The sequence below is a fragment of the Chelonoidis abingdonii genome, chromosome 13 (assembly GCF_003597395.2).
Source record: "Chelonoidis abingdonii isolate Lonesome George chromosome 13, CheloAbing_2.0, whole genome shotgun sequence".
Lineage (NCBI taxonomy): Eukaryota > Metazoa > Chordata > Testudines > Testudinidae > Chelonoidis > Chelonoidis abingdonii.
In genome coordinates, this window is record NC_133781.1 from 29828622 (window position 1) to 29896333 (window position 67712).

Sequence of the window (67712 nt, forward strand, 5' to 3'; positions counted from 1 at the left end):
CAGCAGCGCTGGTCAGCAGGCCAAGTGCACCACTGGAGGGGGTCGCCCCGTACCCCAGTGCCAGACCCCCAAGGGCTCAGCAGCCCAAGGGCAGCTCCTCAGTCAGTGCTGGTGTAGCGGGCACAAGACATGCCAAAGAAGAGCTTAGAGCTCGCTGAGAGGGGCTGAAATAACCTCGAGCCACCAGTGCTGGGCCTGGAGCCCCCCCGTCCTAGGGAGCCTGGGGGAAAAGGATGTGGGCTGATCTGTCAACTGTTTCCCCGCATCCGGTTCTTAAATTCTGCCAGGGCACTGAGGTCTGGGGCTGTGGCATCTGGGGAGCTCGGACAAACAGTAGCGCAGCCGGTTTTGAGAATCTGAAGGGGGTGGTTACACTTTTGCTCCTCACACGGTGTCTAATACACACGCAGGGCAGGGGCGAAGGGTCCGGTATGCACAGAGCTGGCTAATAGGGATTAGCGTGGGTGACTGCGTGGATAAAGCCCTGGGCTGGGACTCAGGAGATCTGGGTTAAATTCATGGCTCTGCATAGGTTCCTTTGGGCAGGCAAGTGCACCTCCCTGGGCCTCAGTTTTCTATCTGTAAAATGGGCAGAATGCCCCTCACTTCACCCGCCTTCTGTCTGTTTGGACTGGGAGCAACTTGGGGCAGGAACTGTCTCTTACTCTGTTGCTGTGCAGCACCTGGCACAGTGGGGCCCTGCTCTCAGTTGGGGCCCACAGGGTGCTACCATTATCCAAACAGGAACATGAGGCTACCACATGCTGGGACCTGGGGCTGGATTCAATAAGATTCACGCATTAAGGTCGCCCCGTGGTATCCCCCGTCCTTCCAGCCTCCCCCATTCTGCAAAATCTCGGAAAACCAGGAACCACAGAGTGAAGAAATGGATCCAGCAACCTTCCCTCTGCCCTCTGCGAGCTAGCAAGAGCCACTGGGACTCAGCTGCATGCTCTCCGGCGGCAGGCACTCTGTGGGCAGCTACCTTGAATGGTAGAGCTCAGCAGAGCTGTGGCTGTGCTATAGGGCAAACTGGGGGGGCCCTGCATGGGGGTGCAGGGGTCTGAGCACCTGCCCTGAACCCTGTGCATGTGATGGAAGGAAACAGGTGCCCGGGTACTCTATGGGATGCCGTTTGGCTCATTTCAGCACAGCGTGGGTCACTAGTGCACCCCTGGGGCTGGCCAGCCAGACGTGCCACAGGTGTGTGGGTCTTGTGCTGGGTAAGTGTCACGGAGTCCCCGGGCGATGCTCTGGAACTGCTCCCCACAAAGCCAGTCAGGACTTTGGGGGCCTCCTCTCCCTCGGAGCAGACTTGTTCAGGGCAAGAAGCTCACACGACTTCACCTCCTGGGTCTCTCCTTGGAGCATTCAGCATCCTCTGCCCCTCCGTGCGCTTCCCACAGCGAGCCCACCCAGGCTGGGTCCTGGGAAGCCACAGGGTTCTGCACCCCACTTTGCAGTCAGACATGACTCTCAGCCAGCAAAACAGAGGTTTATTCGATGACAGGAACAGAGTCTAAAACAGAGCTTGTAGATACAGCGAACCAGACCCTCGGCGGGTCCATTCTGGGGGGCAGTGAGCCAGACCCCTAGGTCTGCACTTCACTCCTTATCCCCAGGTAGCTCCAGACTAACCAACCCCTCCAGCCCCTCCTCTCTGCTCAGCTCCTTTCCCGGGCCAGGAGGTCACCTGATCCCTTTGTCTCCAACACCTTCAGTTGGCACCTTTGCAGAGGAGGGGCCCAGGCCATCAGTTGCTAGGAGACAGAGTGCCAGGCATTAGGTGCACTGGCCCTTTGCTGTAGCTGCCAGATACTTATCCCACCAAGATACTGCCTAGGGGACACTGAGGCACCAACACAGTATTCAGAGCAAACATTAGGAACAGTCCCAGTTCGTCACATCTCTCCCCCCTTCGAGACCGAACTGAGCCAGGTCACTCCAGCCAGTGACCTGGGGAAGTTCGAACCCACCACAACGTTCCCATGGATGCCCCAGCATCTCTCCAATTCCTTGGTGTGAGTTACACCAGGCCCTCCAGTTTTTGTGCCCTCTCTTGGCTTGAGTGTGCTTGATGGCACTCGCAGGCCGCATGTGGGAAGGTTTATGCGGCCTGTACCCTTTTGCACCCCAATACTCCTGGGGTTTTAAACTGGGACAGGGTCTTCTCCCAGCACTCTGGGCTGCAATTCGGGCTCTCTTGGTTAAGAGCCCCCATCTTGGCCTTGGCCAGCTCTGGGCTTGGGCAGCCACTCCCCACCTTGTGGCCCAGATACAACCCTCTGCCATCCCCATCTTATACTTTCCAACTTTTACCATCAGTCCCACCTCCTTGAGGCAGCCCAGCCCCCTCTTCACCTGGGACACCTGTTCCTCCAGGGTCTGGCTAAAGATGCACAAGTATCAGCTTATCAGTGTCTGCCAGGGCCAAGTTCTCCATCCCCTCTGCTGGTCTAGAATCTCCCCAGGCCTAGGCATGGGGCCGGCATTGGACACTGTGATGGCTTTAAGCTTCTGATAGCCCCCATAAACGAGACCATCCTGTCTCCTTGGGGATCAGCCCCACGGATGAGGCCCATGGGCTGTAAAACGGCTGGATCCCATCTAAACGCCAGCATGTCCCTGACCTCTCTCTCCAGGATCTGGGTTGCTTTCCCAGTGACTCTGAAATGGGGAACACCTGATGGGGAGATTGGCTCCCACCTCAGGGAAGAGATCCACCAGGGGGTCTTTCCCCTTCTCCTCCCAATCCTCCCCTTTCCAGTCCAGGGGTCCCCTCACTCTCCTCCATCCAGCAGCTTGAGAGGGAAGAACCCTGTGGATTCCTGGGGCACCACCAGCTGCCTCCTGATTCCCTCAGTTCTACTTCCTCTTGGGGAGTCCATTCCCGGGACAGGAATCCCTTCCCCACAGGACTCTGTCCCTGCAGCCTTTCCCCAAGGGGGTTTGCGCGCTGTTACCAGCAAGTTCCCTCAGCTTCTCCAAGGAGGGATCTCTCTACAGCTCGGTCTGGGATTCAGCTGCTGGGGCAGGGAGTGGGACCTGCTCCCTCTCACTGGCTGGGCCTGGGGTCACAGCCTCCCTGAGCCTTGTCCCTGGTAGCTCCCTCCCTGCTGTATAATCATTTCCCAGCAGCACGTCTGGACCAGGCAAAACCTGGTTGGCAGCTGACCTGCCTGCCTGGGTGTCCCCCACTCAGCTGGGGTCTCAGCCCCCCCGTGCTCAGCGCTGCCCTGGCTGTCCCAGTGGGGGCAGGCAGCGAGCTCTCTGCTCTGGTTTCAGCATCAGAGCCAGCGTGAGCCCCCTCTCTGGTGTGCAGGGGGCGGGAGCATCTCTCCCTCCCCTCAGTCTGCCAGGGGGCTGGTTACAGGTAGGCAGGTATCCTGAGTCCAGCAGCCCCTCCCCGCTGCCAGCAAGGTCATTTGCATTTTCACTGACCATTTCCATCCCAGCCAATTGGTTCCCTGGATTTAAATTCAAACCCTCGGCAGTTACAGGAGCAGGGCCTGGATCCTGTCCCAAAGGGAGACAGTCACCCCCCAACAGGGCCTCCCAGCCGATATCCTGGAGAACCCCAATGACCAGCCAGTCCGACCCCTCCTGCGCGTCTGCACAGGGATCCGGGCCATAGGCAGGGCGAGGGGCTTCACCCCAGGGACCTTCACCAGGTCCCACAGTTCCCTCAGCATCTGCGGCTGCACGACCACAGTTCCCTCTGTCCCAGGGCCTCGCCCTGCAGGCGTGTTTCCCCACTGACCCCTGGGCAGCCCCCTATGTCTGCAGACTCCACTCCACTCCATCACCAGTCCGTGCTGCTGCTGCTTCTCCTGCAGCTTTTCCACAGCCTCTTGCTCTCTCTCATGGTCCTCTTCGCTCTCTCAGGCTCTGCTCCAATCCCATCCATCTCCGATCCCTGATGGGGAACCAATCGTGAAGATCCTTGTCTGGTTGGGGACCAGACTCTCAGGAGTGCCTGGCTGCTGCTCCAGCTGCTCCCAGATCCTCTTGTAGCCCCATCTGGGTCAGGAATCTGCTCCTCAGAGCGGTCCTCCTCCTCCAACTGCACGGTTAACTGTGCTTGATGAACTTCCCCATGCGTAACTCTCTCTTTGTGCACAGGATCACAATGTCCTTTCTTAAGGAGATGATGATAGGCCATCACTTCACCGTTCCCAACAGTGGCTCTGGACTCACAGGCCTGTGTGCTCGTGGCTCCCCCATGGTTTCCAGGAAGAACCCCGTTGTGTGCCAGCCCTTCTCGTGATCACCACCTCTTTGCCAGGGTCGAGCTGCAGACTCCTCTGCCCCCGGACACTGCTCCTGCAATCCCCAGGGAACCCTGCTAACTACTGCAAATCCTTCTCTCTCCCAGGGTCGAGCGGCAGAAGCTCCTCCGCCCCTGAGACTGCTCACTGCAGTCCTTAGGGGGACCCTGTTACTCCAACAGTCCTTCTCGCTGGTCACACACTTCCAGAGGTTAACTGCCACCCTGAAACCGTTCTCTCTCCGCTTCAGCACGCCTGGGTCCTCCATTATCCCTCCTTTGTTTTTACTGCTCCCCAGTCACTTACTGCAGGAAGCGCCATCCACGGCGGTGCAGTATCTCCTCCGCTGCCACCAGTTGTCACGGAGTCCCGGGCGATGCTCTGGAAACTGCTCCCCACATAAGCCAGTCAGGACTTTGGGGCCTCCTCTCCCTCGGAGCAGACTTGTTCAGGGCAAGAAGCTCACACGACTTCACCTCCTGGGTCTCTCCTTGAGCATTCAGCATCCTCTGCCCTCCGTGCGCTTCCCACAGCGAGCCCACCCAGGCTGGTCCTGGGGAAGCCACAGGGTTCTGCACCCCCACTTTTGCAGTCAGACATGACTCTCAGCCAGCAAACAGAGGTTTATTCGATGACAGAACAGAGTCTAAAAACAGAGCTTGTAGATACAGCGAACCAGACCCCTCGGCCGGGTCCATTCTGGGGGGCAGTGAGCCAGACCCCTAGGTCTGCACTTCACTCCTTATCCCCAGTAGCTCCAGACTAACCAACCCCTCCAGCCCCTCCTCTCTGCTCCGCTCCTTTCCCGGGCCAGGAGGTCACCTGATCCCTTTGTCTCCAACACCTGCAGTGGGCACCTTTGCAGAGGAGGGGCCCAGGCCATCAGTTGCTAGGATACAGAGTGCCAGGCATTAGGTGGCACTGGCCCTTTGCTCTGCCAGATACTTAAGAACTGCCTAGGGGACACTGAGGCACCAACACAGTATTCAGAGCAAACATTAGGAACAGTCCCAGTTCGTCACAGTAAGCCAAAGGCATTGTGAAGGGGTTGTGAAATCCCCAGGTGTGGGGTGATTTCTGGGGCGTGGCTGTGCAGAGATCCCACGGGCAGTGCAGCTCACCTGAACTTCGCAAAACACGTGAAGAGAAGGCGCTAGGCTCCATTTCAGACTGGCCATGCGCCCTGTTCCTGGCACTATCAGCAAAGGCTGAGCACGGGGTCATCCTGTGGGCGTTTTGGGGCATCGCTCGAAGAGGGCAGAGGGCGGATTATCTGGGCACAGGCCGTAGCGCTGTATGTCCTGGGGTGAGAGGGCTGAGTTTTGCTGAACTCAGCTTTCGGGAAGGACACCAGATTCTGCCGGTAGGGTGACCAGATGTTCTGATTTTATAGCGACAGTCCCAATTTTTGGGTCTTTTTCTTATATAGGTTCCTATTACCCTCCACCCCCGTCCTGATTTTTCACACTTGCTGTCTGGTCACCCTACCCGCCGGGCACCCTTAACTTTGTGCTACTAGACTTCCCTACAGTGAGAACAAAGGGAGGTGCATAGCGGGGGTGGGGGGGGGTGACCCAGCCAGCCAATCCGAAAGCACCTCACCTTGATTATAGTAATGACAGATACTTACCTGTCCCTTACCCCAGGGCTACCTTCTGATTGGCTTAGAAAATCCCCTGTTTCAGCCAATTGCAAAAGTGTCGTGGTTTTGTGAATAAACTGGGCCCACCAGGGCTCAGTCGAGGCCTTGCACCTGGGGAGCCAGCCATCAATCTGAGCTGCTACGAGGCAGGGCCCGATCTGCCTTCCCACGCCCTGCACCTTGCAAGCCCTGACCATTTGTAACTCAAGTGACTAACAGCAATGCTGGCACTGACCCATGGGCCGGGCCCTGGTGTCTTCCAGTCGGGGTCGCGATAAGCCACCTCGCTCTGTGCTGGCGCCGCCTCAAATCGCCCACTGCAAATACTCCTGGCCCGCGAAATGAGGCTGAAAATAACCACAGGCTGTTGTTGCATCTGCATGGCTGGAGCGTCCCTGGCGTCACAGAGCGGGAATGCACTGAGCACTGGGCGGGGACATTAAAGATGTGGTAGCTGCATCCCCAGCACACAAGGTTTGATCCAGTAACAGGGTTGAGCAGATAAACTGCTGCGCGAGCTCTCTGCTAACAGAGTGTTCGCCTGCCTGGGCGCTTCACCCCAGCCTTCCCAGAGAGGGGAAGTACGACAGGGAGGGGGAGAAGCCCAAGATCACCCAGGGTTGGACCTGGGCAATCAGCCCATTACTCCAGAAAGGAACCTTTGGGACTGGGGACCTGTAGGTTCTGCAAAGCTTCACTGGCAGTGGCTAGCATCACTGCAACACTTGACTGGCAGTGGCTAGCATCACTGCAATGCTTCACTGCAAAGCATCACTGGCAGTGGCTAGCATCACTGCAATGCTTCACTGCAAAGCTTCACTGGCAGTGGCTAGCATCACTGCAAAGCTTTACTGGCAGTGGCTAGCATCACTGCAATGCTTCACTGCAAAGCTTCACTGGCAGTGGCTAGCATCACTGCAAAGCATCACTGGCAGTGGCTAGCATCACTGCAATGCTTCACTGCAAAGCTTCACTGGCAGTGGCTAGCATCACTGCAAAGCATCACTGGCAGTGGCTAGCTTGGGAAATGTCCACTTTGTAATAAGCTGTGTGCAGCTAATGAATTGTGCATTTGGCGCCTACACATGGGTGCTCACACGTGCTCGTATAACTCCTCTACTCCAGTCCTGAGACATCAGGTGTGCTTGGCCGTGTGAGGTGCATGGCTGGGGCCTGGCCCATGCCCCACACTGGCATTGGCCTGGAGCAGGGTTTGAGCCCAGCGCGCTGGCACTTAGCAGAGGCAGTTGGGAAGCCTGCAGCCTGTTCTGATGCCCTTGACTTTCTCCCACCAGCTGCCGATGGTGAAGGATGATGCTCCTGCTGCCCAACAGCACAGACGGGGCCCGGGTGAGCGATGCCGAGCCGCTGGAGTGGGTGGAGTGGTCGCCCTGCGTGGAGGGGATCATCCCTGTAATTTACTACAGCGTCCTGCTGGGCCTGGGGCTGCCAGGTAAGGCTGGGACAGGGGAGGCAGGGTTCCCTTGCCCCACCGGGCCAGGTGCTGCTCCAGGGCCAGGGATTCAGGGCTGCCCAAGACACAGCCGCCACCTTACCCCCGGGGGAAGGACATGATTGGCTGTGGTGCGTTTCACCGGGAGGTTGTGTAACCCAGGAGATTCACAGAAAGGCCAGGCAGAGAGGGTACCTCCGCCCTGCTGATGGCACCAGTTACGCTGGGGGCCTTCCCTGGAGCTAGCTGGGCTGCATCCTGGGTGGCTTGGGCCCCCTGATCTCAGTGGGGGGTTGTGCCGCATCTAATGCTTCGTGCCGACCTTGTGCGTCTGGATCAGGCTGGGGCAGAGACGAGCGATGGGCCGGGGCAGTACAGGGGTCTGGGCAGCCCGAGCGAGGGATGCCCACAATCTGGAGCATGGAGGAGAGGAGGGTGCTGCGACTGAGGACGTGAGGCTGTCTGGGCTCCCCAGGGGCCCCTGCACCGAGGCTGATGGGTTGGCATTGAGAATTGTGCCTCATTTGGGGCATAGCCAGAGAGGATGCTGGGTGTGGGCATCACATCCTGCTCTCGCTCAGAGGGGCTGAACTTCTGTGAGAGGCACAAGGCCACAGGCCTGTACCCGAGGGCACAGGTGTACCTGGGACGGAGAGCAGACACAGGTGCCTTAGCTTGCCATTTTCATCCCTGCATTTGGCCTGTCCCAGCACCCTTCGGTGGCCAGCTGAGCCATGACTCCCCACTGCACCCGAAAGGCTAGTTCTGCCTGAGCGGGGTGGAAGCTCGGATGTTTTTGCAAACCAAGATGTCGGGTCAGGGCAATCGAAACCTGATCATTTGCAATATTTTGTTTCCTTTTCAACCTGTAGCATTTTTTAACCTTTTTTAAAGGACCAATTCTCTCCAATTTTCCAATACAAAAATGAAACTTGCTTTAGAAAATGTTGGAGAGGAGCCTTGGGACACCTCAGAGTCTTTATAAAAACATTCGCCTCCAGTGATGGTGGGACACACACACACACATACCCAGACAGCTCCGTTGTGATGAATAGACATTTTGCTAATGAAAAAAATGTTTCCTTGGAAAACTCTTGCCCAGCTCTCATGAGTGCGTCTAGGGCCTGGTGAGGGGAGTATTTCAGGGTAACATTGGGCCCCTTTCCCTGGCCCCATAGACCCACCCAGAGTGTGCAGAGCCAGGAGAGGCACAGGGCTGGTAGCTGAGGCTGCTCCTCATTTGTCTGTGCCTCCTCAGTGGTGAGCTGGGATCGCAAGGTCTGTGTGGTGATCACATCCTCAGGCCACCTCAGGGTCACTCGCAGCCTTGTAGGTTTCTGTTAGCACCTGCTGGGTGAATTCAGAGCTTGCTGGGTGGAGGAGCTGATGGGGCCAGGCAGAATGTTGGAAAGGCCCATGCTGCAAACTCCCCTCCGTCCTGCACCCGGAGCGCCAATGCCAGTCACTGATGGCATCCACAGCAGCTCCCTGGGCCTCCCCAGCACACCCGCACGTAAGCGTCGTCACAGGCACACGGGGGCTGCAGGCCTGGGCGCACGCCAGCCCCCGGGGAAGGAGGGAGCCCTGATGCTGTCAGGCAGGAGCCGGCTGTTCTGCTGACCCTTGCCTAGCACTCAGGAGAGCAGCGAGCACACACAGCGGGAGGCGGCTGGCATCTCCAGGGCAGCTTGGGAGGTTCTGGGTCAGAGTCAGTCTCTGGAACTGCCTATCACTGAGCCTCTGAGCAGAGATCAGCTTAACTGATCCCCAGAGGGGCAGGCGCAGGCAGCTCTCACCCCAGCTCCTAGGCAATACCTGGGGCTTGGGCTGACAGGAGGCCCCAAGAGCCCCCCAAAGAGCCACTCCAGGGCCTGTTAACACAGGGCCACCCCAGGCAGATCTCGGGAAGAGAGGGATCCAGGGCCCTAAATCTGCAGGGCTACATCCCAGCAAGCCAGTGGCTCCTCTCGACCTGCCGGGCTAGGGCCTGGAGTGTGAATTTAGATGGAATATTCAGGCCCAAAGAGTCGGTGTTAACATGACCCAGTCACTGTCCAGCATTAAACAGTGCCAGTCTGGGGGCTGGTACCCGGAACCCTGAGCCCATTTAGCACCATGGCAAACACACCATTCAACAGCCTTTTCGCCTGGTCGTAACGGTACAGAAAACCATTGAGAGCCTTTGGAATATAACGGGTTGAGTAAAGCCTTCAGGCTGACAGCAGCCCTTGTTCCCGTTCCCTTTCGCTGGAGAGAGGTTTTACAAAGCCCCCCTTGTCTGACTGGCTCTTAGACGGTGTTGAGACGGTGATAACGGTCTTTGGGGAAAGGGATAGCTTTAGTGGAGGGGGGCTGGAGCTGGCGCTGCTGTTAAAGTCCCATCTCATTTCCTAGAGGACAAAGCAAGACAAAGACCCACAAAAGGGGAGAGAGAAGAACAGCGATGAGAGAAAATGCAGCTTCAGTCTCTGCTGTTAACTCTCACTTGCATCCTCGCTGCTGGGAAACCCCAGGCCCAGCCCACGATCTGATCAGCCACCCTGAGACCTGACAAACTTGTACCAGCAACAGGCTGTTTAGGACCTTGCATTTCGCTGCCTTTCTGGTCACAGGCTCGCAGCACTGTTGCAAAATACACTGTCTGGCTGGCTAAGCCAGACATCTCAGGCAGAAGGAAAAAGGAGAGAGAGGGGAAGGGAAGAGATCAGATGGAAGGAACAGAACCAGGGGAGAGGGGGAGACGCGGGATAGCTCAAGGAGTGGGAGTTGTGGCCTGTGTGGACTAAGTCCGTCTGTCTGTCTCCCCTTTGCACCTTTGCACAGCAACGTTTGTTCTCCTAGGTTCTGGTGCCGTGAACCTTCACTCTCCGTGCACAGCTGAGCTTGCAATTACAGCAGGCTGCCAGGAGGGGGCACCGTGCGGGCGGCCCCCGAAGCTTGGCTAATTTCTGCCTGGCTTGCTTTGCCCAAAGGGCCGTCCAGCCTGGGTGAGCAGAGGCCCAGTTGCTGCGGCATCTGCATCTCTCAGGCTGACCCAGCAAATGCGCCCTGCTCCGTGGTATTTACAGCTGCCCAGCCCAGCCTCCATCCCCAGGTGCAGCTTGCCCCTGGCCCATTCCCAGCGCCTGGCACTTTGATTTCAACCCAAGACGCCCCCCATAGCAGTCCAGGGGCTGGCAGTCTCCCCGGCCCCAGCCTTGAATGTCGATATTGAGAGGAGAGGATGCTGGTTCCTCTCTCCAGCTCAGTGCTGGGTTGCCTTGCAAGCAGTAACTTCACAGGCAGCATCTCCCTGCAGATTCTGAGATGGGGTGGCAGATGCTCAGGTTACCCCATATGCTGCCTGGAGCCATGCTTTGCTATAGGAGCACACTCATCCCCAGATCCGGCCGAACTCAGACCTTCCCTCTGGGCTGGGCAAACGCCTTCAACTTCTCGCTGTGATTTGTCCCTGTTCCAGTTAACAGCCTGACGGCCATCGCCCTGTCCCGCCTGGCTGCCAGGACAAAGAAATCATCCTACTGGTACCTGCTAGCCCTGACCGCCTCCGACATCCTCACCCAGGTCATCATTGTCTTCATGGGCTTCATCCTGCAGATGGCCATCCTGGCCCGCGAGGTGCCCCATGCCTTCATCCACACCGTCAACGTGCTGCAGTTTGCAGCCAACCATGCCTCCATCTGGGTGACCGTGCTGCTGACGGCTGACCGCTATGTGGCGCTGTGCCACCCGCTGCGCTACCGCATGCTCTCCTACCCCGAGCGCACCCGGAAGATCATCGCCGCCGTCTTCGGCACGGCGCTGGCCACCGGGATCCCCTTCTACTGGTGGCTGGACATCTGGCACGACTCCCAACCACCCACCACCGTGGACAAGGTCCTCAAGTGGGTTCACTGCTTCACCATGTACTTCATCCCCTGCAGCATCTTCCTGGCCACGAACTCCGTCATCATCTGTAAGCTCAAGTGGGGGAAGCGGGTGGACGGGCATCGCCGGCGCGTGGGCAAGACCATTACCATGCTGATGGCCGTCACAGCCATCTTCACTGTGCTGTGGGCGCCCCGGACATTCGTTATCCTCTTCCACCTCTACGTGGGCTCCACCAACAAGGACCGGAGGTTGCACGTGGCGCTGAACCTGGCCAACATGATTGCCATGCTCAACACCACTGTCAACTTCTTCTTCTACTGCTTCGTCAGCAAGACCTTCCGCCGCACGGCTGGCGAGGTGATCCGCTCCTGCAGTCCCTTCTGCACACCCACGTACGGGGGCTTTCTGCACTCAGCTCTGAAACCGCTGGGGCTGCTGGAGAATGTGTCCCTTTAGGGCAACAGAGTCGGTGTGGTCCTGCTCTCGAAAGGTTCCCAGTCACGGGAATGTGCAGCTCAGCTACCCCATTCCCACGTGTCCCCGCGGATCCCGGCATCTGAGGGGCTTGGGCTGAGGGCGAGATGGAACGTGCAGCAGCCAGGGCAAGGTGGTGGGTTTCAGTGTACTGGCTGGATAGGAGGCAGCTGGCACTAGCTGGTATGGGCAAGATGCCAGCTGGTACAGTGGCCCCAACAGAGCAGGAATCCTCAGACCTGGTGGCCTGACTTGAGGCATCTGTGATTGCTGTGAACTCATGTTCTGACTGCGGAAGGGAACCAGGCCGGCCCGATCCTGAGCCCATGACACCGTACAGAGCAAATGCCAGGCCTAGTGCTCTAGGCTGCTCCACCCAGTGCCGCTCTCCCACGAGGACCATCTGGGCCCTCAGCAAGGGTCAGGTTGTGGGGAGGCCTGTTTTAATGCCTGGGCCCAGAGCAAGGAGACACAGTGGTGTCTGGGGATGCTGCAGAGGGTGCTAAGCCCTTAGCATCCCACCACGTATCCCAGGGACGTTTGATTGTCGGGTGGGGAAGCCGAGATGGTGTGGAACTAAAGGACATGCCCACAGTTACCTGGCAAGGCTGTGACCCAGACGGGAATGGAACCCAGGAACCTTGACCACTAGGTCAGACTGCTCGCCCGGCCATTTGAAGCTTCTGGCCCCCCGAGATGCCAGTTCAGTCAGGTCGGAGCATTTAATCTCTTGCTGCGTCAGTGTCCATCACTCCTGAAGCAAAGGGCTGTGCACGTGGTGCTCTGCCTGCGGGACGCTGGTGTTGCTGGATGTTCTGGGGTCCTGGGACCAGCTGAGCTACTGGGTTCCTGCGGCTGAAAATGTCTGTGATGCCACGTGAGCTCCACCCCGTATCAAAGCTTCCGCCGGGGAAGCTGGGTACTAGCACCAGCCACAGCAGCTGGGCACCAAGGGTGAGCCGGGAGCGCTGGGCACAGTTGGTGCTGGTGGGGCCGTGGCGAGGGCCCTGCCTCACACTGCCAGTGCAAGTCCAATAAACGTCCAGGTCATGATCAAAATTCTCGCTTTGGAGCTCATTTTTCCCAGAGCGAACCTGGCGCCATGTCCTGGGGGGCCTGGCCTCCCTCCCACTCCAGGCTGTATAGAACCAGCCCAAAGGGGTCTGCAATGCACAGGCTTGGCTCCATGACGCAGCCTCATCCGGCTGCCCCAGTGCCCACGAGGGACCCTATAATAAAGCACAGGCCCAAAGACCCTACAATAACATACCACCACATACAGCCCTGAGTGCCCCTACAGTAACCCACCAGGCACAGCCCTGGTGCTCACAAGTCACCCTGCGATAGGGGGACCAGACAGCAAGTGTGAAAAATCAGGACAGGGGGTGGGTGGTAATAGAAACCTATATAAGAAAAAGACCCAAAAATCGGACTGTCCCTATAAAATCGAGAAGTCTGGTCACCCTACCCTACGAGAACAAAATCCTCACTTCGAAGTTCCCCTTCAAGTGCTCTCCTATCCCATGGGGCCTGATACCAGTGATGGGGGGACAGTGAGGCATCGGCAGATCAGATGGGGGTAGAAGAGACTCATGGCTGGAACAGCCAGGGGGCTGCAGGTCAGGACTGAGGGGCGTCAGCAACGCAGTTTCAGGTTGGGGGGAACTAGGTTCCCCCAGAGTCTCCTTGGCCAGGGCCCAGCTTTCAGAGCTGCCTGCCCAGTACACTCTCCTGGCTCCTGGCAGAGCTGTTCCCCAGCCAGATCCCACAGACATTTCTGTTTCCTCCCTGCCCCCCAGAGCCCAGTGCCAGCAGGTGACCCCTCCTCTGCTCTGGGCTCCCCCTCTGCCATTTGCCTCAAGCCCCCTAGCCACCCTCCCAAAGCCTCTCCCAGCCCAACGCCCCCTCACTCCCCAGGACTTTTACACTAGCCCACTGCCAGCTGGGGAATCCAGGCCTGACTTTGCACACGTGGCTGCTCAGCCTGATCACACGGGCCTCGTCTAGGGGGCCGGGCGGGGGCTGAGGTCCCAGGCCAGAGGGGCTCCAGCTGGTCACCCCAGAGTCAGACACTAATGGAACGCGTGAAGGGCTGACCAAAGCTCGATTCATCTCCCGGCTGCCAGCAAAGGGCAGGGGACCCAGCAGCCCTGGCACAGCCAGATGAACCAGTTCTCCCAGCAAAGCGGGAGGTAGGGCAAGGCCTGACTGGCTCCTTGCAGGAATCCCCTCCTTCCCCCCACCCCTGCCTTGGAGCCGGGCCTGGATGAGTCATTTGTTCCTCCCTGTGTCACCCTCAGTGGCGCTCTGATCTCCCAGCCCAAACCCATCCCTTCCCCACCCCGCAGACCGGCCCTTTCATTGCCACCACTTGGGCATGGCAGATAAACAGCCACGCTCCACCCCAGAGGGTGCATGGCAGTGCTGGGCGCAGCACTCCCCTGGGCATAGTTTGGGATTGAACCATCAGGTGCCTTTATCATTCATTCCTCAGCGGGGCTTGGCAGCTGGGCCAATGGCCGGCAGGCTGGGGCAGGTTTCCTACGCTGAGTAACTGCCCCGTTGGCTTCCCTGGCACCTTCCAGAGGAGGCTCACCAAGCGCTTTCCACACGTGAATGAGTGGCGGGTACAAGCTGGCGACCCACTTGCCCCATGGTGAGTCTGGGGCAGAGGCAGGAGGGAGCCCAGGTGCCCTGGATCCACCTACAGGGCCTGATTTTCAGAAGAGCTCAGCATCCCGTGCACTGAGCTTGATGATCCAGCCCTGCCACCATAACTCCCCACCACTCACCTCCTGGAGGAGACGCCCTTGAGCCCAGCCCGGCCCTGCAGCCCTTACAAAGGGCCTTGTCTTTCCTGCCGGTTTGTCTCAGCAGGGAGGGCACTAGCAGCGGCTGGCTTGGCAGCCCCCACAGAAAGGCAGGAATCTGCTTTTTTATGGGAAAAGGGTGTTTTTCAAAGGCTCCTCACCCTGGGAAGAGGGAGGCCTGTAGCATTGCGGTGGGATGGAGGAGGAGCGGAGGGATGGGGTGTGTTACAGGGAGGGGGAAGGCAGGGGGGGAGCGGAGGGTGTATCTATATTTATCTGCACACCCAGCTGCAGCCCTCGCTGCCCCCCGCCCCCCAGCACTCTGCAACCAGCAGCTGCCGAGGTGAGGTGTGGACAGGAGGTGCCAGCACTCCTGCCGGCGTTTCATTAAGGCTTCAAGTGGCATGTGCCCCTCCAGCCCAGCCCTGGCACTGTGCCATCTCTGCGACTCCAGATGTCACCTTGGTGATGGGATGGCTGCGGGGAGTACTTGGCTGCCCGGCAAAGCTGAGCCAGCCTCTGCCAAGCTGCCAGCCATCGCCTCGTGAGCCCACGAGTACCACAGGGCCAGTGCTGCTTAGTCATTCCAGGCCCAAGCTGGGGCCCCCTGAATCCCAAATGGCCTGGGCTGGAGCTGCCCCTGCCTCTCTCCGCCTCCCAAAGCCAGGCTGGGCTCTGGCTTCGCTAGTGGCGATGGAGCCAGCCGAATTCCTGGGACAGGAGCGCACCACCGGCTGCTCCACCTGCACCGTGTGGAGCCTGATGTTGCCCTTTGAGACACCGTGGCCCAGTGGGTCAGGTGCTGGGCTGGGAGTTGAGAGACCTGGGGACTTGCTCGGCTCTCCTGGGTGACCGTGGGCAACTCCCATCCTCTCTCTGGGCCTCATTTCCTCTGTCCCTAAAGCCAAGCTGATGAGACGCCGGGTCCTAATGCGTTTGGAGACAGAAAGCTGCTCCCTAATCATCCTCCTTGTGTCCGTGGGAGGTGGGGCTGCAAAGACAGCGTGCTTCAGGTTTGGACCTAGACGGTCCCTGTCCCGAGAGCTGTAATCCCTCACTTGTTGCTCTGTGCCTCAGTTTCCCCTTCTGTGAAAGGGGGATAGATGCCTTCCCTGCAGCAAGGAGCTGGCTGTTGTGAAGGGCATTGATCCGCATGGACGGAATTCTGTACACGCCACGTGTGCTTATTGCTTTGATTTTTTCCCCCTGTATATTTAATCCAGAGGTGGATGCTAGCCCAGACCTGGTCTCTGCTGTGCCAGCATGAAGCCAGAGGAACACCGTGGATGCACCTATTGTAGGTATTTTTAGGCTCCCATCACAGCGGTATCTGGGCACCTGACCGTCTTTACTGTGTCTATCCTCACACATCGCTGGGTGCCAGGGCCCGTGCGGTTAGCCCTGTTTCACAGTGGCGGGGGACTGAGGCCGGAGCGGGGTCTATGCACTAGACCCTCCTCTCCTGCCATCGGAGGGTTACGCTGGAGTAAGTGTGGGAGCGGGGCACTGTTCCTTGGTGCCAGTGCAGGGTTCCTGTCTCAGAGCTGAGCCCGGGCTGGCCTTTGGCAGGGGGAGTGTAGCTGAAGGAGTCTTGCCCTGGCCCCTCTGGGCTGTGACTGGGTGGGAGGGAATCAGGAACGGCTGCGTTTTGGTCTGTACAGAGCAGCTCACCTGCCCCCCCCCCCTCCTCGTGGGCTCGCTCAGCCATGCAGCGCAGCAGGATTGTCTGCCCCACTTTCCTATCCTAAGTCGTCTTTAAGATCCTTAGCGTAATCCCGTCGAGTAATTCCCAAAGCCAGACCGTGCTTCCCACGCTAAGCCTGCATCAACCATGCGGCTCAGCACCCTGGGAATCCCGCTTGCACATAGGGCTGCCGCGAGCCGCCACACCCCATGGGGCCAGCCGTGGATGAAACCCAGATGCACAAGGCAATGCCTGCTTTCATCAGAAACCCTGGGCATATGCAGTATGGCGTGCCCGGGGCAGAGGGGACCTGCTGATCCACCTAACCCAGTCCTGGGCAGGCTCCACTCAGCCTCACAGCCATCAGTGTAACAGGTCCGTAGTCTCCTTCCAGGGCTTTGTGTGCCATCCGCTCGCCTCTCAGGCTGCCCTGGCCCACAGGAGGCTACCAGAGGCAGGGGTTGGCTGTGCACCCATCAGAGACAAGGGCTTCTCAGCCCACACACTGACTTCAGAGGGGCTGCTCCAGATTCAGGGCCGGCACAACCCATTAGGCGACCTAGGCGGTCGCCTAGGGCACTAACATTTGCGGGGCGGTGACTGCAGCGGCCAGATATTTGGCTGCCCCAGTCATCGGTGGTATTTTGGGGGCAGGACCTTCCACCGCCTAGGGCGCAAAAAAAGCTGGCAACACTCCTGTCCGGATTTGCACCGGTGACAGCAGCATCTGACCCAGCGACCTTCCCGCTCTGCCCTGCGGACCCAAGTCCTTCCTATCCCCCAGGGCAGGTGGAGCGCAGCCGGATATCAGGCAAAGCTGCCCCCAGCAATGTGCCTCGAACTCAGCCTTGCTCTGGGGTCAGGCAGGGAGTTCAGAGGGTAGGTGGGTGTGGGTATATGGCCGTACCATGGTGCTGAGGACACTTGTCTGCTAGGAACCCAGCCAAGAAGCAATCAGCCCACTGTAGCTAGGCCCATCGGCCGTCGGCCATGGCTCCGTCGTCCAGCAGGCACTCTCCGACTGGGTAGCACAGGGCCTTGGCATAAACGGCTGCCAGGATCCCCTCACCGGCTGCTCACGGCACATCAATCCAGTCTGGGTACAGGGGCTTTGGCTTTTGCCCTGCTGCTGGCACCCCTGGGTGAAACACTGAGCTGAAGCCAACGGTGCGATGCTGCTTTGCACTGTCCCTTGTTCACGCTCATATCACTGGCGGGTGGAATGCCCTGGACTGAACCAGTGATATTTGGCAGGTGATCAGCCCATTAATTTTGGCATTTGAGGGACATTTGTGAAGAGATTAGCTCGCTATTAAACGCTGGGAGGAGGTGCCTGCCCGCTGCCTGCTCAAAGTAACTGCATCTCATAAACATTTCCAGAGGATTTACTAGCGCTGTGTCCAGTTCTGTGCTGCACCAGGCCTGGGCAGGCCAGGGGGGTCATGTGTGCAGGTCGAGGTGCTGGTGAAGGGGTGGGCAGGTGCATCTTTATGAATACAGCTGCTGTAGTGATAAGCCAACAAGCTGCAACTGGCAATGGAGAGTCTGGGGCACCTGCTATGGGGTGCTGTAGTGTGGGGGGAATAAGCGGGGGGCACTTCCCCGAGGGAAAGCAGCAAGAGCAATGGCTCGGGCCCTGACCTGGTGCTCATGAGACCTGGGGTCTACTTCTGACTCTGCCACCCCCCTGCTGGGTGACCTTGGCCATGTCACTTTTTCCCTGTTTTTTCACCCTTTGGTGTGTTTAGACTGTAAGCTCTTTGGTGCAGGAGCTGGTTCTCCTTCCATGCCTGTGCAGCGAGGCCCGGCTCTCGGTTGGGTGCTCCTATAGCACACTAATAACTCTGAATTTTGCCCAGTTCACCCTGTGGTGAAACCCCCCACCCCCCGTCCCCGCACCAACAGCCCCTTTCTTTTAGCAACTGTGTTTTGTTTTTGCAAGAGGAAAATGAAAATCTGCAAAGCTTGTGAGTTTCTACCGAGGGGCTGATTTCTGGACAAGCCCAGCTGAGACAGGAATGTGCCCACGAATCCACAATGTAAGCAATGGGCCACTCATCCTCCAAAGTAAAGAGTTATAACCTTCTCCTGAAGGTGAGTCTTTCTGCTTGCTTAAAACAAACAAAGGAATTGTTCTAATAACAATGGAGTTGTGACACAAGCCGATAAGAGCCAGGAAGTCTGAATATGCAGCTGATTTTCTATGCTAGATACAAACCGAAACCAGCATGACTAGAGAGGAAAGTTTAGCCTGCAAAGAAATCCAGCAACCAGTTTTGATTTAGCCGGGTGAGTCCTTTCTCTCTCCTTCTTAGCAGAGTGAAAGGAAAATCTTCCCTTAGTAGGGCCTGATCCTGCAGCCAGTTGCTCTCCTCAACCAAAGCCCACGGTGCTAGGCAATCGTTCCAATTTCTTTGCATCTCTTTGTGTGTTATCATTGCTGGTGATACAGCAAGTGTGAAAAATCGGGACAGGGTGGAGGGTAATAGGAGCCTATATAAGAAAAAGACCCAAAAATTGGGACTGTCCCTATAAAATTGGGACGTCTGGTCACCTAGCACCAACCAGCAGATGGCTGGGCTCAGCAGGGGGAATCAGGTGACAGTTTCTGCAGGACCTGTACAAATGGTGGCCTGCATGTTAGGAAGGTTGTGAATGGCCAGAGATGGGGTGTGAAGCCTCCCCTGCAATAGCAGCAGGGGAAAGGCCTGGAGGAGCCTAAACACGGTCTCTGAGCAGCAGCACCATGGATGGCTGAACCTCTGGCCGGTGGGTAGGAGCTGTTAGACTTTGGCTGCAGGTCGATCCCTCGGTGCACAGCTTGGCTTATTGCTCAAGAGCCATCTGTTCGCCCTGGCTGGCGAGTGGAGCCAGAGTGCCACCATGCACAGCCCTGAACAGAATTTACATGCTGGGGGGGCATCGGTGCCCGCAGGCCAAGTGTCAGGTGCAGGGCTGAGTCAGCCTCTGGCAAAATAAACCCAGGCTCTGGGCTGCAGAAGGAAACAGCCTTCAGGAAGCCACGTGTGGCGCTAGCCGGGGCCGGGGTGATGGGTCAGCACTTACGGCTGACAGGAGAGGGAAGCCGGCCCAGATAGTGCTGTTTGTTGTTGTTAGCCAAGGACAAAACCCTTCTGGGGCAGCAGCAGCAGCCAGATGGGGCGAAAGTCTCACTCAGCGCCAAGGGCAGCATAGGGCCACGGGAACAGGGGGGCAGCATCCTGGTGCCTAGCCCGGGGGAAGGGAGTTCAATCTGGGGGAAGAGATGCAGATACCCAGCTGCCTGCCACCCCTGGGCTGGCTCCCTAGGCCAGAACTGGACATGTGGGACCCCAGCAAGGTTATTTGGCAGGACGGACGGACTCCCTCCCTCTCCCCACAAATCCTCTCAGTCTTCTCTTCCCCCCTAACCCCCCCAATCTGAACACAAACAGCCCCATGGGGACTGTCCCACCAGCCTCCCCACGTGACTCAGGGTCCCTGTTCAGAGGCAGGTTCTGCCATTCCCCAAATCCAGCCCCACCCTGTGCTGGGCAGTGACACATGCAGGCCCTGGGGGGTCCAGCTATGGTGGGTCCACACTCCTGGATTCTCTACTCCCGTGCCCGTTCACCTCTGCACTCACGTCTGGCTGGGCTTGCCCTGCACCAAGAGCAAAACCCCCGACACCATGAGTGGCCGAGCTGGGGACGGGCAGGGCTGTTGGCAATGCCCATCTCTGCTGATACTTACAGCCGCTGGCATAACGGCTTGATTTGCTTTATCTATTGATTGGCATCTCCATGCCCTGCTCCCATCCTCTAGTGTCTGAGCACCCTGCATTCATGAATGGACTGATCCTCCCAGTCCCCCTCCCCCAGTGAAGTAGGGGAGCATCCCCCCATTTACAGATGGGGAAACTGAGGCCGAGAGAGGCCTTCCCCAAAGTCCTATGGAGCATCTAGCACTGCTGGGAATCAAGCCCAGTTCTCCTTTTGCTCTCACCACTCGTCCTTGTGATGGAATAGGGACTGTCTGTGTGGGGAACAGGAAAGCAGGGGATGTCTGTAGGTGAGGGACAGGTGCTCAGCTGTAACCCGAGCCAGGCAGGGGGGAGGGGGGAGCTCCGGGGCGGAGGAGAAGGGAACAAAGGATTGGGCCGGCGGAAGCAAAGGCAGGACAGTTTGGGTTTGGGGCTGTGGGGCGGAATTCAGGGTATCCTAGCTGGGATCCAAGCACCCTGAACCCCCAGAAGGACTCAGTGGAGGGGTCCTGACTGTGCCTGCAAGCTCTGCTGTAACCTGTGTTCCTGTTGCCCAATAAACCTTCTGTTTTACTGGCTGGATAAAAGTCACTGTGGGGTCCAAGCAGAGGGGAGAAGAGCTGGAACCCCCAGACTCCGTGACAGTCCTACTCTGCTGTACCTGGGGACGCAGGTGAATTCCTAGATGGTCTTCATGGGGGCATAGCTGGATTCCAGTTTCTGCTTTTCACCTGCATTAGCCAGTCTGTGCCCGGAGTCCTGGCAGCTGGGGGAGGCAAAGGCATTTCAAGCCCTGTTTAAAAGCAAACCAAAGCAAAGCACACCACGGGGGAGGGATTCATATTTTGAAATCTGATACAGCACCGGAGATTAAGGGATTCCAAGAGGAACTGAGCACAACTTTCTGCTTGGCCAAACAGTCTCAACTTAAAGGGATTACAGGGGAGGGGAGGGGAGTGTGTGTGTGTTTGTGTGTGTCCGTCCGTCTGTCCACTTTCTAACCCCAGGGGGGAAGCAGAAACTGCCTTAGTAGGGTTGAAATTTCAGCTGAATCCTTCACCCTCGTGCCTCACTCTCCCGAAATAGCAGCAGTGATGGTTTACCACATCCTGTGCTGCAGTGGCCATCTGACCGTGCAGCCTCCCGCGGCTGAGCCTTGACTCCCTGCATTTCCCTGGCCCCGCCTGCCCCACCTGGCACCTATTCCTCAGGGGCTCATCCGCCTGGGACTGGGAGCGATCGGGTTGTTTGGGTTCTGCTGCCGTCGGGTCTGGCTCTGGCTTCCCTCTCCCTTCCCCCGGGGTTGAGCAGGCACCGCTGACCCAGCTAACCGCAGGGCAGAGCAGTACTGGCTTCGAAAACCTCTCTCTTTTCTTCAACAACGGGCTTTTCTTCCCACTCCAGGGGCTCTTCCTGGATTGGCCTCTTGCTGCAGAGAGCTGCCAGCTTTTCTAATTATACCTGTGCCCTGCCAAAGGCTCTGCACAGTCAGGTGACATTTTCCATACAAGCATTTCCCAGCTCCCAGGAGCCCCCAGCCTCCTGTAACAGTAGCAAAGGGCTCTACCCCGGGTCTCTTGGGCCCAGCAAGTGGAGGCTGCATGCATAGCTGGCTAGGATGCTCAATGCACACACTAGCCCCTCCCAAGTATCTGAGAGCCGGGGGTGTTCCCATTCACGTGGCAGCTTCGACACTCCCCATCTGGGATCATCAGCAGGGTGTGACCCTGGGATTTGCCAGCCCGGAAGCACAGAGTCTACTGCCGCCTGACCCATCGGGGTAACTCCATTAATGCGTAGCAGCAGTAGGCTGTTATCCTCCAAGTGAGTGAGGACATGGCCCGTACTTTACAAACATGGTACACGAAGATGTGAACTTTTTCAATTATCCTGCTTTTCAACTTGAATAATTTGGTGCGGGGGGAAGGCGCCTGATTCTCAGGCATGTGATGTCCCTGGGCAGCCACAAGCCACGCTTTCCCCACACGCTGCCCCCTGCCAGCGTTCTGCCTGTGTGGGTGAGAGAGGAGTGCAGCCTCCATTCACCCCTTAGCTCTGGCGCTCACCAATCAGTACCAACTAGGCTGTAGTTTAGCTGTGACATGGAACTGGGCCCAGACCCCAACAACTCATTGCACCCAACAGTCCCCAGTTGGGAACAACCGAGAGGCGAGTGCCCTTAGCTGGATGTGAAAGGCCTTTCAGCCTGTTCCCAATCCCTGAGCTCCTCACTATTTGCATTCAAACAAATGATGTGGTGAACGCCTCCTACTGCCACGGACCCACCAGACACGTGTCCGTACTCAGATCTGCACTGGTTATCCGGCCTCCTGTGCCCCCTCTACAGCAAGGGAACCTCGAAACCCTTAGCTGGGGGCTGGCAGCCCAGTGCGGGGAGACTTGCTCCTGTGCGTTGCCACGTGAGTATGTGGGTGACGTCTGAGCTAATGGGGGTTTTGACATTATTTCCTTTCTATTCCCCCCACTTCCCCATTAGCTCCTTTATTGTCGCGCTCATTATGCCTCGGTTCTGAGGGCTTTGTCTGCATGTTAGCCATGCACATATCCTGCTTAGTACCTAGTGCCCCCTCAGCCCACCCCATCCCAGGACACCCTGGCACATCCTCCCCCCACCTCCTGTAGGAATCCCACCCTCCCCCACATGGCAGACCAGCATGGTGGCTCCGTGGACGGGGTGTAGTGGGGGGAGGGGGCAGAGCAAAGGGCACTAAGATGGCAGAGTCACCGGGACCCAGGCTGGCAGGGATGTGGAAGCCGTGACCCTGGGGGTCAGTGCCTCCAGGGCAGGAGTGCAAACATGGGGGCTGAGTGGGTATTGATGCTGGGGAACCTACATCTCCCCAGGTGGCCTCCCCCACTCCCAGCTGTGGGCCGGTCCCTGTTCGCTTAGAGGTATTGAAGGGGGAAGCAGGAGACTCCTGCGGGACTGAGACCCTCCTGGAGCCCCACTGAGCTGCCCCCTTGTGCCCCAGGAGCTGAGGGGGAGGGGTGAATCACCTCTGCGGCCCCGGCTGCATCATCCCCACCCCACAGGGCAATGTGGGCACCGGCCAGGAGGGGTAAACGCTGAGGCCTCAGTTCTGCTCTTAGCTCCACTTGCTTCTCCCATGTAGGTGAGGGCAGGGCTGGGCCTCCCCCCTGCGATCTGGAGCCATGGGGCCCCCAGGATTTCTCAGACGCTGCCCCTGTGTCCTAATTGCTGTGGCGTACCCAGAGCCCTCCCCAGAGACAGCAGTTGGGGGTCAGAGCCAAGCCAGGCCTCAGGAACCTGCTGACTAGAGGAGCAGCCTGGTAGCTGCTTCCCCGATAACCCAGCAGCGATGCAGGGCCTGCTGCACCATGGAACCGCCCCACGCCGGCTGGAGTCTGTCAGGGCAGAAGGACAGAGGGGGAAGGGCATGTTCATCCACCAGGCGCCATCAAATTCGCCCCACTACACAGGAGCTCACAGTCACACCGCTGAGCTTGGCCGAGGTGTGAGACACACACACACCCTGTCGGTCCCACAGGCTCCGCTCAGCCTGGTGTCCATCAAGCGACTGCCATGCACTTCACCGGTGCTGGCAATTCGGTGTCATGGCAGAGAAGACAAGGGGTGTTTACTGGTGTTTTGCCCCAAATTTTCCTTCCTTGACCCTCGCCCAGTGATGTGCTGTCCACCAGTCATATAGCTGCTGCCCTCCACCCCAGAGTCAGCTGCATTCCATGAGTGCTATACGTACCTACGCTGTACAGCCCCTTTGCCAACCCAGATGAAAGTTTACACAGCAGCTCTCTGGGTCATTTGTGTATCCTCCTCACTGGGATGTCAGCGCAGGCTTGCAGATAGCCAGAGTAAACATCTGCAGTCTGCAGGGGAGCAAAGGAGGGTTTTTGTAGGCCCTATACAAATGATGGACAGTGAGGAGGTTCATGGCTTTCCTTTTGCAGTTTCCCATGGATGACAGTGGCCAATTGCAGAGTGAAGCGAGAGAACCACAGGAGCGGGGCTAGAACAATGCGGGAGGCTGACACTTTCTGGTTGTGGGTGCCCAGCATGGTATACCTGGGATCTGTCGGGGGGGAGGGACAGCTCAGCACCCACAGCTCCTGGGACCGTTGTACTGGGGGCTCCCTCCATTCCCCCACAGTGTACGTCTCTCCCCTACCCTTCTATTTCAGGGACTCCCTGCAACTCCCCCTATCTCCCCAGTGCCAGGGGTTGTGTGTGTGCCCCCATTCCCCCTGCTCCCATAGCAGGCCCCCCCACACACGCCAATGTCTCTGTGTGCCCCGCATTCCCCCATCCCTTGGGCCAGGGTCCCGTGTTGTCACCCCATGCCGGGGCGTATGCCCTGTTCTCCCCCCCATCACTGGCTGTCTGGAAGAGAAGTCATGCAGGGTGTCAACCCTGGGCGGACGAGCAGGGCCCAGGCGCAGACTCTAGCTGTGGCGGCGCTAGACACATGGGGTGCGGGGAGGGCTCCCCCTGTGTTCCCCATCTGCCCTCTTGCGGATTTCCAACCCCCCCACCCAAGATTCCGCTGCTGTGTGTCCAGAACCTGCCCCGAAACTTTGGACCTGATGGGACGCGGCGCTCGCAGGTTCTGCCCCCCGCCACCCCCGAGAGAAACCCCTTTGGGTGGGGGGCAAGGCCGGCCCAGGCCGGTGGCCAACCCCCTGGTGAAGCCTTTGAGGGGGGCGAGGGCCGGAGCGTGAGGCGCTGAGTGGGGGCGATCCCGAAGCACCCCCAGCAAGGGCGCAGGCAGCCCCCGGACCCGGTCTCCGGGCAGGAGAAGCCCCGTCCCCCGGGGCTTGCGCTGGCTGCAGCCGGGACCGCCAGGAAGTTTGGGCTCGGGGAGCGGAGCGGGCGAGCTGCGAGCAGCCCCCGGGCCGGAGAAGGGGAGCCCGGGCTGAGAGCGCCACGCGGGGCCGCTTCCCCCGAGGGGCCGGGTCGGGCCGGGCTGCCAATGCCGGCTCCGCGCACGCCTCGATCACCGCCCAGGTAGGAGCCCGGCCCCGCCCCCGCGGGGCGGCAGAAGTTGCAGGCTCGGGGCTGTGCAGCCAGCGCGCCCCAGCCGAGCCCGGGAGCCGGGGCCCACCAAGCGCCTCCCTCGCCGTGGGGTGCGGAGGGCTCGTTAAACCCCCGGGGGACCCCCCGATCCGGATCTTCGGCCGTGAGTTCTCCGGGGCGAGCGGGTCGCTCGGCTGCCAGGGCGCTGGCGGGGCGGCTGTGAACAAAGGGCAAGTCCCTCCCGACTGGGAGCGAGCAGCCCCCTCTCCCAGTGCCCGACGGACGCGGCGCGGCAGGGCCGCCTGGGCAAGCTTGGGCACGGCTCCTTGTGTGGGGCCTGGAAAAGCGGGGACATGGGACAACGGGGGGCGGCTCTGGTGGGGAGTGGGGAGTGGGAGCCAGGACTTCCTGGTTCTACTTCCGGGTGGAGAGTGGGGGCTGGGACCAGGACTCCTGGGGTCTACCTCCTCCCAGCTCTGGGTGGAGTGGGCGGGGCTGGGAAAGCCAGGACTCCTGGGTTCTATCTCCAGCTCTTGGAGAGTGGGGCGGGAGTGGGGCTCTCTGGTGGAGCTGGGAGCCAGGACTCCTGGGTTCTATCCCCGGCTCTGGGAGGAGAGTGGAGGCTGGAGCCAGGACTCCTGGGTTCTATCCCCGGCTCTGGGAGGAGAGTGGGGGCTGGAGCCAGGACTCCTGGGTTCTATCCCCGGCTCTGGGAGGAGAGTGGGGGCCAGTGGGTTAGAGCGGGGGGTTGGGGCTCTGGGCTCCTGAGCTCTATTCCTGGCTCTGGGAGGGGAGCGGGGGCTGGTGGGTGAGAGCAGTGGGGGCTGGGGCCAGGACTCCTGGGTTCTGTTCTCACAGACTTGTTGTGTGACTTGGGTGAGTGGCTTATCCTGTTTGGCCCTCAGTTTCCCCAGCTGTATCAGATGTGGAGTGACACAGGCTCACCCTGAAAAGGAAAGTGCTGGGCGGAGGGAAGCCTTAGCTCTGTCCCAGGAGGTGTTTTATGGGGAGAGGAGGGGACATGGTTCTCTTCTCCCCATCTTTCCTCTGTCATATACACACACACTCCACCCCAAGGCCAGACCCAGGCAATCCAGGATGGATGCGGTGGCCACAGCCAGCCTCCGCAGGGAGGGGAGACTGAGATGCTGCCTGGCTCCTTTGTGAGAGCGAGGTGCCTGGAACCAGAGAGGGGGGCTGCCCGCAGAGCCTGGGTCAGGCTTGTTTCACCTCACACGTTCTGTGGCTCGATTCTGCTGTGAAACCTCAAAGAGCCATTTGCCTGTGGCTGGCTTGGGCTAAGCACAAGGAAATGTGACCTGCTCTGACTTGGCGTCCTTTGTACAGAGCCTCACAGAGCAGGGGAGAGAGGTATGGGGATGGGTGGAAGGAGGAACCAGCTAGTGGATGAAGGGGCCTGAAATGTACTAGAGGGGTAAGAAAATCTCCCTGTGGGTTGGGTGCAGGGTGGAAGCAGGAAGATTTCTGCCCAGACCTGGGTCTGAAACAGGCCCATGTTGAGCCCACTAGTAACCACATGCCCCATTCTGTAGGCCGGATCCTTCTCCCACAAGGCTCTGTCCTTGCTCCCGCCTCCCCGGACACAAAATGCTGCTTGTAAAGGTCTCCAGAAAAATGGCATCAGCCTAGACTGAGCCAAACTAACTCCTGGAGTGTGTGGGCGTCCAAACCTTAGGAAATTCTAAGCCAGGCTGACGCACGTGGGGCAAACATTGGCCTAAGCAGGGGCAAGGCCCATGACTTACCCCGGGCCTGGGTTTGGCCTGCTAGGAGACAAGTGACAGTGAGGGGATCTTTCCGTCCTGTGGTGTAAAGGGTTAAGTGCGGCTCCTGTTCCTCCCTGATAGGAAAGGCTCCGTAGCTGCTGCCTGGGGAAGGGACGGATCTGTCCTACTCCCCAGTACTTCCCCATGTGTCCCGACGGCGAACCAGTCAGAGCACAAGCCTGGGGACCAGGTCCTCCCGAGCAATCTGGTCTCCCTTTGGGGCCTTGGATTCATCCGGCCCCTGCAGGCTTCACTTTCCTCCTCTGGGAGAGGATAAAGCAGCGTCCCCCGCAGACTCCAAACAATAACAGGGAAAGCTGTACGGACGAGAATGAATCCATCATTCACAGCCACCTCTGGGGAGGAGCCAGAGCAGCCATTTAAGAATACACTGCAGCCCCTTCGGCCTGTTTAGAACACAAAGCCACATTCGGTTGGATGGGGGGCGTGAGGGATTTAGGAAGGATGCAGTCCCCTAGCCTGGGATTTGACCAGGACATCCAGGCTGTGTGATATTCAGTGATCCCAAGCGATCTCACCCAAACAACTGTGCTTCCACACTCCTAGCACCAGGGTTCTCCACTGACTCTCTCCTAGCCAGGCACTGGCCTAGGCCAGCCCTACTTAGCTTTGGAGTAGGGACTCCAGACAGCAAGTGTGAAAAATCAGGACGGGGGTGGGAGGGAATAGGAGCCTATGTAAGAAAAATACCCCCAAAATCGGGACTGTCCCTATAAAATCAGGACATCTGATCACCTGGCTTAGGCGGGGGCCACAGTTGCCAAGTCACATGGAGGAGGAGCAAGGTGCAAACCCAGGAGCCTTAACTAGGTAGTGCAAACCGGCCACCATAGCAGCCCAGCTAGCTGGACCTTCCAGTGGGACGGGACGGGACGGGACGGGAGGGGCAGGGCGGCAAAGTAGCCAATTGTGTTAAAGTCACGGCTCTTGATTTTGAAGAGTACAGCGGTGACATTGCAGGGACGGGGTGGAGTGGAGCTGGGAATGTGAGGGGGGGTGGCAGGAGGCAGGGATCGAGGTGGGGGAGTGTGTGAATCCCGGGGATACAGAGTCTGCCAAAAACAGAGCAAGTGGCAGAGAAGAGCTAACGTTTTGGGCAGGAAGGGCCGAGGCAGTTTGAGGTGAAGGTGCAGTTGGGTGGTTCGGGGCCTGGGTCTGCAGGACACGCTAGAGAAAGCAGTTCTTGCAGGTGAGGGAGGCCGGGGCTCAGTGGCTGGAAGAGCCAGGTGCTGCTGGCAGGTAGAGGGAGATGACCCCCCGAGAGCCTGGGAAACTTGCAGCAGGCCATGGTGAAAGGCTGAGCAGCAGCCCGGGGCAGGAGTCAGCAGCTGGAGCAGCCAACTGTGAGCTGGTGAGAGTCCAGCCTGGCTCCCAGGCCCACACCCCTGGGGGTCCCGATCTCCAGGGCTGATGAATTGTTTTCTCAGGTTACCAACCTCGTTTCTCGATCTGTCCAATTTTTACAGGCTCCTTGGGAACCCGCCCGGTGCCTTCGTGACAGTCCAGGATGGCCACGCCCTGGTACCTGCTGATGTCCGTGTGGCTCCCGCTGAGCCTTCTCCCCGTGTGCCAAGCTCAGGAGCTCCCTCCATCTGGGTGCGGCACAGACCTGCCCTTGCTGTACTATAACCTCTGCGACCTGTCGGCAGCCTGGGGCATCGTGCTGGAGGCGGTGGCCAGCTTCGGGGCAGTGAGCAGCTTTGTGCTCACCATCATCCTTTTGGCCAGCCTGCCCTTCGTGCAGGATCCCAGGAAAAAGAGCCTGGTGGGGACTCAGGCATTCTTCCTTCTGGGCACGTTCGGCCTCTTCTGCCTGACTTTCGACTTCATTGTCAAGCGAGACTTCTCCACCTGCACCTCACGGCGCTTCCTCTTTGGGGTCCTCTTTGGGATCTGCTTCTCCTGCCTGGTGGCCCATGCCCTCACCCTTAACTTCCTGGCCAGGAGGAACCATGGGCTGCAAGGCTGGGTGACCTTTGGCGTGGCCCTGCTGCTGGCCCTGGTGGAGGTGATCATCAACACCGAGTGGCTGCTTATCACCCTGGTGAGGAGCGACAACCCCTCCCCGGACCCCTGCGCTGTGGCCAACGAGGACTTCGTCATGGCGCTCATCTTCGTCATGTTCCTCCTGTTGGCAGCCTTCGCTGCTGCCTGGCCCGCCCTGTGCGGCCGCTACAAGCACTGGAGGAAGCACATCATCTTCATCCTCCTCACCACCTCCCTGTCTATGACCATCTGGGTGGTCTGGATCATCATGTACCTCTACGGGAACCAACAGAGGGGGGGCCCAGCCTGGGACGACCCCACGCTGGCCATTGCTCTGGTGGCCAATGCCTGTGTCTTTGTCGTCTTCTACATCATCCCTGAGGTCTCCCACGTGACGCGTCCGTGCCCAGAGCAGACCTACGAGAACGACATATACCCGACCAGGGGCGTGGGCTACGAGACCATCTTAAAGGAGCAGAAGTCCCAGAGCATGTTTGTGGAGAACAAGGCCTTCTCCATGGATGAACCCTCCTCAGGTAGGCAGGAGAGCCCCTGGCCAAAGGGGCTGCAGGCGCTGGGGTGGGAGAGGCAGCTGTGTCTCTGAGTGATTGTACGTCCCTCTGCAGATGGGGCTTGTTCTGGGGGGTGGTGGTGGTGGTTCCCCTGTCACGGCAAATTCCAGCTGACTTGGGGTCCATCCTTCATGTGCACACATGCTTATACACACGGATGTGCGTTCCGGGAGCTGCCCAACAGCACCGTCCTATGGGAGTCGAACCGCGGGCCAGGGGACCAGCCTGTGAGCTGTTCCCTGAACCCAGCCCTGCATGGCCCTGAGCAGCCTCCGCCCGCCTGACTTCCACGGGAGCTAGCTGAATAGCACCTCTTGGGGGAGCTCAGCACCATGCAGGATTGAGCCCTTTGAGACACAGGGCGGCTTCCATCGAGGGACCCCCCCTCCCCCATCTCCATTCAGTCAAATATTTGGGACGGGACCAGGGAGCGGTGGTGTTCGGGCTGCTGATGATGACAGAGCTGGCCGATAACGTGGACAGAGTGGGCTGTGAACCGTGGCTTTGGCAGGGAACTGGAGGCCACCAGCCCCAGTGCACGGGGAGGGGTTTATATCTGGCATTATACCCACGTGTCTGATGTTACCCCCACTGAGGGTGGCAAGGCCAGTGCCTAGGGAGGTGGCTGAGATCAAACTTGTTTGTTTATGTTCTCTAATTGGATGACTCAGCAGCTCCAGGCTGCGCCCGTGGCAGCTGCCCGTCTTTCTCCCTGCTCCCCTCTAGCCATCTCACCCCCTCTTACGTCTTCCCCTCTGGTAGTGTCGTGGAGTGTTAGGTGCTGAGCTCTCTGGGGCAGGGCCCTGTATGGGGGCAGCACCCAGCACCGCAGAGCCCTGATGCTGACAGAGCCCCGGTTGCTACAGCGATACAAACACCCCTTTGTGGAGCACAGAGTGTGGCTCCTGGGAGGGAGTTGTCAGCCAGACAGCCTGCCCTGGTGGGAAGGTTTGTTGTGACATGGTCCATCCAGCAGGACCTGGACAGAGACCACCTACACGCTTGGATCTGGTGAGGGAACAGCCCGATATCTGCTCAGATATCTGGACTGGCTGAAATAATGACTTCAATTGTTGTCGTTCTGGAAACACACACAGGCTGCGTGCTAGCCTGGGACTTTACAGCTGGGGGAGCCCAACTGTTTTCTTCCTTGTGCTTGTTGCCAAGATCGCAGCGCTCTTCACGGGCTTTTCCTCCACTAAGAGAAAGTGTAGCTGCTAGTTCTCCTGCTCCTCCCACCTCCTGCTAGGACCTGCAGTAACGAACCTGTGCGGTGCCACGGCTCCATCGAGAAGCCAGACAAGAACAAAGCAGCACATGTAATCGAGGGCTCACAAGCCACCCTACAATAACATGCTTGTGTTTGCCAAGCAGGCGCAGCCCCCCCATAACCAGCCATCATGTGCAGGCCAGAGCTCCCAAGTGACCCTACGATAACAAACCATTGCTTGCGCGTAAATAACATGGACTGGTGCCGATTGGCTAAGACTGCATGTGACTGAATTGCTGCTGGGACTGGGGCCAAACAAGCCTTGCCTCCAGGCCCCAGCTGCTTGCCCCTGGGGGGAGGACCTCTTGTGAGTTAGCTCATTAAAACCTGCTTGTTCGTGCTGTGCCATAAACAGATCCTTGCTCCACAGCCACCTTCTGCTCTGGAGGGCTGGTCAGCGCCGTACGTTGGACCCCGCTAACGACACCGGTCTCGGGAGAGCGGCACAGTCCTCCCAGAGGGGCCATAGTCAGAGCGGGACACAGGTGCTGGTACCAGGACAGCTTATTCCTGTGCACGCTGGGGACTAAGATAGGAACATGGGAGCAGACAGGTCCCTGAGTCCAGTTCCTGCTGGCGCAGGCAGTCCCGTCGTATAACCCTAGAACATCCCAGCACAAGGCCCCTTGAGCGCTGCGTAAGGGTGGCCCCACCTGAGGTTGTACTGGAGTAACTATAGCTGACGTGGCTCTACCAGCGTGTGGAGCAGGCCTGAGCCAGCCAGTGCCCTGGGCTGGGGTGGTCTAGGTTTGCCTGCCGTGGGGGCTGGACTGGCTGATTTCCCAAGGGCCCTTCCAACCCCAGGTCTGTGTATTCTGTGACTCAGCGATCTGTACGTCGCCTCCCGAGTGCTGCCCCCTGCCCGCGCAGCGCCAGAAGGCTGCCGGGTTGTTAAGGCAGCGTTAAAAACAGCACATCACGGCTCCATCTTCATCAAGCCCCTTGTCGTGGGCTCGATCCAAAGACTGTTGATCTCAGGGACCAGCTCCCATTGATTTCAGTGAGCATGTGTCAGACCACAGCCATCTGTGCTGGTGTCTAGCCAGGAGGTCCCTGCCCTCCGGAGAGAAGTCTGTCTACTCCCTTTCAGTGTGGCCAGTGGCCAATTAACGCACGGGCCCTTGGGTCCTGTGCCCAGGAGGCCCAGCCACTTTGGGGACCACAGGAGTGCCAGAACCTAGTAGAAGTGCGGGGGCGGCACTGGTGCCCGAGCTGTGACCCCGTCCCCTGCTCCTTCTCTTCCTCAGCACCCCACCCCCTGGCCAGGCCAGAAGCTGGAGCTGGGCAGTGGTAAAAGCTGACATGGGGAGCCCTGGATGGGGGAGCCGGGGGGCCTGAGAACAGTCCCTGACCTGTGTCCCTGCCCCCCTAGGAAGAGGCTGGATCAGCTCCCCTGCTACCACTGCTCCACGCCTCCCCGAGGCGACTATGCCCGTGTTAAAGTGGGTGGGCATGGGCCCCCTGGCCCAGCACTTCTGCCCCCAGCATGCAGGAGGCCCAAATGTTCTTTGTGCCCAGAGCCCCAATAAATCTGAATCCACCTCTGAGCGCAGCCCGGTGTTTTTTCTCTTTTCAGCCAAGAAACCGGTGTCACCTTATAGCGGGTATAACGGGCAGCTGGTGACAAGTGTATTCCAGCCCACGGAGATGGCTCTGATGCACAAAGGGCCCGTAAGTCAGACCGGGAGTGTGTGTGTTCTCCCGACGTCAGCCGGCCGGCGGTCTCTTGCTGGGGGCAGGGCGGGATAATGTCCCAGCACAGGCCCCACTCTCCGGCCGTGACACAAGGCTGTGGCTGAGTGAGGCACGGCGCTGGGGGGTATATGTTCCATCCCCGGCTCTGCTGCTAGCCTGTTGAGCTGCCTTGGGCAAGTCGCTCCTCCCTCTGGGCCTTGGTTTCCCCTCCCGCCCTCTGCCTGTCTGGCCTGTTCGGCCTGTGACGCCGTCTGGGCAGGGATCATCTCCCACGTGGTGTCTGCAACGCCTGGCATGGTGGGGCCTGATCTCGGTTGTGTTATGGGAGTGAGCTGAGCAAGGGGCTGGTCCCCAGCACCCTGCTGTGAGCTGCTCCAGATTCCAGTCACCTTAGGGTGCAGCCAGGCACAGCCTGACATGGTTGGGCTGGGGGCAGGTTGCACGGGTGCTCTCTGCCTGGGCACCCCTGGGCCCATTGCACATGAGGGAGGTGTGTGGACAGGCCGTGCACTTTCTACCTAGACTGTGAGAGCTGATTTGAATGGCCTGTTGGTGCCTGGAGAGCCCCTCCTTGCAGGGACGCTGGGGTGGGGCTGGGTGGCAAGCCCAGGAGAGCTGAGGGGTAGGTAGGCCACTCCAAAGTGCCAGCCATGTCTCTTCTCAGCCCTGCCCTCACTTGTTCTGTATCCAGTCTGAAGGCAACTACGACGTCATTCTTCCCCGGGCCACCGTCAACAGCCAGGCAATCAGCAGTGCCAACTCTACCCTACGTGCAGAGGATGCCTATGCGGCACAGAGCTGGCATGCAGCAGCCCAGAAGGATGGCAGGGGCATCCAGGTCTGTGATAATGTGCAGCTGTGCCACTGAGGCAGCATGACGAGTGATTACAGCAGGGGGAGCTGGGAATCAGGGAGGGGGGAGCTTTGATTCTACTGCCACTGTCTCCCTATGGGACTGTCACGCTCTGTGCCTCAGTTTCCCTACCTATTAAATAGGGATTAAACAGACACCCTGCTTTGTGAAGGTGTTTGGAGACCTCCTGGTGGAAATGCCTCCTGCGTGTAAGTCCAAGGGATTGTATTGCTACTAGGACCCGTCGTCCTTGCATCCTCTTGTTAACTCCAGCCTTCCCAGCTGGCCTGGGGAGCTGCAGGGATCAGAAATCGATTGTGCTTCATTCGAAAGGTCTAGGACCTCAGTGGCAGGTCTGGGAATAAAAACCCTCCTTCCACAGCTGGGGATGAGATTTCCCGGGGGCCAGGACTGGTGTTTCTGATTCAGAAACTGAGGCAACAGGCCTTGCCCCCCTCCTCATTGCAAGTGGTAGCAGGGCTGGAATAGAACCCAGGAGTCCTGGCTCCCAGGCCCTGGCTCTAACCCTAGCCCGCCCCTGCTGGTGGAGGTGGGCTGTTCCCCACTCTCTGAATGCAGCGAGCAGAAGGTTCGTGTGTCCAGGCCTCTCCCCTCTCCAGGAAATCCACCCTTCAGACGAAACACCGTAAAGCCCTCGCGCAACTAGAATGCACTTTTCTCCAGCTGCCTCCTTGGCAAAGCGGGGTTCTTACCGCTGCCTTTCTGGTGGGGTCTGACCTGTCCCGGGCAGGAACTGGCTCATTTCTAGATTGTCAGAACAATCGGTTTGTTTATTTCAACCAAGGCCCAGGCCTGGGCGTGTGACAGCGTGAGAGTCCTATGGGCAAACCCCTGGTGACTCCAGCTTGGCAACGTCCAGGGGAATTCCGGGTCTAAGATACGGCTGTGCCTCCTAGCTGCAGAGTCCTGATCTCTGTCTCTCTGCTTTAGGCTCCCTCTCCATACAGCAAGAGCAGGTGGTAGAGATCCCCGCCCTGGCTCCTACCGCTCTAGAAACACCGGCAATCCCCTTCCTCCAAAGAGGGCACCTGTCTCCTTCCCCACCTGTGGACATTCAAGCCAAGGCCAATGACGTCCTAGAGCCTCCTGCAGGGCAGGTCAACGCCCAGAAGAGGAGCGAGAATCCAGCTTCTTCCCCACCCAGCCGTCCCCAGCGGGGACCCAGAAACTCTGCTAAACACTGGCTTGGCCCTCAGCCCCACTATGCTATTGGTCTTCCTACTGGGGATGCTGGACTGCACAGGCTGCCTATGGGCTGGGATACTCCAGGAGCTGCTGAGGTTGGGTCCTGATCATGGGAACGGCCTTTCCTGTAAACCCCGGGGCCCCTCTTGGCAGCTTTCACCCTCCTGGCAGCCGTGAGCATATGCTGCCCGGCACCTCGTCCCCATGGGAATCGCCTCTCGGCTGCATGAGCCACATTAGCTTTGCTGCAGCGCCCACTCTCCCTGCTGGCTCCATTGATTCGCTCCCTGTGCCCTCCTCAAGCCCCAGGACAATCTGCCACTTGGTGTCCAGATGCAGGAGAACCACCCACAAGTGGCCGCAGCCAGAGGGCGGCTGCAGGCGTCGAAGGCCGTAGCTTCATGTGGGAGACTGGCAAGCACCTGTCTGATGGAGCCTCCACTTGCAGGGAGCGAGCTGAGCAGGTCTCGGCTGGGACCTGCCTTGGACAGAGCCACACAGATCTCCCTGGCTGTTGCCCTTGATGTGGGGCCCTCCAGGGGCTGCGTGGCATTCCCTGCCCTCAAGCCACGCCCATTCAGTCCAGCATGGAAGAAGCTGGGTCCCAGGACTGGCGTCCTCCACAGGCCCTGCTCTGGGGTCCATTCCTTCCTGTTGCAAAGCCCATGTGGTATCTTCCCCACTGCGTCTTGGCCAGGAAAGCACAGGTTCTGGCTGGGTCACTGCCTGGCTCTGAGACGCGTTCTCAATCAGCCCCCCAGCTGACATGAGAGACCTCATGGTGCTTTCTCCTGGGCGTCTCCGTCCTGGGTTTGGAGAGCAGGGGGCATAGAGGTGTTTGCTCACGGATCTGCTGCACTGCTGTATGGGAACTGTCAGCAAAGGCTGACCCTTCTGCAGCAACTGCTGTCTGTTCTCCTGCCCCAGCCCCCCGGTGCTCAGACTGGGGGTCTCCCCAGCTGGGTGCAGAGGGGGGCCAGCAGCAGGATCCATGGAACGGCAGCAAGTGCCCATGCACATGTGTGGTGGCTATTGGGGCAGCTGCTGCAGCCGGGTGCGTGCTGTGTGGGGAGCTGGCAATGGTCTTGCTTGGGGGCAGGGACAGCAAAACCTGGCAGCCCAATCGTGTGGATGTGCAGGTGGAGCAGAACTGGATTTGGGGTCCTGTCCCCCTCCCACCCTGTGACCATCCTGCGCTGCCAGCCAGCTGCTCTTGAGACCTGCTGTGGTCTCCCAAGGCTTCCTCTTGGCTTCAACTGTCCCGGGATCCCTCCCCTGCTCCACCATAGGGGGCTGGGGTCAGAATGCAAGCCAGCAGCACCACAGCTCTCACCCCTGCCCTGACTCCTCCTGTGCCTCAGTTTCCCCCATCTGCCAAGTGGGAATGATGGCACTGATCCCCTTCCCATGCCACTGGCTGTGGAGAGGGCAAGTGATCTCCTGGCACAGAGTGAGATCAGAGGCAAGAAACAGGCCGTGGTGTGGAGAAGGGGAGGAGACTGAGTGGGGAAAGACAGAGATCCAGGGCTGTCCCGGGTTCTTGACAGCCTGGTTCCCCTCCCCACTGTGAACAACCCTTGGCCTCTTCTCCAGCCTCTGAGAGCGGTGCACTCAGGGCCGTCCCACAGGGGCTGTAAGAGCATTTGGTTTTTACTGATCCCGCAAGCAAATATATTTTATGGGGTGGGCGTGGCCTGGCCTATACCACATGGGTGTAGCCAGGCCCTCTACCGTCTTTGGTCTCCGACACACGAAGGTCCAGATTCTGCTTTCGTTCGCCCCGGCGTCCAGTGGTAGCGAGTCCATGTTGTTGTCAGCAGTGGGTTCCTGGATCACCCCACTGCCGCCGAGAACAGGGACCAGCCTCCCCCAGTGACTTTTGGCTTTTTTCGGTCAGTATGTGCAGAATAAAGCTGGTTTTTCCTACGTGGCGCAGTTGTTGCTCCCTGTCCGGCTCGGCGAGGGGAGCTGTGGTTGGATAGACGGGGAATGGAGGGGAGGGGGCGCATGGGGGGGAAGTGGGAGAGGGAATGGGGACGTCTTGCAGGCCAGTTGGGTGGAGGAGGGGAATTGGTTCGTGCCTGGGGAATTCGCTTATGTCTCCCCCGCAGTATAATAGGAGGGAAGAGCAGTCGGGGGGGCAGCTGCACGTGGGCGGGGGCTGGAGCTCAGAGGGCCAGACTGAGTCCGTCCTGCTGACACAAGTGCCTGGAGCAAGGGGCTGAGGGGAAATCACCCTTCCAGGGGCCAAGCTGCAGCCTCCGCCAGCCCCTGCTTTGCCCTAATGGAATTCATTTCCCGGAGCCGGTTGGAAACCCCACCAAGCTTCCTGCCTTCCCTGTCTTGTTCCCTCGCAGGAAGCGCTGGCCCCACGGCCCGATTTGTTCCTTCTGTGGGCCAAGTCACGGTGCCGCTGAGCACGTCCCTTCCCACGAAGGCGGCGCCTGCCCTGCTCCCGGGCTGGCCCCACGGGAGGCTGGCCTGCAGCAGGAGGAGTGTGGATAAGTCAGGTGGCAGGGGTGGGATCCTGCCATGGGCTGTAAGGAAACGGGGTGTCCCAGCCCTTCCCAGGGAGCCTGGACAATGCAGGTTGGCTTCCTCTTTTTTTGTTTTTTTGGAGGCAGGGTCCTCTCCAGCCTCCCCCAATTTTCCTCTTTATTCCCAACCACCACTCTGCACCCCTCAGCCCTGGCCTCCCCTGCACGCATCAACCCCCCACTCTGCCACTCCTTAATCCTGCCCCGCAGCCCCCTGGTATCCTTGCCCTGGGCTCCCCATCCCCACAGCTCTGCTGATGCCCCTCACTCCTGATCTGCAGCTCCCCCGCTGTGCGCCTCTGCAGAGTGGAGACTGTTAGCCAGGCTGAGATGAGCACAGGTGTGGGTCACAAGCATGAACAGTGAAGTGGGGCTGAGACCTACCACACTCATTCCCCTGGCAGTTCTCATGCACGTCTGAACTGGAGCCCCAGAGGTGCCAGGCGGGTGCAGCTGCTTGGCTGCATGTTGTGTCCCTGGGGCAGGCGATTGGGCCTGCCAGCTGGGGGAGGGAGGGTGGTAAAGGACGTAGCAAGGTCAGGTGAGGTTTCTCCTGCCCAGATTGTCTTTCTCCCTCTGCAGTGATTTTCCGGCCAGGCAGGAAGCGGAACCTGAGCAAACAGTGGCTCCATGAATTATTTAGCACGTAGAGCTCCTCAGTCAGGCCTCACGGGAGCCTGCAACCTCTTCCTCCTTGAGATGGGGGCACCCTGTGGGGGGGGGGGGGCAGGTTAGCTGGCCGAGAGCTGGGGAGCTGCTTGTCAGCCCCCTGGACAGCCAGAGTCGAACCCCCATTTCAGAAAGAGGGACTGTGGTCAGGTATTTACCCCATTGGCACTGGGGCTCCGGACACCTGGGTTCTCTCCCCAGGGCTTTGTGCTGGAGTCGGCGCTTGGGCTTGGGCACATCAGTTAGGTGAAGTGGCTCCACTGCCACCGGCTCCATGTTTGAGATGTGCCCGTGGGCCCTTCCCTGTAATGCCAGAGCCAGGAACCATCAGCTGAGCCCAGAAGAAGGAGCCCCATGCTGGGCCTGGGGCCACACAAGGAAAGACCTAAGAGGCTTTTCTGTCTCCCAGCCCACTGCCCGGAGGGTGGCAAAGGGGCTTGAGGGCGGCCGTTCCACAGGTGGCATTAATCAGGGCACTGTGGCCAATAGCACGCAGCCCTCACAGGGCAGGGAGCAGCAGCGAGAGCCCTGGGCAGCCATTCTACCCCCAACTATCCCGGGCACAATGCCAATGTGTCCCCTGCTGGCAATGGAGCGCCCACCCCTTCTCGGCAGGCAACTGGGCGTTGGGTCAGGAGCAGCTTCCAGGCAGAGCTTGTCGGACTCCTTCTCCTCTGGCTCCGGGGCAGACCTGCCAGGCCTAGCAGAGGAAGGGCACCGGGCGTGGGTGTGAGAGGTGATGTCAGCCTGGCTCATGCAGGGTCCGACCGCACTGCCAGTAGCTTCTGCACCAAGATAAGAGGAGCCCAGGCAGGAAATGGGCTATTTGAGCCAAAGCGGGGCTCTGCTGGGCCTGGGGGTCTGGGGCTACCTGGGGTTTGGCTCACGGCCCAGCTGTGGGCCGAGGCTGCTCAGTTAATCTCCCAGCCTCTGCCTGGAGGGGCATGGACCAGGATGGGGCCCTGGGCACAGCACCTGATAGACAGCTTCAGGGCAAGGGTTGCAGTCTGCACTTTGGATATCCCCACACAGATATACGCCCTGGCGCTGCAGGGCCATACTGCACCCCTGCACATTGGTGCACAGCCTGCCACTTGCTCACACACACACACACACCGCCTGCGCTCTGTCCTGCCCCCTCCCCTTGCACGTGCTCTCACACACACACACACACACTTGTGCACACACTGCCCAGCACACTCACCATCGCTCTCTCACACAGCCTGCCAAGTGTGCACACACTTATCTGCACGTGCCCCATTACAAAGGCACTTGTCACCCACCCAAGGGCTCTCCTACGGTCCTGTCATTCTCCCAGCCCCATGGTGGAAGGAGGCTCCTGCTCACTGCCCACTCCTGGCTGCTGGCTTGATTGTGCTGTTATCTGCTCAAAGATCGTGTCCAGGTTACTGAGTAATCCTGGGGGCAGAGGCTGAGAGAAGAGCTGAAGGCACCCTCAGAAGTGGGGCTGGGCAGGTCTTCCCCCCTCCCCACCGGCAGTGAGATCTGCCCGGAGGGGTCGGGCGCAGCAGCATCTGGTCTGTAAAGGAAAGGCACAGAGCCGGGCAGGGGGCTGCTTTCTGCTTGGCCATGATTTGAGCCTCTAGCTTTCCTTTCCCTGCCTCCTGGGTTTACACTGGGGCAGCCCCCTTGCCCCACAGCTGTTCCTATAGCCCCAGCAGCTCTGGCAGGAGCGCAGGCCCTTCCAGTGTCTCCCCAGGGCTCTGCCTGGCCCCCCAGGTCCCCCTTTGCAGGGTGGATGGTTGTGCTCGGGGGCTGGGGTAGGTTGGAACTAACCCCACGATCTGCACCACAAGCCCTGCAGATGGAGTTGGTGAGTTTCTCATGGTTCTGAGCCATGGGGGCGCAGGGGCTGGTATTCACTCAGCATGTGCAACCCCTCACCCAGCCGGGCCCGCTGGGTCAGACTCTGTGAAGGTTTGAGAGGGGCACGGGTGATGGGGTCACAGATTGAATGATCGGGCCCCTCCTCCGGAGGGGATGTGGTGCGACACTGCGCAGTGTCACTCAGCAGCCCCTGCTGCCCACCCCTGTTCTCTCTCTGCTTAGCGCTCACCCCTGCTCTCTTCTCTGGGCTGCTTTGTTTTCTGTGCACTTGGAAATCTTGAACCAGCCATGGCCCCGGCCAGGCAAACCAGACTCAACCCAGGCCCCACATGCCCACAGGGGCCCCGCTCTAACCACCATGCAGGGACTGGGAGCCACGGCCCCACAGATTTCTGGATCCTCCTTTCTGAAAGCCCAGCTCCAACTCAGTAACCAGCCGACTGCACCCAGCTAAACCCTCCAGGCCAGCAAGCAAACTAGGCTAGCAGACACATGCTCCTGCATTGCCGGTGTTAGTGACCCACACATCCCATGTCACCCTCAGCCCCATGGGGGAAGGGCAGAAAATGGGAAGTGGGGAGGATTTGGTTGTTATCAATGGCTCTGGTAACATATTAACAGCCCCAAGCTGGGAAAGGCCAGAGGTCGGTTGCCTGGTGCAGGCTGCTTTGGACCCGCCTGGTCTAGTTTGCAAGGACACAGAGATTCCCCAGGCTCACAGATCCCCCAGCTGGGGAACCAAGCCGAACCGAACCGGGCCCTGCCAGCCAGCTGCCGCTGCACCATGGCTCCCTTCCACACCACTACCCAGCCTGCAGTTCCAGCTCTGGAAGGTGCATGTCAGGCAAGGCCCCAGGGCCCAGCCCGCAGGATCACAAGGGGGCTGCCACCCCAGCCAGCTGGTGTTTACCAGGCACCTCGCCAGCAGCAAGGGGTATCCAAGCAACGCGTGTGTGTTTAAGCTCCTGGTGGCCATGAGCTGGCCTCCTAAACAAACCCCACTGCCCTTTCCAGCAGCCCATCCAGGGAGCACAAAGGGCGGAGGGGATGGGAAACCCAGCTGCCACCAGCCCTCACAAGTGCTTGCCTTTGATGCCATGGCGGCGTTCGTGGTACTGTTTATGGCCCTCCACCCTGAGCCACGTAAACCAGGTCCCAACCGAGATGCCCAGCTGGGGCTGAGCATGGGACTGGGCCCAGGCCCAGCTGTGGGCCGAGCCCTCCTGGGCGAGGCACTGGGCAGGGGAGCCCTGGCTAACGTCTAGGACGGGCGTCGGGGGGTAGAGAGCCCTGCTCGGTGCAAGGAGCCCACGGTGGTTACTTTAGTGACTCTGGCTTCCAACCGCTGCTCCTATTAGCCAGTCCCTTCTCAGCCAGGCCCTGTTCTGGGGGCTGCTCAGGACAGGGCGAGCGGGAGAAGGCGGAAGTGACGGACCAGAGCGTTTGGGGTAAATACAGCGAGGGTGGGGGTAACATGCGCTCTCCAAACAGGTCTGACTAGCCCAGCTGTGTTCAACCTGCAGCGGCTGCTCAGAAAGGCCGTAATCTGCCTGGGGAGGGCTCAGGCTGTCGTGGGTTGTGTCTACACTTGAAACACTCGTGCGTAGGGCTAAGTCAGCAGCTATGGCTCTCGGGGGGTGGATTTTTCAGGGTAGATCAGCGCTTGGAGGCTCCCACACTGGCTACTGCCCAGCCTGTTGGATCGGCACTTTGTCCTGCCTGGCCTTGGGCTCCCTGGGTTGCCAGCAGGTGAAGGTGTGAAGAGTACAGCTCCTCTCGCGCCTGGTGGGCAGGGCTCGGGCTCGCTGTGTTCAGCCCGCCGGCGTGGAAGGAGCAGCCGAGGGGGCTGTGCCCAGCTGATGCAGACCCTGGCCCTGCCCTCTTGCCTGGCACAGACTGCTCCGGCCACACGCCTAGGGCACAGAAGGGAAGGGAGTGAACAATGAGCCAGCTGGCTGAGGGGCTCGTAATGTGCCATCCAATTCGGCCGCCCGTCCTGTGCTGAGAGCCATGGTCTCCAGGCGTCTCAGACAGCACAGCTCAGGGGCTAGCTGCATAGCGCTGGGCAGGTCAGCTGCAGCCAGTGACCGCCTAGGGTCACGGCCAGTGGGGCTTTGCTCAGGCACCATTGCTTCATACCCAATCCCCTGGATACGATGGGCAGAGGGGGACAGGGGAGTTGTGACGAACTGGGTATGTTAATGTTTGCTCTGAATACTGTGTTGGTGCCTCAGTGTCCCCTAGGCAGTTCTTAAGTATCTAGGTGGTGGGATAAGGGTGTGTGATTGCTGCAGAGCAAAGGGCCAGTGCACCTAAATGCCTGGCACTCTGTCTCCTAGCAACTGATGGCCTGGGCCCCTCCTCTGCAAAGGTGCCAGCTGAAGGTGTTGGAGACAAAGGGATCAGGTGACCTCCTGGCCCGGGAAAGGAGCTGAGCAGAGAGGAGGGGCTGGAGGGGTTGGTTAGTCTGGAGCTACCTGGGGATAAGGAGTGAAGTGCAGACCTAGGGGTCTGGCTCACTGCCCCCCAGAATGGACCCGGCCGAGGGGTCTGGTTCGCTGTATCTACAAGCTCTGTTTTAGACCCTGTTCCTGTCATCGAATAAACCTCTGTTTTGCTGGCTGAGAGTCATGTCTGACTGCAAAGTGGGGGTGCAGAACCCTGTGGCTTCCCCAGGACCCCGCCTGGGTGGGCTCGCTGTGGGAAGCCCACGGAGGGGCAGAGGATGCTGAATGCTCCAAGGAGAGACCCAGGAGGTGAAGACGTGTGAGCTTCTTGCCCTGAACAAGTCTGCTCCAAGGGAGAGGAGGCTCCCCAAAGTCCTGACTGGCTTAGTGGGGAGCAGTTCCAGAGCATCGCCCGGTGACTCCGTGACAGGAGTGACCCCAGTAATGACAGGCAAGGCCCCCTCCAAGGCAGCAGGGAACTGCTGGCTCCTGCATGCTCTCTGCCAGTGCGAAAACGCCAACCAGAGATAGGGATTTTTCCTCTGGCTTCTCAGCGTGTGGCCAAGGCTGAAGATTAGCCCACAGACCTGGCCGCTTTTACCGCTTGCTGCTCTTCTGGAAAATAACTAAGGTCCTGAAACCGCTGGTGGTTCTCAGTCCAGCTCCAAGGGCCCGTCCTAGGGAAACCTGGGCACAGCTGGCACCCTGTTGGCACAGCAAAGATGTCAGGGTCCAGTATGGCCATTGCAGAGCACGGCTGCGGAGACCAAAGGTCACCCCCATGGTGGAAGGCTGTGGCTCCAAGCAGACTCGGCTTTTGGTGTTATGCAGTGCTTGGGTAAAAATCACAGCTCTTAAATGTGAGCTCTTGTTGCTTGAATGCAAAGGACAATGCAGCTATGGGGATCCATGCAACACCGGGCCCAACCTGGTTTATCCAGCCTATATCTGCTTGGGCAACAGAGGACGCCCGTCGACAGGCCTGTCTGCCCAGCACCTTCCACCAGCACTGAATTTCTGTTTGAAAGAAAACCCAAGAATGGAGCGACAGAGCCGGCCAGACCCAGGCAAGCAGGGGCTGCGGAGCAGATCAACACCAACAGGAAATCTTTTGTGCAAACCCCACGAGCAAAGCCAAAGTGACACCTGATGGTCACTGAACAGCCCTGCCTTTGTCCAGGTGCAGCAGGTGAAGTAAATCGGCTTCCAACGACTCCCCCTACCAAGAGGGACCCTGCTGGGGAATCCAGCACAGCAGGGGTGGGGGCTCAGTGCACCCACTGCCTGGCTCTGGGGCAGTGCCCACGCTTTGGATTATTTCCCTATGTCCTCGCTTGCTGTTGGAGGAGAAAGTGGGTCAGCGGGCGAGTGAATGGGCCGGTCCCAAGGTGGCTAGCAGAGCGTACCCCATGGGCACCTGCTACTGGGGTCTGCAGCTTTTCATTCACATTGGGCGACCCCAAGTGACCCCTACTGGATGATCTCGGGGTACCTCCCTGGACCACAACTGCACTGTGCCATGCAATCCCTCCCACCCCAGCGTCACGCAGGGTGAGCTGCCAGGGCATCAGCAGGAAACCTGGCATGAGCTGAGGGCCCCACGAGCGAGGCAGCCGCACGCCAGCCTGCCAAGGGGGTGCAGGCTTCTCATGGGGGGCCCTTTCCCAGCAGTCTCCCCGCCAGGGCTGGCTCTGCTTCCGCACTGACTGCCTTTGGAGGAGCAGCAAGAACTGCAGCTAGTTCCCTCTCCCCGGGGCTCTCTGTAATTGTTCCCAGTGAACTTCAGCTGCTGCTCTCAGCCCTGCCCCAGCATCCTCTTTCTTTGCACCTGGTACAAACACCTGCAGAGGCTGGGGCTGAGGGAGGGGCCCTTCCACTTCACCCAGGGTTTGCAGAGGAAAGTGGGACAGACACCTGCTCAGCACAGAGCGAGCCCTGCTATTCATGGAGCTGCTGCCCGAGCCAGGCAGGCCCTTCCTCACCCACCAGCACGGCGGAGCCAGCGTGCTGCAGCCCCAGGGACTATATTTGCTCAAGGGGCCTTGCTTGTGTGCAGCTGTAAGACTTGCAGATGCATCAATGTCCCTGCATAAAACCACGCATGGAGCTAGGTCAATGCACAGAGGTAAAAGCTCAGGGGAATGAGGGGCTTCCATGGAGTGGTGCATGCAGGGAGCACAGGTGCCAGAGGGGGGTTGCACTATACTTCCAAGAGCACAAGCACCGGGCACTGATTGAACTGGTCCAGTCAAGCCTCCAGCTGACACAAGCCCTGTGTCTGGCCAGGGTGTGTCACCGGGCAGACAAATTCTAGAGCTGCATTAGACACAGGAGAAAAACTCTCTTTCAATGAATCCTGGTGAAACCTCCCCAAAGGCCCAACAAGAACAGCGCTGGCTGGTCCCGATCAGTCACATTACCCTGGAAAAGTGGGGAAACCAGCTGTCACGTAGGGTGAGTGTTTCACCAGTGTGGGAAATGTCAGGTGTATCGCAGGCATCCTGTGGATCCAGATCGGGGTCAGGGCCCTCCATGGAGCTGGGCCCTGGAACCCACACAACCAAGATCAAATCCCTGCCCCAAAGAGCTTCCAACCCAGGTAGTAACATTCCGTGGGCTGGAGAGCTGGGGCCTAAGCCAACCTGATTACAGACCAAGCCCCACCTGAGGGGACTGGGCACTTCCCTACAAAGGGCAGAAGGTGGCTGCAGCAGAGAGGGAGAACCTGGCTTGAGGGGTGATGAAGTCCAGCTGTGAGGAGAACCAGGTAGGCTGCTCAGAGCAGGGAGGCCTGGGAGAGACCCAGCTTAAGCAGGGAGGAGGCTGAGAGATGGGTGAAGGTAAGAGGCTTACTAGGAAGTGGCCCAGGAGAAAGCAGAAGACCTAACTGTGGCATATGGGGCCTGGGGCTGAAGTCCAGAGGTTGGGAGGGGGGGGGGGGCATCTCTTCCAGGGGGGCTACAAACTGAGCCCTGAAAGCAGACTGAGGAATAGCCCAGAGAGGTGGGAGGGTTTGTTCAGCTTGGGATGCTCACTTTGGACAGTGGTGACCTTGGAAGGGGGGGACTGACGATGGTGACCCAGCTGAGTCACTGGAAATCTCCATGGGGCTGGGGTGGGAGGGCTGCAGAGCTGCTATGCCACAGCTGGCCACAAGGGGGGTGCCTAGCAGCCCCTGGCAATGGGGCAGGGCAGGGGGCAGTCACTGGCAGGGAGGGTCCCAGTCCTGAGCAAATAGACACAGAGGCTGGATCAGCTGGAGCTAGGCATGTGGTGCCTCTCCCTGGGTGTGCTGGGCCAGCACCTTTGCCAAGTCCCCATGATGACACAGGAGGCAGCTGCCAGATTTTCATCTTGCTGACTTTGGGACAGCGTGTCCCACTCCGCTGGGCTGCAGGGCAGGCAGGGCTGAGTGCTCAGCCTGGCGAGCAAGAGACAAACATGGACGGGGGGAATGATTCCCGCTCCTGCAGCCCCGCCAGCCTGCGCTATGGAAGCACCTGGACTGGCAGGCCCAGTCTCATTGGCTCAGGCCAGGGCCAAAGAACACTGCCCAGGAGGGCAGAGAGGGGAGTTTGGTGCAGGGATTTGGTGGGCCCAATACAGGGAGGTACCAAGCGCCCTCTGCTCGCTGACCCCACCCTGCCATAATCCTCTCCCCTCCCAGGTGGCTGCAGGGCTGGTTGGATTCCCCCAGCCGGTTCCATCACAAACAGCTGCTGTGCTAAGAGCCCTCTGTGCTGGGCCCGATGCGTCAATCTCCGTGACCATCGATCCACCTGGCAGCCAGGTTCTGCGCCTGCCGGCTGGCTAAGCCCTGGGCTGGAGCAGCCAGCAGTGTGCTGGGTGGGGGTGCAGCACGCTGCCTGGGCTCAGGGGAACCTGGGGCTGTTTCAAGCCCATGAACTGTGGTCTGGAGAGAGGCAGGGTGGGGCAGAGTGAAAGTTAGTGGAAGGGGGGCAGCTGCTGGGCTGCCTCACTTGGCAATGCCACCTCAGGAGCATGGGTTGGGGGCACAAGGCTGGTTACACAGGGCATGGAGCAGGCAGATCCAGCACTCCGACGCACACACCCAACACCCCATGAGGCAGGGATTCATATTCCTTCCTGCCCCCCGGCTCCGGGTTATGCTGGCAGAGGCTCCAACCACAACCCTTTGCAGGCTCTTCCAGGGTAGAACATGAGCCTCCTCCTGGGCCAGGAAAGGTCACTGCACTCAGGCTGGGGGCGTGGGGGAGGGGCCAAGCCCCTGGTGCTAATCTGTCTCTCCGGGGCGGTCCTGGCAGCGCTCAGGCCTGTGACTAGCATATCAGGGAAGAGCCTGACAGTCACCAGCCATAATTACCCCTTGGAGAGACGGGTGCAGCTGGTGGGGCGCGGCCCATCTCCCAGCACATGGCCCCAGCAGCTCAGCTGGGTACAAACAAGCTGGGGCTTCTGTCCTGGGTGAAGTGTGTCTGGGGGATAGGTGGGGGGGTCCTTTGCAGGAACCAGTCAAGGGCAACCTGATGTCTGGCCCAGCAAACCTCAGGATGCCCAACGGCTTAGCCCCTGCTCCCCAAATGAGCTGTCACCCACCTCCCCCGGGGGCAATGGAGCTCCTGGCTTTAAGACCGGGATCCACCCTGAGTCCAACGCATGGGGGGAGCCCCAGCCCTGTTGAATGCAGAGTCCTGTGCTCAGCCTCACCACCCTGCTCCTGGAAGTGGTGCCAGGGAGCTGGGATGGGGGAGGCACAATGGCTAGAAAGGGAAGATCCCAGGGGAACTAAACACTGTTAAAACTGGAGGGGAACCCCTCAGGGACCAGGGAGGGGAGGGCTGGGAACTGCATGTGTAGGACCTACTCAGAACACTGGCTTGCTGAGAAAATGCCCCAAAGCCATTCTCTTCCCCACCTGTCTGGGTGAGAGCAGAGAAGCTGGGTAAGGTGACCCCAGCACAGGGACAGAGGAGCAGCCTCACTAACAGGCAGAAACTGCAGGAGGAGCGTCCAGCATGCAGGCAGGCAGAGGGCTCAGGAACAGCTGAGGCAGGAACTCAGCCTGACTTGGGGCAAGGGGAGGGTATGGATGGGAGGCCCCCGTTGTGCCAAACAGACAGGCCTGCCAGGGGCAGACCAAAGACATGCTGACCTCTCTAGCAGCACCCCGGGACGGCTGGACCACACCCTTCCCAGGGGAATCCCACCTCAAACCCTGGTTTTCTCCATAGCACATGGGGAAACTGAGACACAGGCACACACAGAGCCCACAAGTTGCCCAGCAAGGCTGCAAAGAGAACCCGGGAGTCCTGAGTTTCAACCAGTGCCATTAGCACACAGCCAATCTGCCTCGGTCTATGGAACGAGCCAGGCACCTAGCAGGAGCTCCCTCTCCCAGCTGTAGCGATGGGTGCAGTAGCCACGTGACAGTCTCTCCTTGCCAGAGGCCAGCAGTCATGCCCACAGTGGGGAATGCAGGCCAAGGGGAGGGGGCCAGGGGCTTGGCTAGCCAGGTCATGTGCTGGGTGCAGACTGCCACCTGCAGGGGAGTCGTTGCTATTGCAGGGCAGGGAAGAAAGCAGACCCCTGCTCGGGGATTAGGGGCAGGAAAGGTGGTTAAAATGGATGAAGAAATGTAGAGGGAGATTTCCATTCGTTTTCCTGCTGTTTATTGAGTTTGGCTGAAGGAGCAAACATCCCCCAGCTCAGGCTAGGAGTGGCAGCTTGCTGGCTCTGCAGCCACCACTGGGGCCTGCCCTGCCTGTGCCTGGTGAGGGTGAGGTGGTCCGGGGCACAAACAGGCAGCTCCGTGTGAGACTGCCCCTTTGAGAGTGTTTCCTGTCAGCGGGTTCGGCACCTCCGGGCACCGGCCCAGTGAGCTCCCCCAGCCAAGAAGGCAGGCAGCACTCAGAGAGCAGCAGGGATGCATGGTCACAAATGGGCTTTTCCAGCACCTCCCTTTACCTTCCCTTCCGCACAGAGCCCAAGCCATGGCACCATGCCTGCCTCCTGCTGCTAACATGGTGTTGCCTCTGGGCTGCGCCTTTGAGTGACAAGGAGCAGATCCCAAAGACTCGGGTCCGGGGGCTGGACCCTCCCGTCACAGGTGGTTCTGCTCCAGCAGGAAGGGGGCAGAGCAGAGTTCTGGGGCCTGATGCAGCATGTTACACCAGGTGAGGGGCTGGCTGCTGTCACTGCTTGGCTAAGAGCCTTGTGCTCCACACACTGAGGGAGGGGCTGTGAGATTCTGCCCTCCTGGGCTTGTGTCCTGGTGACTCAGTCAGACTGACGGGGAGGGCTCCTCCCCCTACAGCAGATCCCTGGAGCACCTGAGGACACCTCTCACCATATCGGCATCCCCACATGTACTGAGAGGCCAAAGCCACATCTCCCCGCCAGGACACCACTGGCTGCCCAAGGGCTCAGACTGGCTTCTCCTGCTTGTCCCCTGCGAGGCAGCTCTAGGGCGCCTGCTGCTGTCTGCGTTTCTTTAGGTTCCTGTAGGCCTGGATGACCTTCTCCCGCTCCTCCTCCATGATGCGCTGGCGAGCGAGGGACATGGGGACAGCTTTGCGGGCAGGAATCGCGTGGCCAGGAGCCAGGAGAGCCGTCAGCAGGAGCTGCCTCGGACGAGCCTACAGAAATGGAGAGAGAGCCACTGTTAAGGGACAGAGGCTCAATGCCAGGAACGGAGCCCACTGCAGAGCGGGGCGCAGGGAGAAGGCACCCATCAAAGGGCAGCGACTGATGCCAGGGGCTTCCAAGTCTCTACTGTCAAGAAAATTCCTACTAAGCTCAAGAGGCCCCATGGTGCCAGCGGGTTGGTTCCACTCCACTTTCATCCTTCTAGAGAGCTGGCTTCAAATCCAGGACTCTGGCAAGAGAGTTTGGCAACCCCACAACTTGCAAATTCTGCTCCAGAGACCCAGGCAGATCGGGGGTGGGGGGAGGGGAGAGAAGGGAGGGCTGAGGGTCAGACTGAGCAGCATTGGCAGGGCTGGGTGACAAGCCCAGGGCTGAAATGAGATGGGAGCGACGGTTTACCTTCTCTTTGTTTACCCCATTTCTGGGCTTCACGGTAAGCGCTGGCGGCTGCATGGCGACCTCGCCAAACTGGACTGGATCTGAAAGGAAGGGGCGGGAAGGAGACAAACATTTCTTGAGATCTCGGTCGTGGTGCGAGTGTAGCCCATAGGATTATTTTGCTAGCTATTATATCCTCCTAATCCAGCCAGCAGTATTAATTAATGTTTCCTTTTCCAAAATTAATCCATTTCATTCTTCTTTTATCAGTATTAATTCCTTGGAATTTAGGGTGCATTGAGGCATGTGTTTCCTAATAATAAGTTTTGCTGAAATGCAAGAAGCCTACTGGCCTGTAAGATCTGCTATGTAGCAAAAAGTGGAATTAGTTATAAATATGTCAGCATAAAAGCTGGCAACCCTTGGCACTGATAAGAATGGTCCCTGAACTTTGGGGAGCCAAAGGGAGGAACTATCCACGTCACATCACAGGTTTATTCGGCTTCTACAACCAGTTGGTAACCACAGGGTACACCACAACTCGCGGCCATCCAGAGAGCCTAGGCTGGCAGTTTTGGAATGAGATAATCCTTATTAATATATTTAGAAAATAAGTGTCATAATCCACTAACCTATAGGAGAAGGGTCCCCATAAATTTCTTAGGATACAGAAACAAGATTTGAGTGTAGTAGGTTGGGCCTAAATTATATCAGTCAGGATCCTATAAAATACCTTGTAAGACAGCACTTAGTAAGTTAGGTTAGTTTTCACTCCTCTAAATTCTAAGGTTTTCTAACTCCTAAAGCTTCGGTTTCGTGGAGTGCTTGTCATCTATCTTCTATCACGCTGTCAGCTCAGCTCGTGCAGTGTAGTAGAATGACTCAACATTCCTAACCATTGGGGAAGCCAGCACCATCACGTAATCGGGCCTGTCAGGAGTGAGGCTGGTCCTTCACCTCCTATTACTAGGCTCCCAAGGAAGAGGGTGAGTATGTTATAATAAAAATGTTACCACCAGAAGTTTTGAAATTCGTTTACTGTTTTGCAGTTATAAGTTTCATTGCATTCCTTATTTTTATGTTAATGGCAATAAAGATTTTATCAATTTGGTATTGTCCTCAATGTATGTGTTCTGGCCAAGCACCCCAAAAGTCCTCTCCCAATACAGAACTCTGAGTTCTTAAACTCTATAGTCTAAATTGGACAAAAACCTGTAAATCTTCTGGTCAAATGCGATCAGTGGCGAGCCATAAAAACTAACCCATCAAATTCAGGTCAACAGGAGCTAGCAGACACACCCAACAGCTCCCACCATCCCAAAGCTCTTTAAAGACCCAGCATATACAGTGATTGCTGCTGAAATGCAGCCATCTCTGGGGAGAGCCGCTTTGAACAGCGCTGCAGAACAGCACAGTGCAGGGAGCGAAGCAGAATGCCAAGCTTAACAAGGATCTGCAGGCAGCATTTCACGAGGCAGGCTGGAGGAAGTACTGCCCCATCAGCAAGCTATTAGCTGGGCCCCACACTGTGTTCCCAAGAAGCTCCCTGGGCATATGCAGCCCATCAGAGCCAGGACAATGAGGAGCCAAGGAAGCAGGAGAACTTGGGACCAAATTTCAGGTAACGCACTCCTCTCCCGCCTGCAGACCCCTCCCCCTGGGTATGGCAGAGAGATAGGGCTCCATGCTCCAGTCCTGTGCCCAGAGCCAGCGCAGCACTGCCGATCCGTACCCACTCCTACCTTGGAACAAGGCCTTCTCCAGCATTGCTGCTTTCTTCTCCTCTCCCTTCTTTCGCATCTTCTCCAGTCGTTTATTCTGAAATCTAAGGATGCCGAGCCGGGTCATTTAGAAGGAAGGGAGAGCTTATTAATAAAAGGGTGCTGGGGCTGGGAGGAAGGGTGCTAACGCTCTGATTAGAACAGACCTGTCTACAGGATTTAAACCTGACGCAGACTGGAGCTTCCGGGGCAGGGGGTGTCTAATTACTTGTGGGTGCGCAAGGTCCCCTGATCTTTAACCTGACACTATCCCTTTAAGAGCTGACAACGCCACTCCCTCACCTCCAGGGGCACACCCCCCACCCCAGCCTTCTGGGTATCACCCAGGTGCAGCACCTCCTCAGAACGGGTCTGCACAGGCTGCCCTGCGTGAGCTCAGTACCAGCTGCTGGATGGCTGACAATGGACGATGCTGCCCCCTGGAGGGAAAGTTCCTGTACTGGCCCGAGGGAGAGGATAGGACCAGTCTCTGCCATGGCTGGTGTCAGTTAATTGCTCCCCCTGGGGACTGGCTTGGTGTCCTCCCCTCCTCCCCAGGGAACATCAGAGCATTCCCTTGGCCTCAGCATAAGCTTCTCCCCAGACCTACTTCTTCTTCTTCTGTGACTTCTCTGGGGCCGGCTCCTCAGTCTCAGGCTTGCGCTGCAGCTGGTTTTTGGTGAGAAACAGGACGTGCTGGGTCTCCTGCTCCATGCGCTGGATGTAAGCCGACACCGACTCTTGCTTCCGCCTCTTGAACTTGGGCACGGGAATATCACCCTGGGCTACAGGTTTCCTTTTGCTCGCTGCAGCCAAGATCACAACACATTTGACAGAGGAAGGGAGAAGAAACATCTGTGGACTCTGCCCACCCCAGGCAGAACAAATCCCAGGGATGTAGGATCTAGATAGGGCGTTTGCACCCGCTACTCCCGTTGGAAGCTGACACAGAACCTGACTCCGCTGATGTTTAGAATCCGCTCCGCAGCCTCATGCTGCCACTCAGCAACCCTTTGGGCCTGGCCAGAACAAGCAGGTTCCAAGATACTGGACAGTCGTGTACATCCAAATCGTCTCCCCTCCCCATTCTTCTAGCCTCACTAATCTCAGGCATCACTAGAGTGGCAGCACCAAATGCCCAAGACCCTGATAAAGAGCAAGAGACAGGGAAGTACTGTCCCCAATTTCCACGTGGGGAAGGGCAGCCCAGAGAAACAATGACCTGCCCAGCCTCTGTGGTAGATCTGGGAATTTGGAACCCAGATTTTTTTCGTTCCCAAGAAGAGCTATAAACCCTCCTGTGTCAGAGCACGAGATGACCAGCAACTGACATGGTAGGAGGAACAGAACCTGGCGGCAGATGATGCCAGAACTGCCTCCTCCAGGGTCTCTGCTACTTGCTGGTACTGGCCACCCCTGGAACCAAGATATTCAATGGGAGGGACCTCTTGTGGGGCCATGTCCCATTTTCAGTGAAGTCAACGTAACTAGTGTAAACTAGACCTAGTCTGAGTGTGGTGGGTTCTTTCAGGTGGGTTAACAAGGCCCCGGGGAGGTCGGCCTTTACCTGCTTTCCTTCTCCTCCTGTTCTTGGGATTTTTCATCTCTTCTCTGCTCTTGATGAGTTCCCGAAGCCGATAGGGGATTTCCTGCTCATCAACATGTTTGGGCTTTGAGTTGGTTTTCTTCTTCTCTTGGCTGAAAAGGAAGAGACGAACCGAGGTCAGAAGCCAGGGACAGGGAAAGGTGCAGGACTCACTGCTGCAGCACGCAGGGCCAGGTAAATAGGAGGCAGGGTCTGAGCTGAGAAACAGGCCCAGTGGACTGGGTTTGTCTATCCAGCTGACTGTCCCTCTTCTCACTGAGGCAAGGCAGGTGAGGTAATATGTTTTAGTGGACCAGCTTTTGTTTGTCGAAAGAGACAACTTAGTGAGCTGACAGAGCTCTGCAGCAGGTTTAAAACAAACAAGAGGAAGTATTTCTTCATACAACGCACAATCAGCCTGTGGAACCCTTTGCCAGAGGATGTTGCGAAGGCCAAGATCATAACAGGGTTCAAAAAAGAACTAGATAAATTCATGGAGGGCAGGTCCATCAATGGCTATTAGCCAGGATGGGCAGGAATGGTGTCCCTAGCCTCTGTTTGCCAGAAGCTGGCAATGGGTGACAGGGGATGGATCACTTGATGAGCCCCTGTTCTGTTCATTCCCTCTGGGGCACCTGGCACTGGCCACTGTCGGAAAACAGGATCCTGGGCTAGATGGACCTTTGGCCTCACACGCTAGGGCTGTTCTCCAGTGTAAGCTCGACAGCTCGTCTCTCTCACCAACAGAAGCTGGTCCAACAAAAGCTATTTCCCCGCACTGTCTCTCTCCTGTCCTGGGCCCAACAGCTACACAACACTGCACCCCCCTTCGAGTGGCTGGACTGGGGTGTTTCCTTGCTGGCCGGTAAAACAACAGTCCCACATTCACTGCACCGGGGGGGGGGGGTAGCAGCGGGTTCCCGGAGGCAGATTCCCAAGGACCAGAGCGGGAGATGGCATCCCAGGGCGATAAGGCGAAGCCAGTCGCACATTGCAGAGGCTGGATGCAGGCGCCACTGGAGGGGGGTGTCTACCGGCCTGTGCGAGGCCGCAGCTCGCACGAAACCAGCCCGATGGGAAGGGACCCGGCACCGCGGTGACAGGCGCGCCCGGCTCGCCCCGCAGAGTCCGTGGGACCCGGGGGGGACCCCCCCGCCCCACCGAGCCGGGCGCACCGGACCTGCCCCTGCGCGGGCTACCCGCCCGGACCCCGCGGCCCGAAGGACCCGGCGGCGGCGGGTCTTGACCCATAGCGGAGCGCTCGGGGAGGGCGCACTGCGGCGCCACGGTGCGCCTCCTATCGCTCCTCGTGCTGTCGCCCCACTTCCGCTGACCCGGAGCCCCGCCCTCCAATCCCCTACTCCCATTGGGTCCGCTGGCCCCGACACCGCCTCCTTCCGCAACTAGTTAGTCGCGCCAAGAGCGGAACCGATTGCGGCTATTGGCTGAGGAACGCTGCCCACTTCCGCGGCAGGCGAGACGGGGTTGTCAGGGCGCGGCGCGGACGCTAGTTTACTTCACGGGCGGCGGCCCCGGGGCGGTCCTGCGCATGGGGGGCGGAGCCCGCTGCACGGCCTGGGGACCTGCTTTCCAGGTGAGCTCCCAAGCGGCTGTTCGGGGGCGGGGAGAGGAGAGTTGTGAGGCCGGAGGGGTCCGTTACGGGGGGGGAGAGGAAGCATTGAGGGGAAGCATGCGGTTGGACCCTGGGTCGGGGCTGTAAAGGGGGGACGGCCCAAGGGGGCGTCGATGGGGACGGCAGCGGTGGAGCAGGGGGGTGTAAGGGTGAGGCGAGGGGGCTTTTGGGGAGAAGGGTTTGGAGCGGGTGGGTGAGGTGTGGGGAGGGTGGGGAGGAAGTTCACAGGGAGCAGGGTGAGAAGCGTAATCGGGGGAGGTGTGGAAAAAGATACCGGGCTGGGGGAGGCCAAGGGGGCTGTTGGGGGAGCAGAGGGGGTGATGGGGGTAGGGGGTGGCAGAGGGTCTAGTTTTCGCAGGATGAGGGTTGGACGGGGGGTGGGATATGGGCTGGGGGGGGAGGAGGCGTTTTGCAGGGAAGTCAGGGTTCGAGCAGTGGGGGTCTGTATGAAGGGGCAGGGGAGGAGGCTAGTTCAGAGAGGAGGGTTGGAGCAGGGGGGCTGTATGGAGAGAGGCCAAGGAGCCTGTGTTGGGGAGAGTGGGGCTTTGTATAGGGGAATGTGAGGCCAAGGAGGCTGTTTCCGGGGAGGAGCGGTTGGAGAGGGAGCTGTAAAGGGGGAGGCATAGGAGGCTGATTTTGGGTGGGAGCAGGGTTGGCAGGCAGAGGGCTGCGCCGATGACTATGGGGGAAGTGGAAGTGAGGCTGGATAGGGATGGAGAGGGAAACTCCTGCTCTGCTGTTGGGACCCATGTCCTCCATCCCCAGTACCGGGTTATCGAGTGCACTTGGTGGACCGAATCCTGCCTTCTCCTGCAACCGAGCTGCTCCTGCGAGCCTTGCACGCTGCTGGGCCACCCAGGGGCTGCGTGAATAGTCCACGGCACACGGTGGCCATCGAACGATGGACCAGCCTGGCTGTGCGGAGCCCTCGGCATGGGACAGTTCACGTCTCTTGTAAGTTTGTTTCATTGCCAGGTAAATCTACAACACTTCAGGTCACGCAAGCGCTGGAGACTGCAGAGATGTGGTTTCCTTTCTGGACGGGCTCCCTCGCAGAGACCACTAAAAAGCTGCTTTGCTAGCATTCGGAGGTTTTCTCATGGACCTGGACTAAGATTTAGGCACATCTAAGCCATTCGGACACCGAGGAGATCTCTCCAGACTGATCCCCAGCAGAGTGCTGGACAGAGCCCTGCGCTGCGGGGGACTCAGAGCTCTTGAAACACACAGAGCCCCCTTTTCCAAGCCCCAACGCTCCTTCCTCCCCACTAACTGCTGTATGAGTGGCTGCCACAACTGCGTGTTGTGATTGATATGTAAGGAGCTGCAGAACACTACCAGGATGGGGAGAACAGGCCTAGCAGCTGTGGAAAAGCACATAGAAGATGAGACATTAAAATGGATTTAAAGATGGAAATCCGATTCCGCAGTGGAAGAAGACTGATCGCTCACAGCCTACACTGTTGGCTCCTGCCATGGCTCCTCCTCTCCCATGGCACGACAAACTCCAGAGAGCGAGTGAGCCCATATTTATTTATTACCCTTCTCCAAAAAAGCTCCTCTTTTAACATAGTTTGTCCATCTCCTTTTAAGCTTGGTTCTTGGGCTCAAGAGCCCAGTTTGACTACCAGTTGGAAAAGGATTGCCATTATTTATTGGTATGAGTTACAGTTCTTGGTGGAAATTGGGTGAAAATAAATTCATGCCCATGTGCTTAAAAATGTGAACCTCTTCTAGGCATGTCTCTCTGTTCTGGGCTTGTGCAACGCCTGCCTGGCCCTACTTCATGCTTAACCCAGTGGAGTCACTCCTGGCGCACACTGCTTTAAGAGTGTTTGTTTAACATCTAGGCTGGGAATCCCAAAGAGGACAAAGAATTCAGCACCCAAATCCCACATTCTCTGGGAGTTTAAGTCCCTTAGCCCTCCTTAAAACCCCGCTGTGGATTGGATAAATAGTCCTCTCTCTCCCCTGATGCACGGTCAGCTGTGCTCCCCTCTGGATCCTCAGCACTGCTTCCTCACCCAGCTGCTGGGTGGCTGGAGTTGAAGAGCCTAGTGCATAACCGGGGATTCCCTGGGAGGGGCTGGGAGGCCTTTAGCACCACCCTGTTTGCTGTGTCTTTCTAAACTTATTAGAGGCTTCAGCATGTTGTAAGTGCTTGTTGTTGAGGCTTTCTGTCATGTCGGCCCCTCGGATGGGGTTGGCTGCCAGAGCCCAGCGTTTTTTCTCAGAGGAGGCCTCGCTGGGGTTTGTAACCTGTCCCCTCATCCTCCTGAGGAAATGGCTTTTCCCCTGGGCCAGTGGGATTGCTGGCCCACTGGGCTCAGAGCTGACTGTATTCAGTGTGGGTACCTGTCCCTGCACAAGGGGGTTTCAGCAGGTACCAAGCAGTGGCACCAGCCTTTTGCCATACTGCTTGTTCTGGTTAACCTGAGACGGCTGCAGCTGACTTTTGGCACCCCAGCCTAGTCAGGGCAAAGTACCCAGTCCGAGCAGTGAGCGTGTGGATTTTGTCTGCATCACGGTTGAATGAAGTGTGTACGTTAGATCATTGACTGCAGATGGGATAAACTGCAAGGAGAAAGCTGGATCTGCTTGTGTTAGCAACAGGGCAGAACTTTGCGAAGCCGCACTAAACCTGAGACCCTGTGTACCCCTTCTCAGCAAAGATTTAATACTGGAGCTCTAGCGAGGTGCCTGAGCCTGCACTGATTATATAGTCTGCACTGTGCCAGGCTTGCTACCACAAAGTAAAGAGAAGCTATCCTGGTCCACACACGGTTAAAACCCTGTTCAGTGCCCTCGCTTGGTTGGTTCTTTAATGAGTTCGCTCCCTCACCTGTTACTTTGCAGCTGTTTATGAGAAAGGGGGAGGTTCCCTTGCATGAAGAAACAGCAAATGGGGTTTCTCTTCTCTTCCTGGAGGGGAGAGGAAACTCCTTCTGCAGAGGTGGCTTTGTCCATCTCAGGCACACATCTGTCCCACCCTCTTTTGTTCAGACATTCTCACTGCAGTATAACCAGGGGGCAGAGCGTATAAATCAGCTGCTGGTTGTGGGTCCCCTTTCAGTTCTGTAAGGGGGCGATAGATCCCTAGTGACACTTTGGACCTGGAGATCTCCCCCCAAAACATAGATCAGGTGAGTCCAGTGCACTGAACAGCCTGGCTTAGCTCTGAATTGAGATGAGAGCATAGCATTTATTTCCCTGGGCCAGAGGTTTCCTTGCTTGCTAGAGAGATCAATCAACAGCAAAAAGCAACTTTGGGGATTTTACAATCAAAATTGCAGCTGAGTGCAGAACTGCAATGCTGGGCAGGGGTAATCAGCGTTGTGAAAACCCAAGTAGTGTAGGAGAGCTGTTCCCTCGGGGTCAGTGCTGGTCCGTTGCCCTCTAGCACCACACTGGGGCTCTGTGCTGTTGCAGGTGCAGGTTTCTGAGGCAGGATCTAAAACCAGCCTGTTGGCCACTCAGGTTGGTAAAGGTCTTAGGTCAGTGTGTGATTTTTAGCTGTGGAGTTCTGCTCCGATTCAAGTGTGAACAATTGCCTGCTGCCTCCTTAAATCCACCGTTGCTTCCACTGCACACAGTGGCCTTCGCTGTCTCCTCCGAGAATGGTTCACTGGCAAATGGCTGTGGTGTTGCGCCCCTAGATGTAGCTGCATTTAGGGATTTGTGCATCTGTGAAGGAAGGCACACTGTATGAATGGAGGAGGATGGCAGAGAGTCTGTTCCCTGCCTCCAGGAGATGCAGCACGGGAGGCATAGCCTGGCATGTGAGAGGCATGGGGGCTTTAAAGCTACATTTGTGCATTTGGGCTGCTGTGGTGGTGAAAATGGCGCAGGCATAAATAAGAGCAGCTGCAGGGCTGCTCTAATTTGCAGTGCCTTCCAAGGGCTGTCTAGTGGCTGCTGTGCTGTGTGGCACAGCACAGACGCTCTGTAGTGGCATGTGCTGTGGAGCCTCACCTCCTGTACCATGCCTAGCAAGGCAGCTGACCCAAAGATGCTTGGGGGGGGTGCAGTGCTTTGCACCGATGGAATTTCCTGCCGCACTTGGCACCGCAGATCTGCTCCCCCTCCCCAGGCACCCTGGAGTGGTGTATAGGGTCCGCGAAGGAATCTGTCCCGCATTCTTTGTGCCAAATGAGAGCATTTTTTTCCCATTTGCGAAGGGGTCCATGTCAGAAAGCACCAGCCCCCCTAAAACTCTGCCCGCCAGAGCCGTGCCCTTGCTGCATTTGGCTGTAGAGTCTGAGATTCTTTATGAAATCTTGTTGGAAACTAACTCCCCCAGCAGCAGAATCTGGGTAATGAAGTTAGGTGCCACTAAGACCTGCTAGCTATTTAGCAGTCTGCGCTCATAAAACTCAAGATGGAATCAATAATTAACAGGGGTCCTTGTCTTTATCAGAAAGTAACCAGTTCAGATGGTGTCCTTAAAACATTCCTGGATTTGCATAATCCTATTTGCTGAAGCCTAACTAATTGTAATTAGTGGAAGGGCCTGAAATTCAATTAAAGTGTACTGAGATTATGCCTTTTTTTAATTGCTTTAGTGCAAGGGGATTAGCTTTGGAATGATACTCATCCAGCAGACAAACTGGTGCTTCCACAGGAAACCTGGGCAAAGACCAAGGAGCTGCTTTTCCAAGAAATTGAGCAGTGATCAGAAGTCCTTTTATTAATGCATGATAGTCAGTTGGCCCATAGGACTCCCTGTCACAGATATTTATTGTCAACTGGGGCCAACACCTTAGCAGTGGTCAGAACAGGATTAGAAAGCCCTATGGAGAATGAGGAACATCCGCCATGACAGTAGATAGGATTAAAATGGGGAAGGGATATCAACTGTCATGCTTCACTACTAGGAGATAGGAAGAAACTTCCCCAGTGGACAGATAAGGAATAATGTGCCCATTATGTAGCCTCTTGTGCCTTCCTCTGAAGCAGCTAGCAGTGGCCAGGGTTGAGCACTGGGGACTGAAGTAGGTGGACCCTTTCTTCTGTCCACTCTAGCAATTCCTAGGTTCCTAAGAATACCAGACAGGAAATTACAGAGCAGTAACAACCGCCCCTTGCATTCGCTCCCAGGGCCAGCCTTTGGAAAGGCAGACACCTGAATCCAGGCTTGGTTGCTAGGTAAGTAGTCTGATTTTTTCCAAGTGGCTCAGGGCCCTGTGGCTTCCATTGACTTCATCGGCACAGGAAGGGTTAGAGCATTGCTAGCCTCGGCCAGGAGGATGCTATCATATGGGGTAGCATCCCAGAGGCCCAGGCCTTTGGTGATCTCGCTGCTTTTCAAGATCGGACAGCAGCTTGGGATCCATATGGGTTGAGTCTGGGGCCCATCCCTCGTATCATGGGGTTTCCTGTCCTGTATGAACCTCGGGGCAGGGGCTTTGTTTCCTGGTTTGTTTGATGTCACACGCTAATTGCACTATAGCTGCTATTAATTAATGTCTTTGCTCAGCTTGTGTGCTCCTTGGACTGTCCGCTGGATACATGTGCATGCAGCACCTAGCGCAATGGGCTGGGATCCATGAGTGGGCCCTCTAACCATATGGCAATACACACAATGAGTCGGAAGGGAAATGTCATGTGCCCCTAGGCCGACCTTGGTGAACACTGCAAAGATCTGGGCTCGCTTTCTGAGCCCCATTGCAGTCGCTTTGCCTGGTCTTCTAGCAGCTGTGGTTCATGGCAGGAGCGTTCTGAGAATCAGCCCATTTGAGCCCAATATTGCGGATTTGTGCAAAGCACATATTCTATTGACAGCTGGGACAGCGGGTTCTGAAAGGGCCAGTCAAGGATCCTGCGCTCAGAGTAGCTCTGCTGTCTGGAATACTTGTACCGGCTGAGTTGCAGGCTGAAGTCTGCTCCCGGGAACACCCGGGTCGTTGATTGCCAGCCAGGGATCTCCCAACAACAAGCTTCTAAACTGAAGAGGAGGCAAAGTCCAGCCAATAAATTATTTGCTAGAAATTGTTCTACCCCAAACACCCCACTGCACACTGAGATATTGGGCAGAGCCAGAAAGACGAGCCAATGCCCCTCGGAACAATTGACTACCCAGTCAAATGAGCGGAAGCAGACAGTGTCTTGCAGTAGCATTACCCCAACGCCTTCCCTCTCACCCACATGCCCATCTCCTCACCCCGAATGATGGGCATCCCGTTAGAAATGAAATCAGCTTACCCATTTCTAAAGGAAGGATCATAATCCTATTACCCAGCAGCAGAATAAACCCACGCGCCCGCAAGGACCATCAGAGTGTTGTCTCTAGGACACAGACCGTCAGAGCTGGCTGGGGCTAGTGCCAGCCCGGTGCAGCTGGCCCTGGGAAACATCTGCAGCAGGGTAAGTAATCCCCACTGCTTTCAACACACTAAGTGCAGCTGTTCTTCAGCTTCTTACATAAGGCATCAGTGTGCTCCAGCCTTTGTCTCGCTCACCTCCCTGGCTCTGTCCGCTTCTGCCACCCTGTGTGAGACTGTAGTTCCTTTCCTTGGGCTTTAAAATCCTAGTCAGTCCTTCCACTGCGGATGCCAAGTGATTGGAGGGTTGTTACTAGGCCGTGGTGCTGATAGCCGGTGCAGGGTGGATTCAAATCTTATCAGACTGTTGGCATGAACTCCTCCAAGGTGGCTAGTCTGGACAGGCACCAAAGAACCAGATGGATAATAGCTGGGGTGCTCTAAGCTGTCCGTGCTTCCAGGCTGCTGATGGAGCCGCCGAGCGCCTGTAGCAAACCCCTGGGTGGCTCGGTCTGTTTCCGAGGGGCAGCCAAAGGCTCAGGACTGGAGTTTGCCACGATGGGGGAATTTTCAAAGAAAATCTTTAAAACATTAATTTTATGGGATTCTTTTTAACTGAAATGTTCTGGGTTTTTGCTCTTTCCCCTTTTCTGGTTCCAAACTGGGAAGTGGGGTGGGTGGATCCAAGGGAGGGGAAAACCCCTGGAAACGGCAGGGGGTGGGAATTTCAGTGAGAAGGGAAATGTTCCTTTTCCAAACAGGCTGGGTTTTGTTGAAAACTGTTTTGAAAGGGAGAGCGTTGACTGGCTGCTCTTGCCAGGGGGGAGCCCCAAGTGTCGACCTGTTCCCCTTCTCCTTGCAATCATTTGTTATGGAGCAAGTTGGGGCTGTTGTCAGCCCCATCAGGCCTGCTAGCCCCGGCTAGTATCTGCAGAAGTATTGACCTCTTGCCCAGCCACCGGGGAGAGCAGCCCTGCTCAGATTAGCACCGCTCTGGGTATTTGCAGAGGAGGCAGGATACACAAATCTGTCCAGTTGTTTGCAGAAGTTTTTTCCTCTGGCTTGCTGTGGCTGTAGGTGTTGAGGGCCTGCTCCAAAGGCCCTGAGCTGCTGGGAAGACTCACCACTGCCTTCAATGGCTGTGGATCAGTCCCCAAATGTTTCTGAGACAATAGATAAACTAAAGCCTTACTAGAGAGGGGACCTGCAACAGCTGCTGACCCTGGCCCCTATCCTGCAAACTGGCACATGTTGCACTATTGCCCAGGAGATTGCTTAATAGATTACACCTATGCTTAACTTTATTATTTGCATTGAAATAGCACTTAGCGGCTCTTGGCCAGATCAGAGCCTGGGAGTGCTAGACCCTTCCCCCCCCGCCCCACACACAGAGCTTAGTGTGAATGCGCCAGCCAGCCAGTGGGGTAAAGAGCGTGCTGAAGTCATGTAATCAAGATATGGCAAAGGCAAAGCTAGAATCCAAGTCTCCTGACTCGCAGCCCGGAGTCCCTTTCCAGCCTTGTAGCCCAGACCAGCTCCCTGCTGTGAGAGGTGTTGGTAAGGGAAGGGATTGCCACTGCTCACAGAACACAGAGTGGGGTGAATGGGCTGCTCTGCAGCTGGAGAAGCCAGGAGGATGGTCTTTCGAAGGGGCAGGGTCTGTGAATGGATAGTAACTGCACAGGTGGCTGGGTTAGGGGATCACTGAAATCCCTCACAAGTAAGGGGCTGTGTAACAGCACTCACTGTTGAAGACTCAAGCTTCATTGTAGGCACCTCCTAACTCTGATCATTTATCCACGAGAAATAAACAGTACGGGCTAGAATCTGACCTCTTGATGCCCAGGGGCTAGTAGGCTATTGAGTAGCCTGGGAGGGCTGCTTGCAGGATAGCATACTAGCCCTCTGGCTTTGGGAGACTAGCATCTAGCCTTTAAAAACCCATTTCTCCTTTCACAAATTATATAGGCCTTGCCAAACCAGCTGAGGTTTTACTTGGGAGTGACTGTAACTGGCGATGCTTTGCTATTTCACCCCGGATCGCTCGTCCTGGAACGGAGATGTTTCTTGGGCACAGAAGACTGATGCTACTGCAGAAACCCCTTCATAGAAACAATGGAGTGAGAGTAATTTACCAACCCCGAGCATTCAAGAAACCAGGAGTCAGCACCCTCCCCTCCTAAAAAAATACAAGATTGGCTTTAAAAATCATGAGAGTTCTGGTCTTTGAGCCTCTAGGGTTTGTGTTCAGTGTGCCACTGTGAGGGCTAGAAAATCACTACGCTGAAATTACTGCGTACTGGCGTGATGCAGGGGGCCTGGGGCTTTGAGAAAGACACCAGCGCTGAGACTTGTGATAAAATCATGAGAGCTGGCAACCGGGAGGTGAGTTTGGGTTCCCAGGTGCAATTGGGCTGGATGCTAACGCTGGAGCAGAAGTCATGGATGCTGCATCCCACCCCGCCCCGCCAGTTATTCCGGTCTTGTGTTGCACAGGAACTGACCGTGCAAGCACTGGATCCCACACAGCTACTAGTAAAAGAACAGCATTAAGGCTGGCGAGCGGAGCGCAGGAACCCACAAGCTGGCAGGCTGGACAAGAGCAGGGATCCATCTACACCAGTGGCCAGCCCCAGCTTTTTCAGAAGCTTCCCCACCCACGAGCAATTATAGGGCAACATTTTTACCTACTCCAAAGGTCAGTTCATGGCCTGAAACATGAGGGGTTAGGGCCCTTCCAAACTTGGAGGGGGGGGAGATTGTTTTTAACTCATGTATGTTTTCATTACCAACAGAAGTGTTCAGTCTTTTTGTGGGTCCAGCTGAGCTTGTGGCCTCAGTGGTGTCTGTGGCAATGAGTTCTGCAGGGTAACTGGGCCCTGTGTAAACTTTTTCCTCATATTGCTTTTAAATCTGCTGCTTTTCACTGATTGAGTAGCATCTTGTGCTCTGAAGGATGCATTGAAATCATCTACCTTCCTTCTCTCTCCAGTCATGTTGTATTCTATCATGTCCCTTTATATTTATCTCCTAACAGCTCCGTCCTTTCCCTCAAAAGCTAGAAAATGCCAGAATTAAGCTTGCCCATATAATCTTAATTCTGCCCTTGGTGGGTATGAATTGTGGGACAGTCTCTCATTACATGATCAAACTGGCTCTCGACTAGGCTATTTTCACTGCCCAGGAGAGGGAAATGCAACCAGCAGCGTCCACAGTGAACAGTCTCTGAGAGCTCATTTTAATGCTAATCTTGCGACGCGTTATCTGTAGACCTGGATCCTTGTCTTTTTAAATATGTGACTTTTAGCTAATTGGGACCCAATAACTCCTGTGCTTGCAACAGCCCATACTGATAAATGTGCTGGATCAGTGCCCTGGAGGACAGACTTCAGGGCCCCAGTCCCAGGGAGAAAGGACCTGTTTTGTCCTTGCAAACGCACAGTTTAAAACAAGCCAGCAGGGATATTTCAATCCCACGCAGGTGCTGCCTCTGTCTTCGTTAACACGGTGTGACACATTATCCGCCATGCACACAGCTAAGCATGTGACCCCAGGGCTTTCTGAACACTAACTGGTGGGAAGAGACCTCTGCACCGTGCTGGTCCCAGCTGACCTTGCATGCTCAGATCTTCCCTTTGCCAGGACACCAGCAACCAGAAGCAGCTGCAGCACGCCAGCTGTTCCCAACCCCCAGTGTCAGAAGCAATAACAGCACCCAGCAAAGAGCCTCCCAGATTCATTCAGCCCTCGCTGTCCCCAGGTTCCCGACAGGCTTGGTACGAGAGTTGGGATGTTAGAGGTCAGGGGAGAAGGAGCAAACAGTTGTAACTTCAGGGATTTGCTGTTTAAAGAAACAGACGCTAAAGCCCCTTCTTTGTCCCATGTTCCCTAGGGCTGGCAATGTCCTTGCAGTAAGGAGCTTAGAGCTGTCTGAGCTCAGCCAGTTCCAAGGTTGCAGGAGCTTTTCTTCTGCAGCAGGGGCGGGGTGGCTGGCAAGTGGGTCACTGAGCCGTGGAACGGAGCCCTGGCCCGCTCTGGGCTGGTGAGTGGCTAAAGCTTTCGTTTAAAGGGCGTGGGAGGGAGGGTCTGCATCCCCACTCCTAGCTAGCCAGCTCTGTTTCTTGGCTTTTGTGTGCACCAGCCCCCTGGGCAGGAGGGTTGGCCACCCAGTTCCTGTTCATTCCCAGGAGCTGGGTAGCAACAGCCCCTTGCGGGCATTGAAAACCTCGGTCCAGGGTCACGGGTGGGGATTGAACTGTGGCTGCTCAGCACCGGAAAGCACATCCCCCTGCCCCACCAGCTAAAACACTAACTGGCAGTCAGTGAGTGAGTCAGCCACTAGAGGGAGGTGTGATCCCATGCACCACCCATCTTGCACCCACATTCCCTGCTCCCAGGGGCGAGCAGACTTGGGTGACCCACACCCGCTGGGGTGCTGCTGTGTCCCCCCTCTAGAGGAGCCTGCTGCTACACCCTTGGCTAAGGGTGCTGGGTCAGGTCAGACTACATCCAGCTGCCGCTAGCCACCCAGGAAGGCGGCAGTACATTTGCATTGGTGGCCCATCTCAGCGGGCACTGTGGGCCGCCATCTCCTTGCTCCCCTCACATGGCCAATTCTCTTTCTTTCTTTTTGCCGCCAAACGTATGCCCTGCAGGGAGAAGCCGGGACCTGGAGCCAGTGGATTGCACCAGCAGCTGACACCCCACTGCAGCCATGAGCCTGGAGCCCCCCAAGCTGGAGATCAAGTCAGCCACCAGGGTGACTGGAGGGCCAGCCACCCCCAGGAAAGGGCCCCCCAAATTCAAACAGAGGCAAACCAGGCAGTTCAAGAGCAAGCCACCCAAGAAGGGGACCCAAGGGTGAGCACGTAGAGTGGGAGTGCTGCTCTCATAGAGTCTGGTCTCCCTGTACTGGTGAGCAGGCAGGGCCTGTGGTGACTGGCCTAACCCAAGGGCTTAGTGTACTGCCAGCCCCTTCTGGCCAGGACTAACCTCTGGCCCTGGGCTCTGCCCCCCCAGCTGTAACTGCTGCAGCCCCTGAGCATTTACTCCCCAGATAGCTCGGGGGCAGGGCTCTGCTGTGAGACTGCTCTGCCCCCATCCACTCTCCCCCTGAACTGTGGTCTTTAGGGGAACCCATGTGAGGCTAGAGGGGACTCGACCGGGACAGCCCAACAATGCAGCAGGAGGGGAGCCACTGGCACCAGAGCAGGGAGACCTTGGTGGGGGCTTTAACAAAGAGAAAGGAGTGCCCCGAACAGCAGCCAAATGAGAGGAGACCACCCATTGCAGCGAGAACCAGAGTTGGGAAGGTCTTCTCACCCTATCGCCCGTTCACTGACCACGTCCAGGGAGATGCACCCAGCTGGGGGCTTGGCAGTTCACTGCAGCAGTGAGATTCTGCAGGTGTCAGGTCTTCTGCAAAGGCTCCACACCCAGCGTGAACTGCCTAGAACTCAGTTCTCCCTTAGGGTGCAAAGAACCACAGCCACCTCACTGCCCTACAGTGCTGGGGACTCAGGCAATGGGCTCTTTCAAGGCTGGGTTTCTGGCCAGTGAGCCAGCAAGGGGTATTTGCTGGAGAGGCTCCCTCTGGCCAGCCCGTCATCCCACACCTCTCCACGCAGAGCTGGGGGTCACAGATCACTGGGGGTGGGTAGGGATGCTCCAGGCTGAGCCCAGGCAGGAAGAGTGATGTAATGGTGTCTCTCCTTGCAGGTTCGGTGATGACATTCCTGGCATGGAGGGGCTGGGAACAGGTAACCGAGCAGCTGGTGCTTGACTGGTTTGGAAATAAGGAATGTGTTCCACATGAAAGGGAGAGATTAACAGCAGGAGCCAGCCCCCCCCCCCCCCACTCTGCAGAGACACCTCAGCCCTGAGGAGAGGTTCACAGCTGTGCAGATATCAACCCCCCTCTGCATTTCCACCACGACTTGTGCTGGACTCCCACCCCGCCCCCCACAGCTCAGCCCTGACCTGCAGTTCCCCGCCCCCTTGGTCCCCTCCTGAGAAGTGGCCACCAGCTGTGCCCTGGCTGGGTTTGCTGTGGATAAATGGAACCAGGAGGGACTGCACATGGGTCAGTTTCTCATATGGCCTAAAGCAGGACTTGAACTTGTGGCTTAATTCCCTGTGCCATCCCGTCCCTCCCCCTTTGGCAGACCCCCTTTCCCCCTGCACCAGAGAATGAACTTCCAGAACAGCTGGGTGACAAAGGCAGAGTGCCTGGGAGAGCTCTGCCCTGGGTAAATAGCGCCCAGCCCTGTGGCACTGGTCTCCACTGCACAGGGGCAGGATGCGCTGGCATGGAACAAGCCCCATTTGAATTGGGACTAGGGGCGCCCATAGCAGGGACAATGTGCCAAGCAGCAGTGCTGGGGAGAGGGCTTTGCCCAGACAGCAGCCAGATCCTGGCTCACGCTGACTCCTGCCTCTGTCTGGTTTTCCCCTTTCAGACATCACCGTGATTTGCCCCTGGGAAGCTTTCAGTCACCTGGAACTCCACGAGCTGGCGCAGTACGGCATCATCTAGCCGGCCCCTGAGCATGTGTCTCACGGCAGCCCACAGAGTGTCACTATTTATACAGAGGGGGCTGCAGCCACTTTCGCTGCTAGTGACGAGACCAGCCTCAACAAGCTCTTTCAAATAAACACGCTCAGTCGAATCTGCTCTGAGTCTGACCTGGCTTTCCAAGCCAGCTCTATTCCACCCTTGATGCTCCCATGCAGCCTGGATGTGTTGGATTTCCCCAAGACACGCTGTGTACCACCAGTCTCATTCACCTCTCAGCTTGCCCAACCTGCTGGAGCAAGGCCAGTGGGATTTGGCATTTAATGTCTGCTAATTGTTTGAAAGCCCTGGAATTTTCACTAGGGCTGCAGACTCAGCAAACTGGAGTAGTGGGGAGCCGTGGCTGCAGTGTGAGGTGTAGAATGATCCTCCCTCTGTTGTGTGTTAGCCACCTGTTCTTCCACAGCTGCCTAGGGCTGGGACAGGTTCTCTCTCTGCAGGAGCCAGGGTAGCTTTACATTACTATAAACTGCAGAGGGTGGATTATACAGGCTAATTACCAGCACTTGCCAAAACCCAGGCATCACACACCCCCACCAACCCTCCCCATTTTTCAGTGAAAATGCTTTCAGACGGACATCCTCCCCAAGGCCAGACAGCTCTCCTCCTTAAAACTTCGCCTGCCCCTTGTCTCAAAACATCCAGCCCTGGGGAAATGCAGCCACCTATGGGGAGGAGCAGAGAACTCCCTGCTTGCAGGGGGTGGGCTCCACAGAGGTAGCATAAACCCTGGCTGCTTGGGTGAAAGGAGGGGGTCAAGGTGCAAGGCATTTTGTGGTGGCATGGAAGTCTATTGATCTGAGAGAAGCTGCTTGTGTAAGCAGCTCTGGAAGCTGGGAGCCCGGCCTCCTTTGCCCATGGATAATTGATACAGCTGTGCCAAGAGGCGAGGCAGAGAGAGCAGCTGGGGCAGTTTCCCACTCAGCACAAAGCTCTAATTGAGCACTTCACATCCTCCGAGGGCTGCAAACATTAGTCACCTGGAGATTCCCCTTGGGGGCGGGAGGGGGGCAGAGAATGCTGCAGCTAGGAGCCTCTGAGTCAGCC

The 67712-nt window shown here is 57.7% G+C and overlaps 4 protein-coding genes across 6 annotated transcripts in view; 3 read left to right on the top strand and 1 right to left on the bottom strand.

Moving 5' to 3' along the window:
• Positions 1 to 7221: 7221 nt before the first annotated feature.
• GPR142 (G protein-coupled receptor 142) lies at positions 7222 to 12466 on the top strand. Its single transcript, XM_032797250.2, has 2 exons — positions 7222 to 7363; positions 10824 to 12466. The coding sequence occupies exons 1-2, from the start codon at positions 7222 to 7224 to the stop codon at positions 11687 to 11689; spliced, it is 1008 nt and encodes a 335-aa protein (XP_032653141.1). The 3' UTR covers positions 11690 to 12466.
• A 2916-nt stretch (positions 12467 to 15382) lies between these two features.
• On the top strand, positions 15383 to 36278 carry GPRC5C (G protein-coupled receptor class C group 5 member C). 2 transcript variants are annotated; one of them, XM_032797242.2, is made up of 5 exons: positions 15383 to 15814; positions 28232 to 29287; positions 32170 to 32264; positions 32980 to 33126; positions 34093 to 36278. In XM_032797242.2, exons 2-5 carry the CDS (start codon positions 28273 to 28275, stop codon positions 34123 to 34125), a joined length of 1290 nt encoding a protein of 429 aa, XP_032653133.1. In that variant the 5' UTR covers positions 15383 to 15814; positions 28232 to 28272; the 3' UTR covers positions 34126 to 36278. The 2 variants fall into 2 exon arrangements, with proteins under 2 accessions (XP_032653133.1, XP_032653134.1); XM_032797243.2 differs by lacking the exon at positions 15383 to 15814 and adding an exon at positions 24905 to 24948.
• Positions 36279 to 47482: 11204 nt separating this feature from the next.
• On the bottom strand, positions 47483 to 53505 carry CCDC137 (coiled-coil domain containing 137). The gene is made up of 6 exons (XM_032797245.2): positions 53379 to 53505; positions 52181 to 52311; positions 51224 to 51419; positions 50596 to 50678; positions 48875 to 48954; positions 47483 to 48465 (listed from the first exon to the last, which is right to left on the bottom strand). The coding sequence occupies exons 1-6, from the start codon at positions 53447 to 53449 to the stop codon at positions 48292 to 48294; spliced, it is 735 nt and encodes a 244-aa protein (XP_032653136.1). The 5' UTR covers positions 53450 to 53505; the 3' UTR covers positions 47483 to 48291.
• A 6495-nt stretch (positions 53506 to 60000) lies between these two features.
• PDE6G (phosphodiesterase 6G) overlaps positions 60001 to 67712 on the top strand; it is a 12655-nt gene continuing 4943 nt past the window's right edge. The window contains exons 1-4 of one of the 2 annotated variants that reach the window (XM_032797238.2): positions 60001 to 60194; positions 64747 to 64951; positions 65810 to 65850; positions 66550 to 67712. The exon at positions 66550 to 67712 is cut by the window's right edge and continues 4943 nt beyond it. In XM_032797238.2, coding sequence (XP_032653129.1) covers positions 64806 to 64951; positions 65810 to 65850; positions 66550 to 66626 — 264 coding nt within the window. In that variant the 5' untranslated portion in view covers positions 60001 to 60194; positions 64747 to 64805 and the 3' untranslated portion in view covers positions 66627 to 67712. Of the gene's footprint in view, positions 60195 to 60835; positions 64134 to 64746; positions 64952 to 65809; positions 65851 to 66549 lie in introns of those variants that run through there. The other variant, XM_032797237.2, reaches the window with a different exon arrangement.

Coding starts and splice junctions, on each gene's coding strand:
- GPR142 (XM_032797250.2), top strand. CDS start 7,222: ATGATGCTCCTGCTGCCCAACAGCACAGACGGGGCCCGGGTGAGCGAT. Junction 7,364..10,823: donor GCTGGGCCTGGGGCTGCCAG/GTAAGGCTGGGA, acceptor TCCCTGTTCCAG/TTAACAGCCTGACGGCCATC.
- GPRC5C (XM_032797242.2), top strand. CDS start 28,273: ATGGCCACGCCCTGGTACCTGCTGATGTCCGTGTGGCTCCCGCTGAGC. Junction 29,288..32,169: donor CATGGATGAACCCTCCTCAG/GTAGGCAGGAGA, acceptor TTCTCTTTTCAG/CCAAGAAACCGGTGTCACCT. Junction 33,127..34,092: donor AGGATGGCAGGGGCATCCAG/GTCTGTGATAAT, acceptor TCTCTGCTTTAG/GCTCCCTCTCCATACAGCAA.
- CCDC137 (XM_032797245.2), bottom strand. CDS start 53,449: ATGGGTCAAGACCCGCCGCCGCCGGGTCCTTCGGGCCGCGGGGTCCGG. Junction 51,420..52,180: donor CAGGAGGAGAAGGAAAGCAG/GTAAAGGCCGAC, acceptor TCTTGGCTGCAG/CGAGCAAAAGGAAACCTGTA. Junction 48,466..48,874: donor ATGGGGTAAACAAAGAGAAG/GTAAACCGTCGC, acceptor CCATTTCTGTAG/GCTCGTCCGAGGCAGCTCCT.